At 35.1% G+C, this 72,089-nt stretch overlaps 1 protein-coding gene across 7 annotated transcripts; it reads left to right on the top strand.

Moving 5' to 3' along the window:
* The first annotated feature begins 11,627 nt into the window (after positions 1-11,627).
* Positions 11,628-71,528, top strand: LOC134529551 (apoptosis-inducing factor 3-like). Of its 7 annotated transcripts, none has more exons than XM_063363766.1 (10): positions 11,628-11,769; positions 24,574-24,646; positions 32,494-32,681; positions 34,195-34,374; positions 38,216-38,382; positions 39,900-40,024; positions 50,401-50,534; positions 53,907-54,238; positions 64,654-64,864; positions 68,652-71,528. In XM_063363766.1, the coding sequence occupies exons 2-10, from the start codon at positions 24,579-24,581 to the stop codon at positions 68,831-68,833; spliced, it is 1,587 nt and encodes a 528-aa protein (XP_063219836.1). In that variant the 5' UTR covers positions 11,628-11,769; positions 24,574-24,578; the 3' UTR covers positions 68,834-71,528. The 7 variants fall into 7 exon arrangements, with proteins under 7 accessions (XP_063219836.1, XP_063219834.1, XP_063219833.1 ...); XM_063363764.1 differs by having other exon boundaries at positions 11,628-11,809; XM_063363763.1 differs by having other exon boundaries at positions 11,768-11,852.
* The last annotated feature ends 561 nt before the right edge of the window (positions 71,529-72,089 follow it).

The raw sequence follows: 72,089 nt of genomic DNA, 5'->3' as shown, positions 1-72,089 counted from the left end.
ACTGAAAAACTGCTCTTTGTATTTTTTTTGTGGAAATATCACTCTGCTTGAGCTTCAGAATACCGTACCGTAAATATTAGTATGCCGTCGTCCGGGGTCTCGGGCTCGAGTCCCGGTGTGGCTCCTAGTGGGAAAAGGCGGTTCTTGATCTGTGTTGTCTGGGTGGGCGCCAGACTAGCTCGTTTCTAGTCGTGAATTTGGGGTCGTGGATGTATGTGCCCCTGCGTGGCCCACTAGGGCCGGCGGCGGTGTTGCGTGAGATGATTTTAAATAAGAGACGTGGAGTTGAGGTGGCGGTGTCGTACCTTTTATTCAGAGGAGCGAGTCGTACACAATACAACACTCTACAGAGGTCCCCGGGGGGTTTTACTTGTTATTCCGTGGCGCCGTATTGTTTGTGTTCCGCGTTACGTGGCCTCGGATGCTGTTATGTCTCAGACGTCTCACTGGGTACGCAGGTAACGTAATTTCGTAACACAAAGGCGGGACACAAAATACACTGAATTAAGGGGGCGCGTACAGGTTACGTGGCACTCGTTACTCGGGTAACGTAAGTTAGCAATACAAAACACGGGATACAAAAATACACTGGATTAAGGGGGCGCGCACAAGTTACGTGGCACTCGTTACTCGGGTAACGTAAGTTAGCAGTACAAAATACGGGATACAAAAATACACTGAATTAAGGGGCGGGCGATTGGAGACGGCCAATCCCGTATGCAAATGTCTCGGCGCGGGTGTTGTGCCCACTGTGGTGAAACACGCACCGCAATTAAGTTTGTCCAAGTTCCCTTGCGGGTTTGTGGTCAGCGCCGTGCGCGTGACCTTAAACAAAGTTCTGTTCGTTGCGGGAGATGGCCCGTGCCGTATGCTGAAGAGCAGCCCCGCTGACCAAGTGTGGTGCGGGGTGTCCTTAAGTTGATGCGGCCGGATTAGGTCCGGGACCGAAAAAAGGGACCGGGTACTCACGGAGAGGTTAAGTAATAAAAGGGGTTTGGTTAATTAGTGACTATATTTACCGGACGTTACTTTCAATGTAGACAAAGGATGTTGCCTCTCCGTGGGACGTAGGTCCGCCCCGGTCCATGAGCTGCGCTGAACTGCCGAACTGACATGGCGTCCGAGGGAGGCTCGGCCTCTCTCGCGCCAGGCGTGACCTCATTACGCTAGACTCCAAACGGGTGTGTCTGGAAGAGATTTTATTGTCGCTAAAATCCTCATTTAATGTTTCAGGAGGAATGGGTACGGTTCTTCTCTTGTCTACTCAGGTTTCCGCGGCTTTGTCTTTAATTGCTGTTCGGGTCGCCTGACTCGGGTGGGCCATGGCCAGGGGTGTGTTCCGTTAGCGGGAGCGTATACTGGCGGGTGCAGGTCGGGCTCTGGGGTGGTCGTCGGCCAGACGACGTCAAGTATAATAAAAATATAATATTCAACTACACAGCAAAAGAAATTTTAACATTAAATAAGAAAAAATTATGTTTAGAAATTTAACAATAAGTTTGAACCACGGTCTAAGAAGGGGAGGTCTGGACACTTCCCAACCAGGCCAGCATAGTGGCACACCTAATGTCTCCGTAGTTCCGCTCCGCTCCACCAGCTGACCTGTAGCGCTAGTTGTTCTGCGGTGGTATTTTAAGCTTTGTTGTTATGAACAACTCAACATAATAATCATTTAAATTTTCATTTAAATATTAAAAATGCATTAATCTCCAGATATCGATACAGCATTAAATTGGATGTGTTTATGTTTTATAATTTTGGGAATTATTTCATAAATTAGGTAAATTAGGTTACGAAGTTTCCACATTGGCATTGGCGGGAAGCCGGGAACTTCATTGTGAGCAAGGAGCATTTGATTGTTAGTAAAGAGAATAAGGGCGCGGTTACACGGGACCCTGAACTACTTCAGGTGAACATGTTTAAGTAAACACGTTTACAAACGCGAAAGTGTACGGTTACACGGTAGTTGCTGAAAAGTGTGTTCAGCTCTAAAACCGATTGTTTACTGTTAACGAATGACCGTGTTGTTGATCTTCTCTATTTTGTATCCAGAAAACGCGGGATTTTCTCACTTGTTTATACAGTATTATCAGCAGAAATGGAACGTGTTTTCATATTGCTCAATATTTTTTTACAAATCGGGAATTCAAACAACATGCACAGAAATTTTTTTAAACTCATATTTTTAAATTATTTTTTGAGCGAGAGTACCTATCTCAGTTTTAATAAAATGTAGGTAAGGATCAATTTAAAAAAAATATATAATTACCTGTTGTTGTTTTTTTTTGTTGAATTCGGTAAAATATTACTCGGATTTGTGCCAGGAACACTTTCCATCTTGAATTTCTGCAAAGAACTGTTTATATTCTAAACAACCAATCAGAGGCTAATGTAGAAGATATGTCGATCTGAACTACTTTGCCAACCTGTTTAAGTTAAATGGGAAATGGCCTCGAACAAAACATGTTCAGACTGTGTGTAACCGCACTCAACAGCTGAACATGTTCACCTGAAGTAGTTCAGACTCCCGTGTAACCGCGGTATAAGTGTATATTATTTTAATTGTGAAAATGCCTAACCATTGTGTTGCACCTGGGTAAAGGCAAAGTTGGACGAGAAAATTGCAATATTCCGAGTTCCCAATGATGACAATGTTAGGCAATTGTGGCAGAAAGCAATTCCACGAGACAAGTTTGTACTTAAAAGATCCCATTATGTATGCGAAAAACATTTTGTGGAAGACGAAATTCTCACAAAAAAAGGAACACAAAGATCATTTCGGAAACGTAATTGGAATAGTAAGTTAAATTTTATTATTTGTATGAATGTAGTCTAAAGATTACTTATTTTTGTATAGGCCCGACTTTTTTAAAAATGGAATGTATGATGTCGAATTTTATTAATGACCAGCACAACCCTGATAATACCTGTTTGTAAGTAGTTTGACAATACACTATTTTTTTATTAAAATACAAAATTTGCAAAACGAGTGCGGTCTCTTCCTTAAAAAAATAATAAAAATCCCAAAATACTTTTATTCAGTGCTCTAAACTTTCCTTTGTTATTTCAAAAGGCGCAGAAACGGAATTCCAACTCGTTTAGGAGTAATCGCCGTTTGTAATTTACATTACAATACCTGTGCATTCATGCGGTCGTCACAATTATTTTTGCTTGCTGTGTATGTGCGTGTTGTTTATTTTCGACAACTTATAAGAACGTATATATTTTTTATTTTGATATTGTAATGCAATGTAAATAAAAAATTTAAAAAAAAAATACTTCCCTACTCTGTGAAGCGTCAACCCTTGACATGAGACACAAAACATTGACGATGGCACTTATTTGTGTAGCAAATAATGTATTGTAAATGCAGGTTTGGTATTGTTATTCAAATACGTAAATCAGCCAAGTTATGTAATTTGATTCAGCCTTTAATTTTAAATGTAAAAATATAGTGTAATTATATTAAAATTCATTGCAGTGCATCAAATATGTACTCATGTAACGCTCTACGTTTGTAATTATGAAGTAGAGGGCCACCATGGAAATAACAAAAGTAAAAACTTATTTTTACTTCCTTACATGATTCTTGATCATTCTGCAAAACGGCATTGCGATATTTCCAGTAATTTGCATAAAATTGCCTTTTTAAACGAGTGTATTTTTTTTAGTTTTATAGATATTATTAACATATTAGGTTGCGGAAACGTGGCCCTATGGCCGATTATCACGTTACTGTGCGTCCTCCGGCGATGATTTTAAACTATCGTTGTATCGTATATTATTTACCTATTGTTTGTTTTTCACGAGAATTGACAAAATCATCATAACGCCTAGTGATATATTTCCACCGCAAGACACCTAGCGCTAGAGTTGAATAGCGGACATCGAACGAACTAAGGAGACAGTAAGTTGTCACTTTTATATGGCGAGTGTCCAGACCTCTCCTTCTTAGGCCGTGGTTTGAACGAATCTAATAGTGTAGGCCAGCGGTTCCCAACCGGTGGGTCGCGGAAGGGTTACAGGTGGGTCGCGACTCGATCATAGAACCATGGGCGTCGCAACCGGGGGGGGGCGGGGTACACGCCCCCCCCCCCCCCCCAATAATAAGTCTTCAATTTCGTCCCCTCCAATAATATATTTAGTATCGTAGTTATATTTAAAATATGATTTCTGTGATATAACCCATATGTTGCGCATGGTGCATTTAGTCCAATCGTGGTAATGTGAGCACTGTGTTTTTACAAATTTGTTCTCTAAAAATATTTTTTTTATAAAAAATAATTTATATATTGCAACCAACTATAATTAGAATATCTAGGAAAGAAAAATGCCTAAAAACCACCTTTTCGCACCTTTAAACCCCAAATTTTCCCGGGGGAGGACCACACATATCTATTGTTAAATAAATAACTGTTTTGCTACAAAGTGCTTATATTTTGTCAAACATTTTCAAATTAGAACACAAATTGTTTATCAATAATCAATCGGTATCTTAAAAAAATGTGTGTGTGTGTGTGTGTATATATATATATGTATATATATATATATGTATATATATATATATATATATATATATATATATATATATATATATATATATATATGCACTATTTGATGGTAAATTATATATACATAAGGAAGGGATACGATACAAATAAAGTTTTCTACTCCACCATGGACCGATGGGTCGTGGAGGTTTCCTATAAGGAAAGGTGGGTCGTCAGCTGTAAAAGTTTGGGAACCACTGGTGTAGGCTACGTAGGAAGGAATTTTAAAATTTTTAAATTCCTTTTGTTATTTCAACCTCCAACGAGATTGTAACAACTTCATACAGATGAGATATTGGTTTTTTTAAGGTAGTTCGTAAACATGTTACTTGTCCATGGAATCAAATGTGTAATGTTATATAATTTCAGACATTTATTCTAAAAGTATGTAACCTAAATTTAATTTTTGATATTTTGGTTTCTACGAATTTGAAACTCCAGTTACATAACATTAAAAGGATACGAGTGAATTGGGTTTTGCTTTAATGTAAGGCTAACAGGCTGCCGTCACCCGCGGTATTGGAATCGATACCCGGGGCGGTCCTAGTGGTTTTCAGTGGCTCTAAAGGAAATCTCCGGCGGGCGCCAGGTTATTTCGAGGATTAACCGAGGTGGTCGTGGGTTTTTTGCCCCTGCGTGTTCCACTAGGATCGACGGCTTTTGATGGTGGGAGGGAGTCCCTACTCCTAATAAGCACTGGCCCTAAACAGTACAGAGGACTGTTTCCTAATTGTACAGGTGGTGCTTACGAAATAAAGAAACGGTATTTAGGTGCTGGTTTTTTAATCTCGCATCTCACATAGTGTGGATGGGGGCACAAGTTACACAATTACACTGGACAAAAAATACATTGGTACTACATACACTCGCACTGATAATTAATTACGTATTACATGGATGTTACACTACGGCACTTACAAACAAGGTCCCTACATTTATTTGTGGGTCGACGAAGAGTTTGAGTGGATTAACGGTCACTCCCATGATGAATAGCTGTAGATAGATTCGTGCCCGGGCTCACCTGTGTGAGTCGAGGGACCACAAAGATAATATTAAATGGCAAAGTCTTTAAGATTGCAGTCGGCAGGCATATGCTCGAAGAATTACGTGAAGTTCTGTTCGCGGGAGTCGGCCCGGACCGTAAGATGACTGCGTCGCGAACCTTTGTTCCGCGACGAGCAAAAATTAAAGCGGCCGGGATAAGCCCTGCACCGGAAAAGGGCATGGGGGCACGCGGAGAAAGGAAAGAGGTTTTAGTGAATAATAATAGTTACCAGAATGACGAATCAGAAGCACAAATGTTGAAGTCTCCCCGCGGGATCACACGTACGCACCGGCCCGTGAGTTAAACTCTACTGCCACTTTGTGCCAGCTTGGGAGGGGAGGAAGCGTCATGACGCGCCAAACTTTCTAATGTGCCATTATTCCAATTTTATAATCATAATTAGTCATTATTATTTATAGAACATACGTATCTTAATAACATCTGTCTGAATTAGTTGGCGGAAGGCCTATGATAATAATACGTAATAAAATTTAAATTAATTATATTTGAAAATAAAAAGTCAAGCTGGAGACTGTCACTTGTTGACTACTCCTGTGGCTATTTACAAGTAAAAACAGGGAGGTAAATTGAGTTGGTTAACACTGTGGTTAATTATTGGCGAAAGGCCGCAAGGGACGTTCCGGACGTACCTATATTAATTACGGTTTCCCACTGGGAAAACCGCTGCACCCCTACGACGCACTTTCACTATTAAGGGTTGTTCTGCTAATTAAAAATCACTTAATTAATCACAGCAATTTATGATACGTGAGAACTGTTTGGTGGTGTTGGCATATGAATGTAATCTGTGAAGGCACTCACCAGCGTCGGCGGCTTGCTTGACTCACGTGTAATGTGCTAGGGGTGCGTTCCGTTAGCGGGGTTTAATACTGGCAGGTGGAGGCCGGGCTTTATGGCCTTCGGAGAGACGACGACAAGGCATGTATTTAAGTTCCTATATAGTGTTCGTTTATTCATCAATAAAATTAGACATTCATTTCCTAATATAATAGGTTAATTTTTCTTGTCCAAGTTTCAGATGATCCTGTAATTGAATCTTATTAGAAGTGAAACATATATCACAAAGCCTACCGAGTATTAAATAATCAACCTAATGTAATTAGCTATACACTTAAATAGATTATAACAATTATATAAACAAAAATATTATTAATACTATTTTTCTTAAAGTTATAGTTGTATTCAATAACCTGTAACTAAAAAAATGTTTAGTATATGACAAGATTTGAACCACAGATACAACTTATGACTGGTCAACTTTGTCCGAAATCCTTCACTCTAACCATTTGCCGTCACCCGCGGTCTCGGGATCGAGACCTGGGGCGGTCCAAGTGGGTCTCAGTGGCTCTAAAGGAAATCTCCGGCGGGCACCAGGTTAATTTGAGAATTAACTGAGGTGGTCGTGGGTTTTTGCCCCTGCGTGTTCCACTAGGATCGAAGGCTGTTGATGGTGGTAGGGAGTCCCTACTTCTAACAAGCACTGGCCCTAGACAGTATAGAGGACTGTTTCCTAATTGCTCAGGAGGCGTTTGCGAAATAAAGAAACTGTATTTAGGTGCTGGTTTTTTAATCTCGCATCTCACCTGGTGTGGATGGAGGCACAAGTTACACAATTACACTGGACAAAAAATACATTGGCACTACATACACTCGCACTGATAATTAATCACGTATTACATGGATGTTACATTACGGCACTTGCAAACAAGGTCCCTACATTGATCTGTGGGTCAACAAAGAGTTTGGGTGGATTAACGGCCACTCTTGTGATAATCTGTATAGAGATTGGTGCCCTGGCTCACCTGTGTGAGTCGCGGGACCACGAAGATAATATTAATTGGCAAAGTCTCTAGGATTTCAGTCGGCGGGCGTATGCTCGACGAATTATGCGAAGTTCTGTTCGCGGGAGTCGGCCCGGACCGTAAGGTGACTGCATCGCGAACCTTTGTTCCGCGACGAGCAAAAATTAAAGCTGCCGGGATAAGCCCTGCACCGGAAAAAGGCACGGGGGCACGCGGGGAGAGATGAAAAGGAAAAAGGTTTAGTGAATTATAATAGTTACCAGAATGACGAATCAGAAGTACCAGTGTTGAAGTCTCCCCGCGGGATCACACGTCCGTCCCGGCCTGTGAATAAAACTCTACTGCCGCTTTGTGCCAGCTTGGGAGGGGAGGAAGCGTCATGACACGCCAAACTTTCTAATGTGCCGTTATTCCAATTTTATAATCACAGTTAGTCATTATTACTTATAGAACACTCGTATCTTAATGACATCTGCCTGAATTAGTTGGCGGAAGGCCTATAATAATAATACATAAAAAAATTAGATTAATTATTTGAAAATAAAAAGTCAGCTGGAGACTGTCCGTCACTTGTTGACTACTCCAGTGGCTATTCGCAAGTAAAAACAGGGGGGTAAATTAGGTTGGTTAACACTGTGGTTAATTATTGGTGGAAGGCCTCAAGGGGTGCTCCAGACGTTTATTAATCGCGGTTTCCCACGGGGAAAACCGCTGCACCCCTACGATGCACTTTCACTATTAAGTGTTGTTCTGCTAATTAAAAATCACTTAATTAATCACAGCAATTTATGATGTGTGAGAACTGTTTGGTGGTGTTGACATATGGAGGTATCTGGGAAGGCACTCACCGGCGTCGGCAGCTCGCTTGACTCACGTGAATTGTGCTAGGGGTGCGTTCCGTTAGCGGGGTTTAATACTGGCGGGTGGAGGCGGGGCTTTATGGCCTTCGGAGGGACGACGACACATTACACTACCAAAGCTCTAGAGAACTTGAGAGGGAGATAATTCATTATTATTATGAATGCCACAGAGTTTTTTTAATTATTTTTAATGGATTCTGGGTGTCACGAATGTAGATTTAATTTTTCTGATGGTGATATGAACTTTATCAACCATAATTAAACTCATAGTCTTCCACATCCATTGTACTCGTTCTGTAATCGATATGTAAATAAATGAGTCTGTTTAGCACTTGAAAATGTAACCACCGGTCACAAATAAACACTAAACTCATTTAAAACACATATGAAATTGCTTCAGCACTTCATATAGGATTTATATAAGTTTAAAAATACGAGGTTCACGAGAATTAGCCATTTTATACACTGCGATCTGAACAAGCAATTGCTTGAGATGTGTCTGCAGTGGTCTTGGCAAAGATGGCCTTATTCGTGTTCTTAAGCAAGGTCTCAGCGAATATTAAACATGCTTATGCAATGGTGTTCTCAAGCAATGACTATGATACAAGAGAATGCCCTCTCGGAAGTAAGAAATATGGGACAATCATAAGATGGTCTTAATCAAGACTCTCTTGTTTGCTATCTCTTGAGACAATCTTAAGCAATGTCTATGGCACCCAAATATTTAAATAAAAATGCATATAAGAATTTCTTGACGAAGGAATTGCTCAAGCCATATATATGAATACGACCCTTAGTCGGCTAGTAAACTATATTTACAGTTTTCATTTTATTAAATAATAGGTGGAGGATATTGTAATGGAGATTAAAATTCTACAAGTTCTAATTTGTTTTGCGATAGGTAGCGGTATTTATTTTGTATAAAATAAGAGTTTTCGAGATTAATTGTTTTTATATATTATGAAAGAGAAAAAAAGGTTCACCTGGTCTAGTTTATTTTGTGATAGCAATTTTTAAAGAATTATCATAATTAAAATTCCAAATAATATTTTGATCACTATCATGAAGTAGACAACAGTCCCACCCGGTGTATTATATTTTGTGATACCGGTATTTTTTTTTTAAAGTGAGACTTTTGAAATAATAATTTATCTGTATCATGAAGTATAATATAGCTACACCCAGTCTATTCTATTTTACGATACTGCGGTATCGCAAAATAGCTTTGTAATTGGCCTTTGTTGGGGTTATGCTGGTTTTGCCCGGGGTGGTTGTTGACCAGCCGGGAAGGGAGGTGGGGAATGGTACCTAGTCTAATTTACGATACCGAAAAAATAATAATGAAAAAACGAAATACACAGAAAATAGTGTGTTTATTTTTCCCTGCCCAAAACCCCCATATTTCCATGCTTGTCTCGAAAGAAATTAGGGGTGGTAATGATATACACGTCAACATCTTGGTGACGTTATTAATAATATTGTGGTATCGCAAAATAGAATAGTACTCCCATCTCACTACACTAAAACTTAACTTACATTATTTTCACACGTTCCATTTTTGTGTATTAACTGAAAAAAAAAAACCCTGTAAAATGGCGAAACACCTACATATTGAGGTGATTTACTAGCAACTTTAGCTTCTTCCATAAACATCAATAATGTGATAGCTTTGTTTCACTCACCAATCTGTCAAAACAGCTGTCTGTCTCTCTCGCTCGAATTGTAGCTCCCCATTCTTCCGTCAACAGCAGTAATTGGTGCTGAAAGCAGAACGATAAGCAGTCTAATACTTAAGTCGTTGATAGCGCCAAAACATCCTGCGTCTATTTGAGCTTACTTTATTTCTACGAGAGGAAAAGCGTAGAACGGAAATTAATTGACCATAGTGCATCCTGATTTCACGCCTAAAACAAACAGCAGCAATATTGTTTACGACAAGGTAGAGGTGGGTTGGGACAGCAATTTTCGGTATCAGTCCCAACCTGATACTGATACAGTAATGTACCTAGGTACAAGTCTCTGATACTTCTGTATCAGACGGTCCCAGGAGGCAACAAAGCTCCGCGTACGCAGACCGTGCGACCGGAAGGAGAATCTGATACATTATTTATCACGCCTGGTAATTCTCTACCTCTGATACTCTCATGCCCGCCTGATACAGCCAGTATCAATCAGTTAACATTCACTGCAGTTCGTCCTGGCCGTGTATCACCATGTACATTGTTGCGGGCTGTCATGCTTTGTAGTTAGTATATTTATAGTGAAATAAGGAATGGATAAGTGCAAGAAAAAGACTTCATTTGTGTGGAATTTTTTCACGGAAAATAATGAGTTTGCTCATTGTAATTTGTGTAAACAAAAACTGTGTTATAAATCATCATCGACTAATCTGAAGAAACATTTGAAACGTAAACATCCAACTGTACAGTTACCTGATCAGAATCAAGATAGTTTAACATCACTATCACTGTCCAGAAGTAGGAGCGATGATCCAGACATCGCAAATACGACACCGTTCCTCAGCCGAAAAAAGATTCGTCCAGATATAGGAATTCCTTCTACAAGCAGTTCGTCGGTTCCCAAACAAGCTGTGTTGGAAAGAACCAATGTGCGTGACTGTAAAGTAAGTGATTTTGTTGTAAGAAAACTTTCTGTGTCTGCTAACAAGAAAATTAATGACCAACTGTTAAATTTATTTACTGTAGATTTTCAACTATTCTCAGTTGTTGAGGACAAAGGGTTTCGAGGATTTGTTTATGCACTAAATCCGTCGTATACATTGCCAAGTAGGAAAACTATAAAACACATTGTTACCAGCTGCTTATGAAACTGTGTACAATAGCATTCATGAAATATTAACAACCACTGAAATTAATTCCGTCACACTAACAACAGATTGTTGGACTTCTGTAAATACTGAAAGTTTCATGGCAGTGACATGTCATTTCATAGACTGCAATTTCAGATTGATTTCTTTGGTGTTAGATTGTTGTTCATTTTCGGAGTCTCACACCAGTGCTCACTTAGCCCAGGAACTGAGTCGTGTAGCAAAATAATGGAGGTTAGAAAACAAAATTTTACTCTGTGTTTCTGACAATGCAGCGAACATACAGAAAGCTATAAAAGACGAATTGAAATGGAACCCATGAGTGGCAGCCCTGCTTGTAACAATATCGCATTGCGCCTCTCCTTCAGGGCTTCAACGCCTTCCCCTGCGCTTCCTCCCCTACATTCTTTCCCTTCTTTATCCCTTATTCGTCGTTCCTGCTCCCTCCCCTTTCACAAGCTCCGCCCAAGTGACCGTCATCTGCGATCGGGTACTGTATTCATTGGCCGTGGTGTTGTTCCAGCTGAATTCTGAACTGATACTAAAGTCTCTGATACTTTTCAAGTGTACTCGTTTGCCGTTCCTGATACAGGCGCGTATCAGTGCCAAAGTATCAGGTTGATACTTTTCGACCCACCTCTACGACAAGGCGACACTTCATACGGTAAAGCGCTGCCTGATAGTGGAAAGTTCAGAAGGAGAGGGCGAGTAAAACGTTTTCCATCACATGTTGTATTTGCTTATTAGGTTAGGTCTGCATTTTTAAACTAGTTATCACTTAATTAGGTTTTTTTTGTTGGTTAATTTCCTTTTGAAGAGCATCTTTTTTCTATCAAATGGGGATCACAATTAGTCGCAAACTTATTTGTTGCCGAAGATTTTCAATTGCATGTGTGTTTGATTTATAATAATATTCGTGTGTGTGTGTACTTGTTCTTCGATAATGTATTGTAATGTTTTATGTATAGTATTATTCGTTTATCGTGTGTATACTTTATTTTTGTATAATGTGTAGTACATTTACTATTCGTTGCTAAAAGTGCGAAACTTATTTATAATAGCTTTTAAAATTGAAATTTCAATGTAAATTTGACTGACTTTAGTTTCAAGTCTGTAATTGTTACGTATCATGTATTCAAAATTATCCCTTGTTCCTGATGGCATGATTCTGTATATAGTGATCCTGTGGTACACGATGCTTGCTGTTTTTAATTTAGTACGTCAAAAGACCCTGGCCAAACAAAATGAATGAATATCACAATATAAACAAAATATGTCGGATCTGGTGTCTTTTTTTTAAATTTAAGATACTATCAGGATTGTTCCCTCACAAGAGTTTTAATATTTCCAACTGGTTTCTTAGATTATGCCACACAGTAATGAATTTGATTTTGTGGTAGAATGTTTTCAATTTTTATAGAATTGTGTATTGATGACATACCTAATATAGGATGGTTGCAAAAATTTTTTATTTGTCAGTGGTGTAATTTTGTCACGATAGCATTGTCTGAAGCAACCTAAATCATAACAAGGGCTTAAAATTTCTCGTTAACGGGTCATTAGAAACAAGAACAAGAACACGTCGCCAGGGGTCCTCCCCTTCCTCTTCCCCATTTTTCATTTTTTTCACGGCACTCTTAGCTTAAAGCGTTAGTGCTCACTGTCTCTATGAGAGTAATGGAAAATGAGCTGCTGTTTCATTGTGGTTGAAACTTGTGCTAACTTGTCAATTAACTTGGGTGTTCGAAGCCCCATTACCTGCTGGCACTCACCCCAGCCATACCACACCTAACTGGGACCCTCAGTTACCTAGAGACCCGTGGGCTGGTGGGGGCTAACCTGAGATTAATTTGTTAAAAGCTGAGTTTTAGCATAGTGGTAGAGTCAACAATGCTTAATAACATATTAAAAGTTTACAGCTATTGACATTGTGCATAAATGACAAAAAAGTGCATTTAAAACCTTAATGATTTCTTCTTTCTATGCTTCCTACAAAATTACATGTCATAAATGAAATACTTACAGTTTACTCTTTCTTGTTAAACTTTTTAAAATACGTAATCTAGAAATGCTACTCTACTAGATTATATTGAAAAATTTAAAAAAAAAAATGCAAAATGTGCAATATAAATCAACAAATTTAGGAGCTATTTTGTTTCATATTTATGGAAAACAAAATACAAATTTGATAGACATGGACAACCCCAATGTAAACATTACGTTACTGAAAATGTTTGAATACCTATACCTTAAGATCATATATTTTTAAAAAAGTCTAGCATAATCAAATGTATCACTAAAATGATCTGAACATAGCAGTGTGTACTGCACTTGCTCAGGCTTGGGGCATCATTCGCTCCCAGGAAACCATGATTTTAAATTTCTTGAAAATTTTCCAAAATTGAAATTTGGTACAGAAGAGTTGACCATGATTAGGAACACCAAAAGTTTATCTTCCTAAACGCGACTAGATAGTAAGGAAAGAGCAAAATACAGTTTGTTTATTTGTAACATTACTAATTCATTACATTGCATTTAATGCTACAGAAGTGCCAATGCCATTGTGTTGCATGGCAACAAAAATTCACGTAAAATAAAAAAGCGCTACTTGAATCTGTGATCACGCTACTTCAAATTATGCCGTAATTATGCGGTGAGTGTAAATCATTAGAGTAGTTAGCTCATTTAATTTTGCTAAGTTATGTTTGTTTAGCAAACCTTCAAAAATGGTAATGGGTGAAAAATATGTTTTTTATTTACCCACAATGTTTTCTAAATTTGTTCCCTACATCTCTCTCATCTGAACTTAATGTCTTGTTTGCTATTTTTTTGCGTACATCAATGTAAAGTGTTTTCATTAGTTTGTATTTTTGTCCAGTTTGAAAGTATTTTTGAAATTATTCCTATTTCTTTTTGCGAGAATCTATATTTATTCATGTTTACAGGATTATGAAATGTTTAATTATATGTTTTATAAGTAGTAAATTACTAATTTGTAATCCAGAATCCTAAAACTATCTTTGAAATTTGTAAGTTTAGCCTTAACACAACCATTATCACCATTCTTCTGCTGCTATTTACATAAACTTGCAAATAAGCTTATAACAGATGATTTTGTATTCAGAATACATAGAAATAAATTTTGCATGGTATTCCAGGTAATAAAATATCTTAGAATAATCACTGTACCGTTATATTTGCCAAGGAAGCACAGACAGTTACCTACTACTGCATAGGAATCTTTACTTTAATTTAGTTTAAAAGTTCATAATTACCTATATCTGTATCCTAACACAGGAAAAGTCGAATGTGTAAACTACAAAGCCAGAAGACATTAGTTATTCAATGGTAGCTACTTCTGACTAACAGTGTACATACTTTATATCACATTTGATATCTGGTCTGAACTACAAAAAAGCTTTCATTTTGTTTTATTTATTTTATCATTGTTGTTTATCTGTTATTTATGCACTTTGTATTATCCTTAAATTAATTTTTATAAATTTTTATACCAAAGAAATTTATTAAAAAAAAAAAATAACAATTTTCACTAAGAAGCTTTATTTAAGTGAATAGCTCTTTACTAAATAAAGCCCTGGTATTTATAAAATGATGTCATTGGCTATAACTCCAACACAGTACAATAAATTGAAGTTTTGTTAAATTAATTATGAAAAATAAAATTGCAGAAACCATAAACCAATAAATTCATTAAAATTTTAATAGTTAAAATCACTAAGTTCTTCAAAAACTTACTGGTTTGTGAGATACATGGGTCATTCCACGCAATAGGGAAAATTTCATATCCCAGCCTCATTTCTTAAATAAAATATTGTCCAATAAACGTGACAATTTTTTTAATACTGTACTATAAATTGTTTTAAAAGACAGTAAACTTAAAATGTCAGATAATTTAAAAAATATATTTTTAAAAAAATAGTTTAGCCTGGAAATATCATTCCCTCACTGTTCCCCAACCACAGTTAACATGTTGTGACACAATTTATTTTTGAAAGTTATGAGCAATGAGATTTCATAATTATTAGGGTTAATCCAAATAATTAAATGTTTTAGAAAATGTGTACATTTAATTTTTCCTACCTATCATCTTAAAAATAAAAAAAATTAAATTATGTCCCCATGTTTGGGTATCATTCCCTCACATCTCTATGTTAACTAATTTTCTGGCCAGTAGATGCCTATGAAGGCTATTGCTAGTGAGTCAGTGATAGCTATTTTAGTTGTTGATGTAAAGCTGTGATAGTTGCAGGCTCAATGATGATTATTAATTTTTTATATATTTAATAAGTTTTGAAATTTCATGAATATTTTTTCTACACATCATTCCCTCACAAATCATTAATCAGCTGTAAGTAAAGTAAAAAAATTAGTTTCAATTTTATTACATAACAATAAGTAGGTATTTCCCCAAACTGTAACAAAAAGTTTAACTAGTTCAACCTGCTGTGTTTGAGGAACATTTAACTACAATTTCATCATTCCCTCACCATCATTCCCTCACTATGAGGGAATGATGAGTGTTGTGAGGGAATGATGTCCAATGTACACAAGAAACCATCGGACTTGGCAAGAGAACTTTGTTTTTGCAAAGACAATTTAGCTTGTCTTCAGAGAAAATGCAATGCTTGCAAGAGCAAGACTATTTACTATGAAATCATAGATCCTGAGCAAGAAGTCAAAGTAAAAAAGTGGATGGTAAAAGTGCAATGGATAGAGGTTAAAGGCCAAAAAAAGAAGGTAAGTAAACCATTAAAAGAAGAGTTTATTCTTGATGTAAAATGTTTGGTAACTGAGCTGGAAACTATCTTTCCTAGATACCTTCTCCATATAGGAAATATTGCACACCAGTACAAGACTCTAAAGGCAGCAAAAAATCGGTTGGATGAAAGTTCTACATTTATTCATATAGACTTTAGTGAGAACTATAATTGAAAATTCAGTGAAGAAATACAGGCTGTTCATTTTGGTGGGGGAAGGGAACAAATTACCCTTCACACTGGTGTACTTTATCTTAAACAAGAAAATAGTAGTGATCCTCAAGTGTTTCAGGCTGAAGTTGAAGGCAAACTTTCTTCCTGTGTCAAGGCACATCCATTTTGTTCATTAGCAAGTCATTGAGACATGATGCATTTTCGGTTTGGGCTCATCTTAAGCCTGTTTTCAAGTGGGCAATCCAACAAAATATAAACTTGACAAATATACACATACAGAGTGATGGGAGTTGTTACACAGTATAGGAATAAATGTTCTGCATAATATCAAAAAAACTAAGTCAGATATTTCCCAAAATTTCAGTTTTTACTTGGAACTACACCGAGTCAGGGCATGGTAAAGGTGCTCCTGATGGTATTGGGGGAACGTTGAAACAAACTGCTGACCGCATAGTTGCGCAAGGCAAAGATGTTGAAAATTTTAAGTGCCTTGCAAATGTACTGAAACAGCATTATCCAGGTGTGAAGATTTTTGAAATTCAACACAGACATTATTATTCGAATGGAAGATCTAGCCTAACATGCAGGAAATGTTAAGTGTTTCGCCGGCACATTGAAAGTGCATCAGGTAATGTTCAATTCGGCTTTTCTAGTTCTGCATTTCAGAAGTTTTAAGTTGTTTTGAATGCAAAAGTGAATGCTCTCACTTCCACTTGGGCAAAGGTTTTCATCTTGAAACATCTGCAGCTACCAGTAATGTAATGCAAGACAAACCAGAAAGCAAAACGTCTGGCCATTCTTCCAGAAACCCCAATAAAGGTACTATACTTTTTCTACCTGCAGAGACTGACAAATCTGCTAAAAGAAAAACCTCCGATATGAAGATGTCTATTCATCATCGGATGAAGATGATAATCTAGGGACCAAAAACTCTCTTCTACTCGGAAGTTTTGTCCTAGTTCGTTTTAGCAGTGACAAGAAGAAAAAGAACGCCACAAAAATTCGCCAGTTCCTGGGAATTATCCAACGTTATGTACAAAACAATGAAATCAAAGTCATGGTTTTGAAAAATTCTTGTGGGGACAATACATTATTTTATGTAGATGAAAATGATGTATGTTTTGTATCTGTTAAACAAATTGTTGCCACTGTCACAACTCCTATTGTTATTAACAAAGGGTGTAGGATTTTTTTATTTATTTAAAGACCCAATTCGAGTCTTCTAATGACATGTCAAGGCTTTATTTTCCCTTCAGATATTGTAATTTGTGGTAAGATAAATATAGTGTACGTAGTTTGTAAAACTAGATTCAAATTGTAATTTAAACTTGGCATAGCAAACTCACGAGATTGATTACATGCTGTTTTAGCAACTGATTATGCTTAAATTAGTTTTTTAATATTGAAAGTTGTACATTATTCAATTGAAAATTATGTAACTTTGGTTAAGAAACAAACATGTTGCCAAGGAAACCAGAATATCAGAACCGAATCATTTCCTCATACTACATTTATCATTCCCTCACACGTCATTCCCTCACCCATCATTCCCTCACATCAGAGAGAAATATTTTATTTTATAAATGTGTTGAAATTCAATATTGTTCACTGCCCATATAAGTAGTCAGTTACTGAGGTCTTCTGGTTCACTTTGACTAAATAAAAACCATTTTCAAAAAAAAATTTTTTACAACTGTCTCACAATATATATTTGCCCTATTACATGGAATGACCCACATATATAAATCTATTTTTGGAAGAAAAAATTTACATTATTGATTACTTTGTTAAATAAGTATAATAATAAAAAAATACTTTATTTTACATTGATTAGCTTCTCTCCATTTCCTGCTGAGATTTATCTTCAAAACAAATCAATTCACTTTCATTGATACCAGTTATGTCAGTTGACGATTTCAAAGTAAAATATACTTATTCCCACCAGAACTTCGCTGCGATATCCGGGGCATCTAGCAAGTAAACTCTACACTCATTTGAGAATTTTTGCCTGACATCTGGCAGCATAATGCTGAACTCGCATGATATTTGTTGTTTTTATGCTCTACGCAAGTCGGTTAAATCCTAATTTTAAATTTCTAATCATTTAAAATTGTGTTCTTTATATAAACATGGACATACACGTGATTGTTCTGGATATTTCATTTATGTTATGCGAAAAATAAAATCGGTGTAGACTTCTTATAAATACCTTATTCTGAGTTATTAAAATTTCTTGATTTCATTTTAGAAAGAAATTATTTTTTTGTAAAAAATTTTATTATGATATTAGCAACGTTCAGATGTATAATTATTTGTTTATTCTACAACGCTAATCATGGCATAAATCATTTCCCGGGTGCCTGCAAAACTGGATTTTAGCCTTAAATCATCCCTTGCTTGTATCTTGCACTGGTGATCAGAAAGTACAACTTGGGTTAAATGTGAAAAATAAATATCCAAATGAATCAATAGATTTTCGTCATTTTCTAGTATCATACCTTAAAGTTATGTAAATACTATAGTTAAATTTTTAGAATATAAAATTATAAATGCATAACTCATTATTATTTTGTATTCTTTATGAAACAGCTTTTGTGACTACAAAAATCCTTTATTTATAATAATAACTTTATTTATTTATTTATTTCACACACTAAAAAGGTTAAACTAACATGGAGATAGATGATTTGGTAATTTATAGTTGGTTGTTTGTGAGCTTCAAAGTTTGCAAAATGATAATGGAAAAATTATTGTCACTAATTTGGTGGACAAAATTAAGTTACTTGACCATTTAGTGTTAAAAAAAAATTGAAACATTATTTGTATTGATGTATCTATGTCAAGATGTTTTTATAATGATTCTTGCAATTGGAAAGATTGATTAAAATTTTTTTTTGACATAAGCCATTATTGGTTTTACTATAAAGAAACCTCAATAATGAAAATAAAGCCAAAATTAGCAGATGGCATAGTTAAACGCATAGACTGCACAGAGAATTCCATGGAAGTAATTAGTCAGAAAATATATTGCAGCACAATGAAACGTGGGCCAACAACGATGAGATAGTTGCATCAAAAATAATAAATAAAGACAAAAACTGACCTTGGACAAAACAGTAACAAACAAACAAACCCAACTGTGACTGTGAGAAAACCCTTTTAGATACATAGTCCAGTAATTGTTGAGGATAGATACTTGTGTATCAACAATGGTCAGTGAAATTCTGAATTCATTACAATTATTAGTGACATCATCAAGATAGTAGCACCCATATCATTTTCTCCCCTATATATCTACAGGGCATGCATGGGGAAGTAAGGATTGTGGTTTGGTAACCTTAAATAGAATTTATGTATTAATTGTTTAAATAAAAGTGAAACATTTTTGTTTTACAAATTTCACTAGCACTTAATGCATCTTGTGTATTTTACAATACATGCAGAATTATTATATAGCAGAAATTTCTGGATATCTACTCTTTCACAATGCAGAATTAGCGTTGTATTTGTAAGTAAATTGTTTCAAAAGTTTTTGTATAGTAAATTTTTAACAGTAATCTGGACTTTATTTTATTTATTTATGATTTTCTGTATGCCTTCCTATGGCTGGAAGCCTTAAATGGTAGGCATAATCGAAAACAAAAACACAAAGAAAACATAAGAACCTTTACAGAAACAAGGACAAGATTGCTTGACAACACCAGACAACATAACATTTATTAGATCCTATAATTATACCATTCCCTCACTTAGCACATTTACAAACTGCATGGATTCATTTAGCGCAATGTTAATTTCACTGCGCCAGTCTTGAATAGCTGTAAATTTCAGTTAGCACAAAATTGCCACAGGCAAAAAAAAAAGTCAAACATGATGCCACGAAGTCTGCTTCAACTCTGTAAACAACAGATGTACCATGGCATACAATTAGCTATACGAAGGGGGAAGAGATGCACGCGCAGGTCTGACTATGTTATCGGCTGTTGTACAAACATCAGCTATGGCAAGTTTAGTTGCTGCTATTTGGTGTAAAGGACCAAATGTTTTTACGTCTGTTCGTATGTCACCGGGCAGTACCATTGTTGCCCGGCCACAGATGAACTTCAGTCTAGCCAGTGGCAGGGAACTCGAGAGCGTAATGCATCGTGTTCAAGTATTTGAGACAAAACTAGAACTATTACGGCGTGCAGAATGTCATGAAGACCACAGTTACGTTGGTCACACTTTAGTTTTAAGCAAGTTAACTGTGCGCACAATCGTACGTATTGTAAATAAGGACTCTTTCAAATGTTTATGTAAGTCTGATGCTGTTGGTTGTACTAGCGGAACTATATTTGACATTAGATACCAGAACAGAAATGAATAGATGATTCACGTGGAAAAGGTTAAATGAATGGTGTAATGAAAAAAAAAATAATGGCCATAAAGGATTGGTGTGATACAAGTGGTGATATGCGAATAAGCACTTTAATTTTGAAGTACATAACAACCTATCTCCTGTTACGCAGTGTCGTATTTGTCATACAAAGGATTCGGTGGTAGGCTAATAAAGATAAATGGTGTGATGTATTTATTGTTGAGTGTTATTCTATGCACTTATATTACTTGAATATTTCCCTACACATTTTGGAATAAGTAAAATAACCTTGCTATTTGTGGAAACTAATGCTTCAGAATGTGCAATTTTTAATAACACGTATATTTTTAGGAACTCATTTGTCGTGGCAAATAAGGGATTGGTGTATTTCTAACTTAAATAAGTGATAGTAACTTAAGGGTTTTTTTACACTTAAATATAAACTAATAAAGGAAAATAACTCTCATACTTGTTGAAATATATAATAATTCTCTATAAAATATGAATCGTCTTGATTAATGTACATATCAAAGGTTGCTGATGACGTGATGACTGTTTGAGGGAACTTTAATTCCAGTGGTATGTAACTACAGTTCAGGCTATTTTTATAGCAGTTATGTACAAATATGCAGTTAGTTTTTCTCTTTGATAAAAGAGCCAAGAATTCTTTTTTAATTCTTATTTAGTTACATTTTCTATACATCAGCAGATTTAGTATTTCCATCACTTTTTTTCCTATCCATTCTAGTAAACTTATTGAGCGAAATATGTAAAGATTTGTTTCAGAATGAACAATACACACGTGAATGTAATTTTGGCTGCACATACAGCATTATGTGCTTCTAATCTTTAACTACAAAATTTAAACTATTTTCATGTATAGGAAAAAAATTGTTGGTTAAATATTTTCCAGAAGGAAATCATACAAGTAAGTAATTCTAATGTAATGATTTAAGCTTTATTGGTAAGAATATTGCAGCTGGTCCAGCTGAATATAACTTGTTTTTTTCATAACCTATTATTTTTCAAAAACTTTTTTAACCACAAGTCAGCATTCCTTTTACAAAATAGTTTTGTAGTAAAGCCATATAGATGTCATGCAAACCGTTACACTTACCAAACCTGTTCAAATATGTTAAACATTAAGAGGAAAAAAAAGACTCAGAATTTTTCAGTTTTAAAAAATTAAAAGATTTTTTAACTTTACCAAAATTTGTTAAAACTTTCTGCAGGCATTTAATTAACTGTATGCATTCAGCTTCTGCTGGATTTAACTGCAGCTCACCAAACCGATCAATTCATTCCATTTAATTCATACCATTAGTGCCTTTATCAACAAATTGTATTGTTGACAAATCAAACATTTAATTATTTATTTTATATTAGTTATAAGTAATAACTTTCTCAACTTTTATATTCAAATGACCAAATGTAATGGTTAGTACTTCAGTTGTATCTCTATATACAATTATTTTTTAGCCAGAATTTAATTTACTATTAGTTGGATATAACAATCTCTTTATTTTAAAATGAATTTTGAAGCATTCATTATTGTGACCATATCTCCGTCTGAAGCATGCAGTGACCATACAGTATTGTGACCATATCTCCTTTAGAGGAGGCTTCAACCCTCTTAGGAGATAAACCGTAATATGAAAGATCAAATAAGGTAAATTACTCAAAAGCGGATGTTTTGCTCCTTAAGGTAGGAGCACCTGTAAGTTCTTAATTCCTGTTTAAAGAAGAACATGAGAATTCAAAACATTTACATTTATTCATGTAACAATATATTCAAAATGGTACCACATCCAGAAAATTATGTAAGCATGTACAGATAAAAATAAGTCTATATAAGCATCTTTGAGATGCCAAATGACTAGATACATTATAGTTATAAAATTGTGAGTGCTTCAACAGATTGTACGCAAGCATAAATGTACGCATCAAGGGCTAATAAATAACCCGATACCAAACATTCATAAGAATTGGAATACAAAAATGTGTGCTATTGACTATGTAGTTTACTTTAGGTATGCAAACACGTAATTACGTACATACTTGATTACGAAAAGAATATCATAGTAACAAGAATAAATATATTCTATGCAAACCAGGGTGATTGAAGCAATTACACCATCAGTAATCCCAAGTGTTCAATGTAAACTATTGATTACTAGAACACAAATGTGTTATATTGCGTAAATTCAAATAGATCATGATTAATGCAATGTAAGAGTGCGATATGATTAAATACAAACATTATATGTAGAGACAAGACACATTTATATTAAAGTTAAAGACTTAAATAAGAGCACTTAAGTATACACCGCAACTGGATCCGATCTGGGCAGTATTTAACAAATGCACAAATACGTGAACAAACGTTGATAACAAACATAATTTATAGCGTGGCAAGCCAAAAAAGAGTTTAAGCAAAGAGAGTTACGTGTTACGTTACTATAAGAGCCACTACAATAAACCAACGAACGCAACTTCCAGGCATAATACATACATGCTCATGACCGTAACCAAGGCACCTCTACATGAACATAAGGTGTGTCTGTTCGAAATGACTCAAGGCGTAAGAAAGATTTTATATCCTCCGCAGATGAAAAATATACTAAGAAACTGGAGAGGGGCGCATGTGTAACACAGGATGAACGGAGGGAAGTGAACAGCAGAAGGGCAAGGGAAATACAGAAGATGGAAAGGGGAAAGGAACACACTGAGCTGAAAAACATATGGCGCTGAAGATAACCAAAAAACAACGAAGATAACATTAACAGTTTACTGTAAATATTTTCATTACTTATACCTCAAAAAATTTCACAACTTACAGTATGGTACAAATACTTTTTGATCCTTTGCTAGTTAAGGAATCTAACATAGGGTGGCATGTTCAATCCCAACCCATCTATAAGACTCAATTTATGAACAGAACCAACTTAATGTGGTTTGTAGTTGATTATATATCTGAAGCTTTTGTGTAAAATCATGAGCATTAATATAATCGACCTGCCTATACATTTGTACCAACTTCTCTTTTAAATTCACTCACTTGAAGTAGCTTAATTTCTTTCATGACTTATGAACTTAATGATACAGGTTTGTTTTACTACTTTAGAGAAATGGTAATATTACCTAATGAGACAGTGGATAGCATTCATCTTGCATGTGTATCTTACCTGTAGAAGGTCACAGGTTTCAGGCCCCAAAATGTGATAAAAACTGTCTCATCTTCTCCGTTGCCCTTCTTCAATTGTTTATATTCATTGTCACCTTTGTTTACCAAAGGTTTGGTCTTTTTGTTTTGTCCATGGTGATGACTATTGTCTTTCTTTTGTTTGGTTATCTTCTTTCATTGCTATTTTACTGAAAAAAATTGATTGTTCTTCTGTATGTTATTTGTATATATTTTGTGTTTTTTCTTTTATATATGTATCTGCCATTTGCTTGATGGCTGTGGGAATGGTTTCTTTGCTGAAGTCCTACATTTTTTTTGTCATGTTAGTTTCTGTTGTCTTTGTTGTGTGCTATTTTTTGTTGACACATGATAAGTAATGGTAAATGTTTATTTGAATTATTATGGCAGTTATAATCATAAGTGGGTAGTTAGCCAATCAGGCTCCACAATTTGGCAGAGTACATAGTTGTGCAGCTAAAATACAGCTAAACACACATTTTTGTAGCTGAAATGTATTGTAGCTTTAATGTATAGTTTTTAAAGAAAAAGTAACGACCAATTGGAAATTGTTACAAAAAAAGACAGGTTGTACCCAAGTATTTTCCAATGTTTTTGTTGGCTGACCTGATTTTATTAATGGCTTTTTGATTATGGCTATAATATTTAAAAATCAAAATTTACATATCCCTTGAATAAAAGTAATAATGAGAACCTAAAAAAAATCACCATGGTGTGAGGTAGATAGAGCCTTAAGAGCACTTCACACTGTTGAATTTCACAGAATGGTGGAATAATTTTGGAAATATTGCCTCTGTAGGAGCCACGTAAGGAATATCAAAACAGCTGGTAATTTTTGTGCATTTAAAATTTTTTTTTAAATGAATAGTTTACCTGTAAAGTATTTAATAATCATACTTTTTTTTGTGTTCCCAGTGACAGTATTCCAGCGTATATAATTTTGTTTCTTTGTTTCAGCTGTAATGAATGCAAAAGAGGAAGAAAAATGCTTTGTGCTCCCACAATCTGCAAGTAGTTTAGAAGACAATGTGTAAGTGTTTTCAATTAAATTGAATTTCAGAATTTGATGCTGCTAGAATTTAAACTGAATTATGTTGTTGTGCATGGTACATACACAACTCTCTCTCTCTTTTTTTTAAAAAAAAGATTTAGAGCTTAAAAATTTAAAACTGAGGGATTTTCAGTGTAAACTTATTCTACACCTCTCTGCTAGAAGGGCATACTGAAATTATATAGTCAACATTATAAGAAACCCAACGATGAGGTGAAGTAATCAGAAATATATATTTTCTTATTTTTGCATTATACTCAGCATTTATAGTTACTGCCCTGCATTTCCTATGGAAGTATAACTCAAAAATAATCGTGTCATTTTCTAGAATAGATGCACTTCCAAAAAAAATTTACAATAAAATTCTAAAAAATGTTTTTAGTCACTCGTTATATTTGATATTTCTGTAAAATGTTATTACGACATTTCAAGCTGTTTACTGCTTGAACAGTTTGTCAGATTAGGTAAGCTTTAGTTAAAGTATTGTATAATAGTATGAAAAATTTGTTTGGTTAGATTGACTACCTTTATGATACCTTAAATAGTTATGAACGGTTGGTTTAGGTTTGGTTAGGTTAGGTTAGGTTAGGTTAGGTTAGGTTAGGTTAGGTTAGGTTAGGTTAGGTTAGGTTAGGTTAGGTTAGGTTAGGAATATTAAAAATACTTAGAAATTTTTGGGACAAGTACTACTAAAAAATATAGTAACCAGATTTTTTTATCAGAAAGAAGTCTGTATTTTGACTGTCGTTAACGTCTTAGATGTTAAGTACTAAAATTGGTTAAATGCTGATATTTACCAAAAATTTTGCACTACCAATTGTTGAAAATAATCTACAGTGTTACTAAATGTTTTAAAAATAATTACTTTTTAAATATATATTCTTATAAGCGTAGGTAAATGAAACAAAAAAAAAATTTAAAAACTTACATTTACTGTAAAAAAATACTTTAGTTAAAAGTTTCTTCCATAAAAACCATTGAAACAAATAAAACCTAAAAAAAACCACACCTTAAAATACACTAGGTGCGTTCCAAAAGTAATGAGAGTAATTTTAAAAAATGCATATTTATTGAAAAAAATTACAATTCAAAGTTATCTCCTTCGAAGTATGATCCTGGAGAAGCTATACAGTGATACAGTGATTTTTCTGCTTTTCATAGCAGTGGGCGAAATCGTTTTCTGTAAGTCTGCAGAGAGCTCTCATCACAGCTTGTTGAATGTTTCTATTGTCCCAAAATGAGTCCCTTTGTTATGCAATTTCAGCTTGGGGAAAAAGAAGAAAATCGCAGGGAGTCAGATTCAAACCGTAGGGTGGTTCGGGAAGTGTTGGTGCATATTTCTGATCCAAAAATTCACGTATGGACAGGGCAGTGTGACAGGATACATTGTCTTGATGAAGGATCCAGAAAGAGATGATCTCCAGCCTAACCCTCAAAACTCTCTTCCACATTGTTCAAGGATTTCTCGGTCCAGGTTTATTGAGTTTCATGCAAAATTTAATTGCATAACGCTGTTTAAGGGAATGTTGCATCTTGCTTTGTGACGACCAGAAAATAGAACACATGCATAATGAAACTCACTTGACAGGAGGTCACAAAAGTACTGAAGGGTGGCCGGAATCTCTACCTGAGGACCCTTCCCCCTCCACGCCACCTCGATGGAACCCGCCACAGTGCTTGGTGGACGGTACTAAAATCACTCTCATTACTTTTGGAACAAGAGTTAGCCTCAGTGCTCTAGGAAGCTTCTATTAATAAAGAATTTGATGAAGTATACATCAAGAAATGGTATGACAGTTCATCTCAAGAAAGTATTTAGGAAGTTATTGTTTGGAAGATTCAGACAAAATATTAAGTCGTAAGCTGGATACTTTAATAATGCAGTCAGATTAGTTTGTCCGTCTCACAGCGGCGGTGTGAGGGAGAGGGACTGGCTCTGTATCTCTCCTCACTGGCGGCTCTCGTGTCAAGACGTATCGCAAGAGATGCGAATAGTGCGGCACAATGCACCACGTGATTAGTCTATCCGCCTCACAGCAGCATCATGAGGAAGAGGGAGGACCAGGTGCTGGCCCTTTATCTCTCCTCACTGGCGTCTAACTTCTTTGAAGAAGGTATTGAGAAGCTTGTGTTAAGATTTGACAAATGCCTTAACAGTTTTGGCCATTATATAGAAAAATAAGCAAGACCCTGCTGAACTTTTGGTAATAAAATTAATACATTATGTTAATTGTTCTTTTTTTTATAGTCCATCAAAGGTTGAAAAAAATAGCTCTCGTATGTATGAATGTGTGTGTGTCTATATATATATATATATATATATATATATATATATATATATATATATATATATATATATATATATATATATATATATATATATATATATATATATATATACACATACTTACAATATGTCCTTAAAGTCAAGATGCAGTTACGTACGTTTGTTGTGGCTAACAGAAACAAAATGAAAGCTGGAAAGTTGTGCTACATGGACAGTATCACAAAGAGTTTCTTTAGTATGATGTGCAACGGTGTGTGCACGCAGGTGATGACTCAACACCATGAACACTGCGAACCATAGAGCAGCAGCGGATCAGGCTACGTCAGTCGAGGAAAGTTCAGTGTGTTCTGTGGCTAGCTAAATTTGAATCCGTGGCCAAAGTTCAACATGAATATCGCCGCGTGTACAACGAAGAGTCACAACATAGGAATAACAATAATCAGTGGGATAAGCGGCTCAAGGATACCGGCAGTTTATTGGAAAAACCCTGCTCTGGTAGGCCATCTGTAAGTGATGAGTGTGTAGAAGCTATATGGAAGAGCTACTTTAAGGTGCCCCAAAAAATGTTGCGTGCGTATGCTCGTGAAAAAGACTTAACCATGACTACAGTTCATAAGGTTTTAAAGAAACATTTCCATGTTTCAGGTTACAAAATACAGCGCTTACATGCTATCAAACCGGCGGATAGACCCACACGATTCACATTTGTTACAGATATGCTTAATGAGATAGACAAGGATGACGATTTCTGCAGGAGATTGTGTTTAGCAATGAGGTCACATTCCATGTCTGTGGACATGTTCATTGCCATAACGTCTGAATATGGGCTGCTGAAAATCCTTGTGCCTAGAGTACGAATGTAACACCTCTAAGGTAAACGTGTGGTGTGCCATGATGCTTGATAAAGTTATAGGCCCATTTTTCTTTTGCGGAGCAGACTGTGATGTCAAGTGGATACCTTGACATGTTGCAATTGTATGAAGTGCCACAAATTCCAGAAGATGTCATCTTTGAACAGGATAACGCTACTCCACAGTACGCCAAAATTGTTTGTATCTGGATACAACATTCCTCCAGCGGTGGATAGGCAGGGGTGCTGTCAAGGCATGGCCACCACAATCTCCGGACCTAACACCATTATACTTTTACCTGTGGGGTTATGTGCAGCAACATGTGTACCGTGAATGTATCAGCGAAATTAATCATTTAAAACGGAGAATCACAGACATTCACTCTGTTGCACCAGACGTCCTTAACAGTGTGGAAAGAAATAGAATATCGTTTCGATGTGTGTAGGACAAAAAATGGTGGCCACATCGAACTGCACTGAAATGCAAACTTGGAGAGTTTATTTGGCGAAGATTTCACATTTCTATCTATCTTGTTTAGTTGCTTTCCTTTGACCAGTCAAAAGTGCACCATGACTTTACGGACACACACTTTATATATCAATTGGTATACTGCCAAAAGTTATTAAGTCCAGAAGTGGCAAAACAGAATAAGTTAACTCCATCAATGTTTTACAAACAGCATTTTAGCTATTGAGAATTGGTCAGAATAACAACATTTTTATTCCTTATCTACTGTTTAAGATACTGGCTTGGGCAATTTTTTCGAGTTATACTTCTCTTTATTAGGCAGACAGTAATTTGATCTCTTTTCTGCTACTTTTTGACTGGTCAGTTTTGGCAGTATACAGACAATATATGTGTGTATGTGCATGTGTGTGCATGTGTGTGCATGTGTGTGTGAGAGCATGCATTTGCATGTGCATGCATGCATGTGTGTATATATAAGTTTATGTATGATACAGTTATATATATAACATATATATTGACAACACCCATCTGCTTGCACAGGCCGGTATGACTCATAGATGCCTCACTAGGGCACGTGCTTGGCAATGCGTATGTAAACAAATGTATGCAGTGTCCGCGAGTATGACTCATCGGACGAACGCCGTCGCGGGCGAGGTTTAGATTAATTTTTGTTTGAAACCATTTTGCAGATATTGATAGTTATAGAAACATAAATACCTAATAACATATTAATTTTAATTTTAAATTCAGCCCATGTCATGCAGTAACTCAATTAGTGAGTCGTGTGAAGCATAGTTAGCACCATCGACAACAACCAGGAAGGTGGACTGAGAGTAGCCATGACCTCCGAATTGGGACATGTCAGGTCCACGAGATAGCAAATGTATTAGTGCAGTGTAACAATAAACACACTACTACCAGAAAACCATGTGTAGTTCGTTAGCATAGTGTCCTGGGGGCTACAATACCCTGGGGTACCTCTACTAGGCCATGAACCTTGCACCTACCAGCCACAAGTTGACATCACGCCCTCAAACCACTCTTGCTCTACATCTGTGGACTAGCACGCAGGCATTCCTCATTATGCTAGTTGATGCCCTGGGATACCATCCAGACCATCAACACCATCTGTGGTAGGCAGTAGAACACAAACCAGATCCTTGACTACTTGTGCCATGCCTCTGCTGTCACCTTACTCTAGCTCTGTGTTACTCATTACTCAACGTTGTTAACTTGTTGCTCACCGAGTGAGTATTCACTTTGTCAACTCTGGACTTGCACCCAGAACCCTCAGTACTGGTACTGGTGATTTCAATACCAACACTTCAGTAGTGGTCCATAGTGACAGGGCTTACCCTTATGATGACGTCTTTCGGTCAGTGTGACGGGCGGGCAGAGCTTCTTTGGGTCACTCGCAGTGGTGGCTGTGTCATGGAGTGTCTGTGCCAGTCTCTCTCTTTGCTGCAAAAACTGGGGTTTATATACTCTACCAGAGATAATGGTCTTTATAAACTAGAATATATATATTTTTTTCATGCGTCCAAGTTGTGCAGAAAGCATATGCACCAGGTGGAACTTTCTGTACAACATAGGAGTCAAATGAACGAGAACATTCTTATTCAACTCACTCAAGCTTCGCAGGTGTCCTAACCCACAGGTGAACAGTAGGGCCCTTATGCTGGGAAGTGCTGTGGGTTGCGTCCATCCAGGGATGTGACAAAACACTCTTTGTCGTGAAATAAAACCATAATGGGTTTGTGGAAAACACCCGTTACATCATTCCTCAGAGGCTTCTTTCGGAAGGGCATTCAGGTGCTCCGTCATGGCCTTTTTAATGTCAGGAATGGTGTCAGAAAGTTTTCCTTTTAGCCCAGTTTTTATTTTTGGAAAGAGCTAGAAGTCGCATGGTGCTAAATCCTGAGAGTAAAGCAGATGTGGACAGACAAGAACTTTTTTTCAACCAAAAACTCACGGATCAGAAGCTAGGTGTGGCAAGGCGCATTGTCATGATGGAGGAAGCCAATGGCCTATATTTCTGTTCTCTTTCCCAATACATCATTTGGAAAATGTTGCAGTACGCCCTTGTAATATTCAGAGTTTATAGTTGTTCCCCTTGGAACGAATTCGGTCCTCACTATCTAGAAAAACAATGAGCATGATCTTGGTGTTCCTTCTTAGGGTGAGAAGAGCCACTCATTTTCCATTGGGAGCTCTGAGTTTTCATCTCAGAATCATAGCCATACATCCAATTTTCATCTTCAGTTATTTTGGTCATGAAGTTCAGATCTACATCAAGCCGATCCTTTAATTCAGTGCATACTGACACACAATTGTCCTTCTGTTGGTTAGTCAAAAGTCTGGGAACAAATTTTCCATTCACTTGTTTCATTTGCAAATTATCAGTTAAAATGCTTTTCGTAGACCCGTGCGAGATGTTCTGTTCTTCGGTATGCTTCCCTGTTCGAACAAACCATTTTTTCCACTTTTTTTTGCACATTTTTGTTTGTTTTTGTCGAAGGAGGTCCAGACTGTTGCTTGTCTTCAATTAATTCATTTCCGCTTTGAAATCGCTCATACCACTTGTAAAGTCTTTAGTCACCACATTATCACCACACACTAATTTTGACATTTCATGAGATTCTTTGTTATGCAATTGTCAGAGATTTCAAACTAGCTCTACTATAATATTGTTCTTTTATAAACTAAACCATTGTTAGAGAAAACATACCTATCCATTAATTTTAGTTTAGATGAATCTATTATTCGTGTAGCAAAGAATGCATTAGAGTCCACAAAAATTTTCTTTAATTTTTTCAAAATTACAAATTTATCCACCCCATCTATTGCATTAGTTATTTTATAATTACAAAATAAATACTTAAATAAAAAGTAGCAACATTAAGCATTTTGCTGTCCCAAAAGCTCTTTTTTTTTTTTACTGATAGTAGATCATATTATTTTGAGAACAAAAATTTTTCTTTCATATTAAATTTGAATAGAATCAATCTATCAGCACTGGCTGATGAGCAGTGACGTTTTTTTAGTTCAGTATATAATATTGGAATGTTAAGATTGACATTCAGCATGTTTCTAATTTATTTTTACTCTTTTTTATTTATGCTGTAACGTTAGATATGGACCTGTTTAAACTGGCAGATTTTGTTGACAGAATGGTCAAGTGTCCTTAATAATTTGTATACAAAAATTGTTGTGCGCTTATTTTTTATTCATTTTATGGCTTGTAACAAGTTTATACTTCCAATAAAAATACCTTTTTATATTGATTGTAACCATTATAGTAAAAATATATACATAACAATAACCTATTTATAAATTAGGTGTGACTGGATAAACAAATGTTTTTAAATGCAATTGAATTCTTTGGTATTATGCTTATACTAACTTTTGTGATTATTTTTAAAAACATACTGAAAACTCATACAAAGTTATTACTTAATGATTGTTAAATATAATAAAATATGAGGCAGGTCAGAGAATGCACTCACTTCGTACTCAAGAACTGATTCCCTAAGCTAGGTTTTCTCTGTCTCTGACACATGTTGCCTGCAGTGAATAATTATTCATGCAATTCCAACCTCGTACATCACACCACACTTTACACACCTTTTGTGCATTAACATGTCACCTTGGTGACTGCGTACAATGTAAATATGGCTAGTGTAAAGATTGTTGCTTTTACACTAAATTTGTATGTGTTTGAACATTTTGTACATGCACCTTCATTTGGCATTGCATCCTAAAAGGTACATCATCTGTTTTTACAAGCGAGATTTAAAGTGTCTTCTGCATTTCCACATGCAGTGTGGTGATTTCACAACCTTGCAGTCTAATCTCTTCGTGAGTTCCTGCAGCCCAATGTGAGCACGGATCATTGCACCTGACTAGTCTCCAGCATTCCTTCTGTCATTACCTTCACCAACTTCTGTGTAGCCAAGATCTGACAATATAATATCTTAGGCGTGGGTGTCTTAAGTAACAGGAGCCTAGAATAGGACTTGTTTCTATTAGTCATGATGGAAAATTGTTGTACAGTTATTATAATTTTTTTCCACCAGGATTTATTTTTGAATAACTTAAGTAACATTAACATCATAAATCATGACATTTTCGCTTTAAATTTCTGTTAATAATTTGTAATATTATGTGGTAATCTTATTAATAACGTAACTAATTACATTTTTTTATTTTTAATTTTCCAGAATGAAAGTAATAGAAATACCGACAGAAGGGTCAGAGAAACAAAATGTTCTTTTAGTCAAACAAAATGGTATAATATCTGCATTGAGTGCTAAATGTACCCATTATGGAGCACCTATGAAAGATGGGGTTTTGGGTGATGGAAGAATTAGGTGCCCGTGGCATGGTGCATGCTTTAACTCCAAGACTGGTAAGAACTTTATATCATATGTATGTGTGTATGCTTGAACCGAGGGTGTGCATATCCATGTATATTGCATGATGATAATAATGGGTTGTTCAGATCAACTGTTTTGGATCTCCTGCCATCGACAGGGGAACAGCACTTAGCAAAACATGACGTGACGAGTCAAAGGTTGAAACATAAGAATGTGAGTTACCTCTTAATTAGGAAACATGTACTGGACCATTTTTATTGAGTATTGAGGTAATGTTGTCAGACATATTGACCTAACCACTTTTTGAAGAGAGACATGAGATCTGTGTTTAAAGCATTAGGTTAAGACTAACCACCACGTGAGTTGTGCTAACCTTGAATTTTATTAATTTCATTTTACTTGTTTTGTGTAAATGCTGGGTACTAATTGAGTGATTATGATACTTTGTAATAATTAAATGGGAAGTGTTGAAGAGTGGATGTTTATTGTAGCTTAATCAAGATGACTGCATACTATTGGTTGCAATTGTCTCATGACCCATTATGCTCTCTGTTAAGACAATTGGCATAACCTGCAGCTCTCAAGCCAGGAACTCGACAACTTAGCCAAGTCCGACATTATTGTGTAAACACAGTTTATAGGAATGGGCAGATAAATTTTAAGGTTTTTTTATATAGGTGATTCTTTTAGTTATCAATGTATCATGAGACAAGAATCAAGGAAGTAAAAAATATATTGTAATGTTTGAAGTTTTTTTTGTAAGGTGCTATTTCATTTAATTTTCGGGTGTTTTCGTATCTGTATGGTTGAGCAGTTACTTGCAGTTGTTTATATGAAAGTGTAATGTTGTAACCATACTCTACATACTCGGGGATATCAAAGCCAGTACGCGGATAATGGTTAACATGCAGCCGAGTACACTCTGTGCCAAAAGGCAAAAACTATATCAATCTATTATTGGACACACATCTTCAATATGGTCCACTACTAGACCACTTATTCACTTTGTTCACTCAGTCTTGTTTTATTTAGTTCATTGATAATCCCAAGTATAAAATTTTTATAGGCCTTCTCCAAATTGCCTCTAATAGTGTGACATTATCCTGAAATCTAAATTACATGTGAATTCTAAATTACATGTGAAATTTAGTTACATATTTTCATCATAATGAACATGTACAAACCTCTCAAAACATTACAAACACTTTGTACCTATTTTTCCTATTTACTGCACAAATCAATTAAATTACATTAATGTCACAATATTTGAAAAGAAAAATGAAATAATGATTTAATTGGCATTACAATAACATGCTTATTTTTCTCAAACATTAATTATTTTCATGGTTTACCAGATACCTAATTTGTATATAACTTGCTGGTTGCTCTTATATTACACATTGAATGTTTTCTTGTAAGTACCAGTGTGAATACTAGAAGCCATTAAGCTGTTTGTTGAAATATAAAATTAAAGTGATAGATCAAAAAATAATTTGTTTTGCATGTACTTGATTGTGCTAATATTGGTTTAATATTTGTCTGGAGGTGATATTGAAGATGGACCTGGATTGGATTGTTTACAATCTTTCCGGGTTGAAGTGAATGAAAATGCTGTTTCCATCTGGTACTCTCGCAGTAAGTTGGCAGAACAGAAGCGTATCAAAGAAATGGTCGCGGGCGACCCCAATATTTATGACAGTGAGTCATGTGTGGTGATTGGTGGAGGTAAGTTACTTTTTCGAACAAAGTTTTTTGTTGACATGTATTTTTGCACTAAAATTTATTTTAGCATCTAGCAGTTATGGTCTGTAGTGTGGCTGTCCTTATGCTGTTCTTCAACAGAAACCAGCACAAATGAATTCTTCCACCTGGTTTCACATGTTTTCAGTATTCAGTTTAAGGAAAATGCTGTTCAATGAGAAAGTGTTTTGGGATACCAGTTTTAAGTATACATAAATCTGTGCCAAAAAACCCAATTTTGCACTCATGTAGCTCTTCATGCTGACAGTCAGAAAGATTCAATATTCCATTAGGCTTTGGGCCTCTTCTCCACTGGTTTGGTGCTTGTGGATTGTGAATGATGTCAGTCCTGGGTGCAAAGTGCCACTGAGCAAGCCTTATCACGTGTTGTGTATGTCATTAAGTTGGCAACATGGGGTGGGCAGTATCACGACGGAGGGACATGGGTGAAAGAGAAGTAAATGAAACATCACGTGAGACAGTGCATGAATAATCCAGCAATCAGTGATAATATTTTTTTTGTAGCTTGTCTTGCATCTTGCACCTGAGAAGAAAGATGTCTCTTAATCAGCTTATCAAAGGGTTGCTTTTGGATGTTGATGATGCAGTTGTTCAGGCTTATACTTAGCATAATGTCACCATCAATTTTAACAGTGTTGTAATCTGCTGATATTATGGCCCTATAGTCCTTAAATGTCAGTGCTGAGGTTACTGATTGGTAGGAAACTATTTGGGAAAACTATTTGCTGATCAGTGATCTCAGCAGTGTTGTCACTGGGAATATTGGGCTCTGCATACCTATAGGATAACATCCTACAGCTCTTTACTTTGCCAGGTATAGAAATGTTTTTAATCAGTAGACAATATTTTACTTTATGATATATCTGTAACCTGGAAGTAAAGGTATGAAATGGACATGGCACAATTTAAACATCCAAATATTATCTTGAAAATATTAAATACTGGTGTTGTGCATGTTGCACATAGTGACAATCCAAACTTCACCATCTATCTATGATTTGAATTGCACATACATATACACTGGAATAAATTGTGATGGAATGTTGAAATATTATTTAAGTTCCAGAAAAAAATGTTTCTGTCAATTATTGATAATTGGCATAACGTCTCTGGGACGCAAACTGATTTTTGCTGTTTTTATTATCTATTACGAAAATTCACTAGTTCCAATGGCCAGCATCTTCCAACCATAAAAAATACATGTATATAATGAAAGTACAAACTGGTTGCACAAAACAATTTCACTGGCTCGGGACTCAAATTTTGTTTTTGTCGGTGCCAGAAGTTAAAATTGTACATAGTTTGTTAGAAAATCCCGTGGTTGCTTGCAACTCACGGTACAAGCCAAGAGGACTCTGTCCTTGGAATATGTAGTGGGCTGTTATCGACGACTATGACCAAAATTTGTAGATCAAAGTTCTGAAACATGAAAAACAAGGTTAAATATACACTGTATAGCCCTGACCACAGCCACAAAATTCTTTGCCTCTACATTCCTTTGTTTAATCTGAGCCACTACCTGATATGCAACCTCTCGGTACCTCATACAGATGCTGACTAACTCCATGGCCGACCTTTGTTCTTTGAATGAGCCAAGGGCGCTCATGTGATGTAATTTCCAACCAATCACAAAAATTCACATAAAATATCAGCCAATACTGGCGCATGGTAACAGCATCTCAACCAACTCATGAGTCCTTACCACGCCTACAAAATTCAGTCCCTCCCAAACTTTTACGTGACTGGCAAAATATTTGCATCAGCTTCTTTCAAACATAAAACCATTGCCGAGAATACAAAAAGAAATTTATGTGAAGACACAAAATTTTAACCAACCAAGAAGAAATATGTAAAAAATAACTTAAAATGACTATCACAATAAAGTAAGCAACTGATCAGAAATATTAAAAATTTTACATAATGTAGATAATGATCTTCTAAACATGTTACTGCTGAACATAAACAAATAGCCATTATATACGTGATACCAGAATAATTTACCAGGCATTGAATATAATCAGAAAACATAGTACATTTTCATAAACTTATTTCGAAAGTGGGGAGGGCAGTAGTTGTGTTGCTACAACACCTGCCAGGCACTGCAGTTTTTTGTTCTAAATTTTATTCTAGCATTTCATAAAAACAGTGGGGTTTAGGGAACTAACACTAACTAACAGGAAACATTATTCGTTAGTTTGGCATGCAGATTAAGAATATACCTTTAAAAAATACATTATTCTAATGCATCACAAAAATGCAGGTGTAACTTCAGCAGTTTCAATGAAATAATTTGACAAAAGTGACAAGTATTGCATTGGTTTTAGAGCTATGTTCAGTTAAACATTATCGTGAATCTTAGTGTTCGAGTTTGAATATTTTCCCTATTATTTACAATAAATTGAATATTTTCCCTATTATTTACAATAAATTGAATATTTTCCCTATTATTTACAATAAATCAGTTGTTTAGCTTCAGTATCAAAGATGTGTATCAGCTTTTGGGGAGCACTCCTAGACCATAATTTTTTACCTTACGTGTTCGTGATGAACCTGCAGCCAAAGTTTATCATCCTGTGTATAAATGTATAAATTATTAACTTGGCTACTAAGCATTATTTTCTGGCCATCCTGAAGGCTGATTTGTTAAATGAAAGGGCAGATGTGACTGGCTGTTGCTTTTCAGTGAGAATGTGTTGTGAGCCTGGAAGCAACCTCTGTAGTTCTGCGACCAGCGAGTTGCCAGCCCTCCTCCTACCAAGCTGTATCAATTAAACTGTGCCCATTATTTAGCTGAGTTAACTCATAACCACTTGGCATGTCAGAGCAAGCAGTGAGGCCAGACAGGAAGGAAAAGTGTGTGGACAGATTTTACATTGCTGTGTAGGTTTATTTGGAAATGTCTAAGAAGTTATATGGTTGCTGGGATCTGTAACGACTTGTTTCATGTCAGACAAGTGAAGTTGCAGGGTTACCAAATGTGCTATGGAGGCACAAGGAGTCTGAGGTTGGAAGAGATCTCAAACCACACCCAAAAGCATACATAGTAAATACTTTAAAATGTTGCAGTGTACTATTTTCATTATTTTTTATACTATTGGTATTCAGTGTACTTGTTGATCCAATTGCAGTTTGGGTTCCGGAGTGTTAGTTCATGACACCTACAACTTTCTTCATAAATTATTCACTGTATCTCCATAATCTCTTTATACTCTTAGGCTCCTTTTTTATCCAATAATAATTGGCATAGTGCTTTTTTTTACTGCTGTGTCTATTTACTGTCAGTATGAAATCTGCTGTCACTCAAAATAGAGGTATTAGTCGTGAAATTTTTTTTTCGCTGTTTGCTTCATGTGAAGTTTTATATTAAATTGTTTTATAAATTTAATTACTTTGAGATAGTTTTTTCAAAAAAAATTCACCAAGCTATGCAGAATGATTAGAAATAGAATGTGAAAATTTATTCTTTAATTATCACATTGTTAAAAAATATTGTAACACTTCTTGAGGAATGTTTTAGTGAGAGGTGACTGACATGCTATTTTGGTAACATGTAATGTTTTGTTTTATTCTTTAAATTAGAAACTAGACATTTGGCCTCCAACTGGTTAAACTGTCTAGTGCTCGTCGTAGGAGCATCTTAATACAAATTCTAACCTCGTAGTGGGAATATCTGCTTGCTGGCGTAGTCACAGTTGTAACTATCAGAACTCATTATTGTCTCTTTTGGCTTCATTTCTTCAAGAAAACACGTAGGTTATGTCTGATGCCAGGAGTGCTAGCAAACTAATGAATGTTGTCTCTGTAGGAGCTGCTGGCTCAGCGTGTGTAGAAGGTTTGCGACAAGAAGGTTTTCGAGGCAGGATTGTTCTTTGTTCGGATGAGCCTTATCACCCGTATGACCGAATAAAAATAAGCAAACTTATTAATGCCAAAATTGATACCATGTTGCTGCGGAAGGATTCATTTTATAAGGTAAGAAAATGCTTGGATGTCATTCTTATTACTAAGTTGTTTTCTTTCGTGGGCTCCACTATCTGGTTGATGTCAGAAGGCTTTGAAAGAAAATTAAAATGTAGTACAGGTCTGTTCCTAGTTATCAGTAGCTCCTAAATTTTTAACAACAATAAACTCAAATGTTGGCTCTTACATTCTTGTGGTGAATAATGCGAAATATAATGGACTACCATGGATAGTGATGCATCTGTGCATCTGTATTAAGCCTTTAGTCCTTTACTGTTCTGTACCATCCTCTTATTCCAGTTATGTTGTGATTATTTTGATAAAAAGTTCTGGTAATTGTTTAAAATTCTTAGATACTTTTTGTAGAAAAAAGTTTAAATTTAGTGATAGCCAAAAAAGCAAAGCTCTGAGTTATTAGTAAACATTTAAAAATAATTGTTTTTTACATTTATTTTGTAGACGAATGTAATCTAATTAGTTATTCCCATAAACTTTTTTAATGAATTTTTGTACTGCATATGACAGTTCTAATCATTTCCTTTAATAATTGTAGCAGTTTTGGTTTTTAGGTAGGGAATGAGAAAAAATAACTCTGTATCTTTACTCGATGCAAGTTTAAAACATAATAACCCAGTACGTGCCTGGCAAATGTGTCTGTAGAAGTTAGTCTGAGAGCAGCCATGTGAATATTATTCTTGTCACTACTCTTACTTGCGTTACTTCCTCTTTTCATTAATAAAAACTAAACATGAGTAATGTGAGCATTGTAAGTCACTGTACTCATTCCGAAAAGCCCGGTTAAAATATGGGTCCGGTCGTCCTGATTTTGGTTTTCCTTAGTTTCCCAAATTCTTTTGTATTAATGTTATTACTGAGCATAATTTCATCTAATGGTCACTGTTCGCTGACCACGAAAGGTTCACATTCACCAAAGCATTCGTGGAAAGTAGCAGCATCTGAATTGTGTCTTGATGTACATCTTGATTTTGTCTTCTTTTCATACTAGAAAGAAAGGAACACATGTGTAACTCAATAACTTTTGTATAAAATTTGTATAACATCTGTATGTTTTGGAGCTTACCCAAATCAGGGTATTTTTTTGTGCGATGCTATTGTTTGGATGCAGACAAAACTTACTCCAAACTTTGTGCTCAAAATGGATTTTATGGTTTAATTTTTATCTTGTTTACTTATATATAAGTGAAATTGTTGGAGATTTTGATAGTGCACCTAAGTATGTAGTTAGTCTCTTCTTGTGGCTCTCAGGTCATTTGAGTTGGTATGCCTGGCAATGGTGCAGTGCTTACTGCAGCCAAAAAATCATCTCATTTACATTCTGTGGTTTCATTTTCATAGTGTTGTAATGCAATTGTGTTATTTTAAATGTTTTTATTAGTTTTGATAAAGTTTTATTTTTTTAGTAATCAATGTGCAGTTGTGACAGACAAACATGTCAGTAAATTATTTTTAAAGCTGTGTCTTATTTTTTGGATTCAGTTAGTGTTTCTCAGAAATTCTTTATTTTTTAGGAGCATGACATAGAAGTACTGACCAATGACCGAGTGCTTAGTGTAGATGACAAAAATTGCACAGTACACCTCAACAGTGGGACCAAACTTCATTACAGTCATTTGTTCATAGCATCTGGGTGCAAGTAAGTTATGTTCATAATATACTCTTTTTGTCAAAGTTTACATCTGTTTTTGAAAGATTTAATACAATTTTTTTGTGCCAAAGTTTATTTTCTATGATAGCCTAAATATGGTTCTACATTTAAATATACATAAATAATGCAGACCTAATAATTATACTATTGTAATCTTTTTTATGACAATGCTAATGCTTGGCTGTTATTTAAAAATATTTTTTGTTAGTATTCACTTTATTTTTTTCAGAATATACCAGTACAATACATGTTATTGACTCTTTATGGGTGGGTGTGGTTTTTTCCCCATTTTATTGCATTAGAAACTATGAAGAAAATCATGTATTGATATTGGAGCCATTATAGTCAATAATTTAGAGGAGGAATTAAAATTATTCTAATTTTTTAAACTAATTTGTTGATGTCTGAATGAAATTAATGAGAAAACATGGACTGTAATGTAGCATCATAAATGCTGTATACTTCAAGGTTAGTAGAGAGGTTGTCTCAATTGCTTGCGCATCATTCTGCGCATCACTCACTTGCAGCCTCTGCTCAGCTTACCACCCTGTCGCTCCTATCCATGACTGGAGTTCAGTAGCGCATCTGCTCGTAATAACCTGGTAAACAATAGAGTAAAGTGTGAATGGTTGTTGTGAGGATTTTGTAAGGTCCATACAAAGTACACTTGTTATAAATGGTTAATATAGTGTATATAGTATGTGCGCAAATGTTTTGTTTAGTACAGGAATTTGAAGTGAATATTTTTGTTAGTTAAAGATGCTGTTTAATATTGTATTCAAACATTGCTGTGCATGGTACACAGTGGCTGTGTGTACAAATAGTTTGGTTATCATTACCTGAAAATCATTACTTGAAACATATATCAAATATCATTGACCCTCAAAGGATGTGAATCAGTTGCAAGTATGGGTTTGAAAATGTCGAGATGTTAAGTGGAATCCAAAAACATCTTGTATATATTCATAGCATTTTACGAGCGTGACTTAAAAGCTGAATTGTTAAAGACGTCTCAGTCTAAATGCTGGTCTTCTCAAACTTGGAATTAAAGCACCCGTAGAAACTGTAGAAAGTCATGTGCGCTGAGCAAACAGAGTTAAATGTTTGGAAAAAAAATTGTGTGTAATCTCTTTGCAAATTCATCATAGATACATTCCCTTGTAGTCAATTAAAGCATTTCAAGTCTTGTTCTAAAAATGCATTGGTTGAATGTTGAAATGCTTAAAAACAAATTCCAGGCCATTAAAAAAAAATTGGTTTCTTGCCAAAAAAAATTCTATTTTAGATTTGGAAGTCATGAAAATATTCAAAAAAGAAAACTTAAATCTTAAAAATCAACAAAAATAAACTTTTTTCTTACAAATCCACATGCGCAGTATTCTTTAGAATGTTTTCTCAAAAAATAAAATTGACATATTACTTATGTTGAAAAGGAGGGTAAATTGGACAGATGAGGAAAAAGCTCTTTTTTCACAATGGGATATTTCAGTAAATGTGGTTATTTATTTTTGAATTAGAAGCTTAAGGTGAATGGTGCTCGGTAAAAAATGGTGACAGCTTCGATAAAATTGAATTTTATATCGGATGAAACTAAAGTGTTTAGATGCCTCTGTAGGTGGCCATTATTGTAGAGGTCAGGAGCATAGTTATAGCAGGTCAGTGGCGAGGTGGCCTTCAGGTGGGGAGGGTGTTGGTTGCGCTCGCTCCGCGGCCTGCCATCTATGAGAAACTAGCAGAAGCTCGATGGTCATTCTCGGTCTCACTCCAACACACAGCCCATACAGTTCTGAAAGGGCTAGAGGAGAGGTAGGCTTAGCAGCTTTCGTTTTCACCAGTCCTTCGCTCCGGGCTTTTGTGGTTGGAGGGGCAACGGGAACATCGTGATCTCACTGCACCTTTGTGATCATAGTTCGAGGTGCTGTATTATTGTTTAGGTAGTCGATTCTGTTTGCCACTGTACTATACCACATCTTGATACATGATGAAAACTGTAAGCTTTTTCATGCCTACATTCTGCAATAAATACATTATACTATTTAAAATTGAATCTCGGAACATTGGCCAGCAGTGGCTTCCTCTTCGAGTCCCGGCACCGCGACTGGTCAAGGTACTCATGTAGCTCAAACATTGCGAACGTTGCGGGCGAGTCCTTTTTAACTGGCAATAAGGTTGTGGCTATTGAGAGAATACTTCGAACAGTATCCCAGGGGACTGTTACTGAGCAGTACGGGGCATAGTAGAGAAAGGTTATTGTGGTATTATACTAGTAGTAATTATAATTATAGAGCATTCTTAGTTAATTATATTTAACTGAGTTGTTATATTACTTGTATGTGATAAAACACGTGACAATTAAATAAAAGGTAAAATATAATTGATTGTAGCAAAAAAGAATAGTTGTAACTAGTGGTGCACCGATGCGGATACCGATTAATCGTTATCGGCGAATATGGGTACTTTCCCATTAATCGTAATCGGCAATTATCTTAACGATTACTTTGCCAATCATCTACGTCCCGGCGTAATTAAGTAGGTTTTTACCATGTAATATTTTGTTACACATTTTAGGACGAAATACTGTAATATTTGTATATATTACAAAATTCATCTAACTCTGTCAGATCTTGATTACAGATATTTCGTTAAGTTTAATAAATCTCATTGCCTGGAACAATAAAAAATACATTTTTCATACACGTTTATTTACGTTTCGTCTTTTGTTCTGTCTCTTGTTTAGTAGCCTTGGCACGCAATCGAAATACCACAAGCAGTTGCAGTGGACTCATGACAATCAATCTTTTCGAGTTGTAGTAGCGGTTCAAAATCGCGGTCCCGATACCTTCGAGAGTTTACCACTGCGTTTTACTAACTCGTTATGGGCGTCTTTGGTAACATTATCCATTGTTGTGTTATTTGATGTGACATGAAAAATGAAAAAGTATTTATAATTTTATATATTCAGTCAACATAAATAAAATCACATGTGCTAGAATTGGTTTTGTGTCATTTTTATATAATTATAGTGAGATGGTGTTACAGTTCGTTTAATGAAATAAAAAGATTTTCTTTCCTTTTCATTAGAGAGTTTTATTGTCCGAAAGACGAAACAACCGCATCCAAAACTACATATTTCGTGAGAAGCCGCCGAACGCGCCCTCCTGGTGCGGCGATCAATAGACGACTGGTGAGATCATGTCACTGTGTCCTTCACGCAGGGAGGAGAAGTCACATGACCTCACCGACCAATCACACACCCGCTTCATTCACACTACAAATCACAAGCCAATATGAATACACGACACACCTTGAAAACAGTTTTCTACACACAGAGCCAGGTACTTTACATTCTCTCTCTCTCTCTCTCCCACATCGTGAGACAGTAGTTATCACTTAGTTCCCATGACCAGTGGGGAATCCCAGCTTTTGTCTCTGTTACCGGGGAATCACTGTTTCGTTCTCACTCGCACTTACAGGCCTCTTATACCTCTCTCTAATACATCCCACACCAAATTCATTGTTCTATAACCTTATGTAACATCTGCATTCTAATAAAAACGTAATATATAATTATAATACAATATTCAAATTTAAATAAATAATAGAAAAAACTCATTACACATAATATTAGGTAAATCTAAATAGCAAAACAAAGTTGAAAGGATAACAGAAGAAACATGATTATTAAATAATTATGAATTCAGAATAAAATATACTGGCAACCTAACCCATTCTTAGTAACACTTTTATTAGTAGAAAAGGCTTGTATACTGCAATGCTACAATGGCGAGTAGGGAGAAAAAAAGTGAAGTGTGGAAACATTTTTATATAAACTCAAGTGAACAAAATAAAGCAACATGTTTACATTATTAAACAGTAATTTCTCGTGTTGGTGGTAGTGGACTGACCAATCAGCAGGGATATACTACTACTAACCTATGGAACCACATCAAGCAAATGCATCCTGATAAATTAGTGGAGCAGTGTGTTAATGTAACCATAGATGATTGTGATACAGATGGGGTTCCAAGAAAAGTAATGAAATTGGCTCAAACAAAAATAACAGACATCATGGAAAAGAAAATACTGTATGATGTGAATGACCCAAGAGCATTAGAACTGACAGTTTATAGCTGAAATGATTTGTGAAGATATGCAACCTTATGTGATAGTCGATAATAATGCTAGTTTTCCGCAACAAAAACTTACCCATTGTAAATTACAATTATTTGACTGTAGTTCAAGTTGTTTACAATAACAAATATAAATAGAAGTTAATTTAATTTACACTTTGCAATGACTTAATAGTGTATTTTATATATTTTTATACTGTTATAACTGTATTCTCAATTTTACCTAATCTTATTATTAAATTCACATTGAAATAAAAAATTTTGTGTGCATTATTACCAGTGGCGAGGCGTGAGGTTTACATGAGGGAACGCAACAACTCCGTTCACCCCAAAACACGGCGGAGGAGGGGGGGGGGGCCGGGGGCCCTCCCCCGGGAAAATATGGTTTTCAAGGTACAAAAGGGTGCTATTTAAGTAGATTTCTTAACTGAACATTGACTATTCCACAGGTAGCAAAATTGACATTTTTTTTAAATTATAAACTATTTTTGAAAAATAATAATGTTTGGCATACATTATTCTGATAATAAAATACCTACTCTACATTATTTATATACTAAGTAGGAGTGTAGTATCATCAATATCTGGTAAAAAATATATAAACAGACAACACATGGCAAAGTAAGTACTTAAAATAAAGAGAAGAAAATCATAAAAATGTACTAGAATAGTAAAAATTAAATGTTGGTATTTTTTGTACCAACACAAAATAAGCTGGGATCCCGTATCCGCCACCCGCGGGACGCGGTCGGTAGCAGTTGACGCACACAAATCCCCCACGCACTGCCAGCCAACAGCCCGCGAGAGAGATGCGCGCGCCCCGAGAGACGACCGCCGACTGAAACGCGACCTCGCCACCTGCCCTGCCGAACTCTAGCGGACATAGCCGAAGCAGTCGGCGGAAGAATTCCACCGTCTGCTTCGGCCATGTTCGCTTCAGTTCGGCAAGAAAGCGCTACCTTCGTAGCTTCTACTACGTGTTTTTACAGCCAATCCCCTCCTCGAACCTTTGTACCATGCCACCCCCCTTCCGAAAGGAAACTACTGCGGCAGCCTTCCTGCTGAAAGCGGTCCTACCAGCGCTTCTAAACCTAGCAACGCTTCTTAAACAGCATGTTTTGTGTGTCAACGAGTTATTTTCTTATAGCGCACAGGGCACAGTATTGGGCCCCAAGAAGATAATGTAAAAAATACATACACCTAACTGCACGAGCCAAAGTAAAATACTATTCTGAATAAAATATTTATTTAAAAAATACATTGTCTGGAAACTGCCTGGGCAAGCACTGCTTGCCTTGCTTGCCCTGACGAGACGCCACTGATTATTACACTTAAAAAAATTTGTTCATTATAATCAGTAACTGAATCGGTATCTGCTGATTATTGCTCTCATAATCTGTAATCGAATCGGTAATCGGTAAAGTCATATCGGTGCACCACTAGTTGTAACTTACTTTTACCCCTACAATTCGTAGGAAGTATAAATGAAAGTGAGTGCAACAAAGTTTTATTGTGCAAAATGAATATAATTTTTGTTTTGTTTACAGCATTTGAATTTATGTATTTGTCCTTACAAAAATAAGGGAAGGCAGCATCCCCAGCAATCACTCTCTAATATACACACAAAAAAATCTTAAAAATTGTTAAACTTTATTTTTTACTCAAATGACAGAGCGCTTAGCAAAATGATCCAGCTAACTAGTGCCGAGCTTAAAGGTAAATTTAATTCAAAAGCAAACTGATAATTGCATTAAAAAAAAATAAGCCCCAAGATTGGCAAAAATGGAAGCATTCTTTTGATATTGTATTTTCATTTGAAAACATACAGATAAGAAACAAAAGTGGTAAATCTTTAAAACATCTGATGGCAACCTGGTAAATGCTACACATTTAAAAGGTAAATTTAACAATAATTTAAATACTACAACTCAGATTAAAATACACTGTAATACTGTAAATGCAGCAAGTGTTTAATTCCTGGCATATATTATAAAGAGAAAGGCCTTAAAAAAATTTATACTATGCAGTACTCTAAAAAACATTCTAAAACTAAAATAACTATTAATATAAAGTTCATACTGAAAGTTCTTAAGGGGCCACAAAAATATTGTAATTTTTCTTTATGATCGACTGCGCAAAAAATTCAACTGATAATTGTCCGTTTTAAGGGAAACTGCTATGTAAGACGTTACTGGAGGCACGTATTTGCTTATGTCCATGCATACATGGTTCCAATGGGACAGGCTAACACACTGATGTAACCATGCTCCACTACAAAGTGCATGCAAGTCTTCAATAAATGCATTATTTGTGTTACACATAACTTTCAAACAAGTATCTGGATCTTGTGTAAGCCAATCCAAATTACTTTTCATATACCTCTAGCTTGCCAAAGTTTTAATCCAAAATTGCATGCAATCACGTATGCAGCATTAACCACCAAAATGTAACAACGTAAAAAAATACCAAATGTAAAGGCTTACATAAACGTTGCTAGACACAGCCATGGAAATTTATGAAAATACTGCACAATCTTTTCACAGCTGGTTTTAAAAAATGTAAGGTCAGTTCATTGTTTCATAGTTCAATGATGCACAAAGTAATGAAATAACTTGCACTATATACTTTGTGCAAATGTTAGTTGAATGATAGCCATTTGATAGAATTCACATAAAACCTTCACTACGGGAAAGTGGGCTGTTAACTTGCAATTTATTGTTGTTTTAAAGGCTTCACTGGCACTCGAGAAAATGCACCCATGCTTTAGGACGTAAAAGTTGTGCGACTGCCTTTACCTTGTTTCATGGTGCTGTTCATCTTTAGCACGACACATCATGTGGCCTGGGTGGACACAGCCGTCGCCTATAGCTCAGTCCTTAGCCATTCGTCTGCCCTGCTCGTCAGCTCCGCTGAAACTTGACCACACAGCGCTGTTCCGCGAGCTCTCCCCTCGCCCACCAGTCTGCGACTCCCTTCGTTGCAGGCTTGACGTCACGCCAGTCGATTCACGCACCTCAACTGCAACACTCGTTTGAAAACATTAACTAACTAATAAACTAAAGAGTACCTGAAAATATAAATACAAACCAATTAAAAAAAAAAATAGTAAATAAAATATAATAATGACTGTTAAAAATTAATACCCAAAAAAAGGAATTTTTAAAATACGCTGAAAGGAACATTAGCAAAACAAAGTTAACTGTAACCAATGAAATAAATTACGTTAACAATAACTAAAGTGACCATAAATTGGCCAGAGCAGTCATGGGTTACATTAACAAATTAAAAACTTGATAATAGGTGCAATACACATACACTAATGCACCATACACAGCCACATGGTACTAAGAAAATATTACTAATGAAAATATATATTGTTTAACATAATTTGAATATATGCATATCCAATATTTCTTAACCCATAGCAGTAGGTACCTATTTGCTTAATCTATTTTTGATTGATGAAGTAGTCAACATTGTTGAAAGTTATATTTTTGCTAACTAATCGTTATAGCATTTTTTGTACTGAAAGAATTGACTTGTTGTGCAGATAAATCATAGTCTTTCACAATTTTATTATTAGCTGAATTCCTATCAGGTAAGGGCTTTTTTAGACAGACTGTTTCTGTGCGATATGTTGTGTAATTTGTGGTGACCGGAGATTTTATACGAACAAAAATCTTCATAATTGTGTAGGTATTTATAATTTTGATTTGAAATACTAAATTTTAGTCATAATGTAATGGTAATGTGTATTTTTTTGTTTCTGAAAATGTTACATACAAGAATTTAGAGTATCAATACTTACAAACATAAAATTTTATTTTGAAATGTAAATACATTATTTTAGTTGGTTTATTCACCTAAATTGTAATATTGTACTTTAAAGTGCATCTTTGTGTAGTGGATATATATGACTGTATTTAAAGCATACACTTAATTTATAGCTATACGGGAAGCTTGGCTTACTACAAAAGTTGACATTGGCTGCCAATCTATCACCATATTGCGATTAAAATTGGACATGTTCTGGAATGTGACCGGTGAGTTAGGTAATGGTTGTGTCCCAACGTGGAGGTGCCTATTTGCTATTTGATGTGAACATCTTGGATACCACCATAAGTTCCAAAATAGTGTTTTTATTGTTATAAAACTATTTTAGGATTTGGTTAAAAATAATTTACTCACAAAATTGACATTAATTTTCAACGCAAATATTTAAACAAAACTTTTTGAAATCTTGGTTATGAACAGCATAACATTCATTTGTGCGGAAAAAAACATTAAATGTATTTTATTTTAACATAATAGTTTAATACTTCACTTATGAAAAGAATGATAGCAAAATAATTTAAATGATGAAATCATGTTTTGCTAATGAAATGTCCATGCTGTAAACATTGTGATAAAATGAACGTGCTATTTGGTACACCCTCAGTGGGCTTCCTAACCTGCAAGGGTCATGTGTTTGGATTGGCTATTGCATGCTCCTGTATTCCTATCTGAACCTTCTTCACAATGAAAATGCTTCACTCACACTTTTTTTATTGTCTTTCCAGACTTTTACTGTCTTCTGTCTCCTTGATACCAACTATACCAGGTCCACCCAATCACGCATAGGATACCAATACAGTTTTCAAATATTTAACATGTACCGTTGAAACATTTTTATTGCAATTTTGGAGTACCTATATTAAACATCACTTAGGTGCAGTTTTTTTTACAAGTGCTACTGGTATGAAGTGATACACGAATCATGACTAATGGCAATGGGCTCTTAAGTTCAACAGTAGAAAATTTACATAGTTAGCTGTCCTAGACAGGACCAATGATAGCTAGACAGAACTAATGATATAATTTACAGAACTGTTACTATTTTAATATTGTGAGTGAGCATTTTGATTAGAGTAAAAATTGACATGAAAATTAATAAGCTATTAAGAACAATTTGTATAACTGTTGTTATAAAATGATAATACAATTTAAAAGTATGCGAGTACAGTATGCGTGCTCTATTCTCAAGTCTTATTTATAGGCATCAGCAGTGTATTTTTGTTGGTAGTAGAATTTATGTGTTTGTGAATGTTAGTTTTTGTTTAGATATTTTTGTTTGTATGATATTAGTTATTACTTTATTTTGCTCTTTATTTCTGCACTTAATGCCAGCTGTTTAGGCCCAGCTTCATCCACCTGGTTGAATTTTTAGTGTATCACTTACTGCAGATTTTTTGAAGAAATATTGAGAAAATATTATAGAAACTATTTTGTAAATGTCGCTCAGCTGTGAAGATCCAGAAAATGAAATTTTAGCGAGTCTCCACAATGCAATTAGTCAAGCAAAAAATTTAATTATGAATATTTGCCTGTGGCATTTTACAAACAACATTAACAAGTAGCATATGTCTGACAACAAAATTTATTACAGAACACAAAATGCAATGTTCTTGTAGTGGAATATTCAAAGAATTTGTCCTAGTAAAAGAAATCGACTTGAAATAATAATAATCCTACTTGGCAGGTGAATACTATATGTAGGCAGAAACTTAAATTAAATATATAACAACACACATTAGCATAATACAATAACTTAGTTATTTTTTAAACAGTCATAGATTTATGCTATCATAATGGTAAGACTTAGTTAATTTATTTTATAATATGTCCAAACAAGATTACAGTTAGTTTACATTGTATTAATATGGAAGAAGTAGGCTATGTAAAATTTTCTTTCAGACTATGTAGTATCTCTCTTTGTGTTGGAGTCTAATGATATTTTGGTTATTTTGATGTTGAAATTAAATTTTAGTTGAAATGATATTGAGGTTTTGGATTTTGAATAAGAATGTCTATGTCAGATTATGTAATCCTAAAAATCTATCTCATTTTAGAATGTTCTTGTATCTAAATCAGAATGCTATATACTACTGAGTGAGTTAATAGTGAATTTTAAAATTATGCATTTTTAAATCTATAACATAGGTAGGTATTTTTAGATTTTTTCAGGTTAATGTGATCATAAAATAATATTTTTTATATGAGAGTACAATTTGTAGTTTGTAGAATATAGTAGGCGAAGGTTGGTTTTAGATGTGTCATATTATTCTCATGTGAATGTATTTTTTTGTGCTGTTGTTGGTAGAAAGTAAATGTTTTTATTGGAATAATATAGGTTGTATTAAATCTGTCGAGGCATTATTGTACCTGCTATAACTTGATTGTTGTCCTGTGTTGCAGTTCCCGTAAACCCTCATACCCAGGAATAGAGCTAAACAACATATTTTACCTGAGGAACTTCTCAGACAAAGAGAAAATTTCTGTTGCAGTGACAGAAAATGTGAAGCTTGTCATTTTGGGAACATCATTTATTGGTAAAATATTGTGTTTCATGCTATTTATTTGATATATAGCTTAAGGTCCTATACTTTTGCTATCACACTGTCATCATGCAAGACTCACCATAGGGAATTCAGCCTGATGTGGCTCATGTCAGACGTGAGTGTGTTTGAATAGCACTCCCACAAGAATAACTTGTAAATCTTTCTGCCTGAAAGTGCTATGTTTTAGTGTGATTGATCTGTGTGAAGTGTTTATGTGCCAAGAAGGAGAGGACTACCAAATTACTGTCCACAAGCACACACACAAGCACTCGCACACAAACACTCTCACGTACATAAATATTTGTTATGACTTGAGTATGTTGATTGCAGTGTAAAAGAGGAAATTAAAATATGTAACCGGGATGGAGGTAAGCTAAAATTTTGGAGTACTCATTGTTCGAATTGTTTTGTAGAATTCAGAGGTACTAAATGTCAGCAAAACTCGCAACAGCACATACCTTTCCCCAGTCGCATTGATACCAGGCGTAGTAGGATGCGCTCTGCATTCGGGATCTTCATAGTTGCTGTTCACTGTAATTCTGATTGTAAAAATGTTCTGAATTGCTTTCACTTTTATTTACACCCGTGCCATTTTCAGACTAGCTGACTGTTTCATTTACAGTAGAGCACCCCTCAACCGGAATCATTGGGGGAGGTCTATTCCGGTTATGGGAAAATTCCGGGTAAGGGGAGTTGCGGTAGGGAGGCAAAGAAAAAAAGCCATTACATGCTGCACATATTAACTTATATGTATAGCCAAAGTTGTACTGTAAATATTTTCCACAGTTATAAAACCATACAATAAAAAATATGTAGATCTACATACGTACAGTTTTCAAAACGTGCCGAGTCGTAAAATTCCGGGCTAGTTGAATGACCTTCATTTAAGCAAGCTGGCAGGCACGTGTTTCTTATCTCTGTGGGTGGGTGCGTGCGTGAGCGAAGAAGATGATGAGGGTTCAGGGAAGGTAGTAGAACTACAGCTGCAGTGTTGTGTTACTTCTGTGTTGACGTGCTAGTGATTCACACTTCCTGTAGAGTGTATAGTCACTGCCACGCACAGTTTACATTTCACATACACAAGAATAACACTTCAAGCATCTCGTTTAAAAACACAGAGATAGAGAAATACAGGTAAATAAAGACTGTTTAACCATACATTAACGTATAAATATGTACATAATACATATTTGTACACTAAATTATTGTCTACAAACTGAAAGTATCACACGTTGGAAGTAAATTTTACTCGCTATCATGTGTGTCAGCGTTGTGTAGTGGGAGTCGGTGTACATACTCTTGGGCCGGCAGGAATTTACCGTTTGACATAGTGAAACAATAAAACTACTTATAGCATAAACATCTTTATAGTAATTCATGTCAGACACGAAAACCAGCGGTGTATTTACGCAATGCGCGGAAAAGACTGGCTATAATTAGCTCTCTGACAGACGTGCGCGCGCGCGCGCGCCTACAAGACATGTATAGTCAGGCAAAAGCAAAAACGCCTTGTTCCAGTGCGGAAATGTTTTGGAGATTTTTTTAATGTTTTATTTTTTTTTTTTGGAAAATTAGTTCCGGATATCGGGAGTTCCGTTTGTGGGAATTACGGTTGAGGGGTGTTCTACTGTATTATGTAGTGGATTCGCCCACCAGACTTCAGTTACGAAAGGCTTGCTACAAAACTGGAATGGAATGGCTTGTGTACATCACCGCCCGGCAAGTCGGTGAACAACGGGCACAGATTCCATTGTCATAATGGGAATCACGGGCTGGTGGAAGGTTTGAGTTGCTGTCTTTTCTTTGCCACGCAGATCGTCAATATTAGCATCATGTCTTACCCTCCTTTTTTATAGTCGTGGGAGAAATGATGAGCAGACACCCTTTTAAAACAGTTGCTTCATCCTTCAATAACCATTATGCATGCATGAATGCAAGAATTATTCAGTGTATAAACAGTGCAGCACTTGGATATGAGTGTATGCAGGCTATTCAAGTGGTATCAACCCTACTCATTCGTAAATTTAAATGCGTAAATGTCTGCAGTAACGAGTTGCATCAGTTAACCAAATTAAAGGCAACAAAATATAGTTTCCATTATTACAAATGTCTGTTAAACAAGGGTCTGTTAATTGAGGGCTTACTGTACCCTCAGTAAGCTGCTGAATTTATATGACCAAGATGGTGAATGCCTATACTACCAGTGAGTTTATTTGACCAACAGAGCATCTGTAGATGCATTATATTCAGCTATTTTGATATTCTTACACCACTGCTAATGTTGCTTACAACCACATTTGTGATTTGCATAAAATGTAAGTTTTAAGTGTTGGAGTACAAATTTTGCAAGAGGAAGTGTTGCCTCTTTCAAAATTTGACTTTAAGCAGTAAAAGTATTGTTAGAGCACTACCAGCAACTCCAGGGAAAGTAAGTACAGTGGAAGGTATCTCTAATTACTGGGCAGATTTCAAAACATTCCGATGCTATAGTTCCAAAAATTAGCAGGAATTTAACTTTTGAAAATTGTGTGCAAGGCCTGCAGGTCATTTTCCAAATATTTGTCTTATTCTTAATAAATGAAGAGAGTATCTTATTTCAGAGTCAATTTGAAAAGAGAATCTAATGCAATGAAGAGTGTAAAGATTACAGAAATTGTTTATTTAGAACAACCATTGAGAACTTTCAAGAATATCCATTGAAGGTCCAGAGTTTAAGAAATTTTCCCAAGCTAATGCTACTTAAATATTCTTCTCAAAGAAACTTTACCATCCCAAAACCAACCTTATTCTAAATAAAATGTTTTTGAAAAATTTTGTGCAAATGCTATGCAAAATTAGGAAACTGCTAAATAAAATTTTATTTCCCCCCAAATGTCTAAAAATAAAACTGTATGTTGGTATAGTGTGTTTGTGACTTACATGTATAGAGATAGTGTGTGTGAAATAAAAAGCTCTAGAGTGGAGAAAATCAATATCTTAGAAGGGTTTGATTGTTCTGTAAATTATAGGTTTTTATTAATTTGTTAACCTCTAAGGAAAAGTTTGCAGTCTGAGTTCTGAGCTCAAATACCAGGAAGGATGTGGGTGAGAGCCTCTTTAAAATGTACATTTAGGTGAATTAAGGTCTGGAAACATGGATTCTTACTAAACAATTTAAGAAATTTTTTTTATGAATGTAATGACACTACAAGTGTGGTTGGTTTTAGATTATAAAACATTGTACCTTTTTTGACATGTTATTTGTGTGAGTGAAATATATTTGTTGCAATCACTGTTCTCACCTTTGTTTAAAAAGTCTAAACATTTTTCTTTTTGTCAAATTAAAATATTCAATAATATGTTGTTTTTAAAAAATCTTTTTAGGCATGGAAATGGCAAGTTTTTACATTGGAAAAGTGAAGCAAATTACGGTTATTGGAAGTATACCATTTCGAAGAACATTGGGGACTGAAATAGGCCTGAAGATAAAGAAAATGCTGGAAGCCAAAGGTGTAACCTTCATCTTGAATAACTTGCCATCGAAACTGACATCAGGAGACAAAAATGATGGTATTCTGAGGAGTCTAGTCCTCACTGACGGAACTGTGGTGGAAGCAGATGTTCTTTTGATTGCAATCGGATCAGTTCCAGCAACTGATTTCTTGAAGACATCCAACATCAAACTGGCAGAAAGTGGTCATGTTATAGTGAATAAGGTAAGTAGTTTTTGCTACAAATGTAGGCTTCATTATTGAGCTTTGACATTGGTTTAGTGGTATTTACTATCTACACTCTATCTTTGTTTGCGTAGTCTGTAGCTTCTATGACTTCTGCAGCCAAAAAAACTTAGCATTAGTGATGAAGTTACTACAACTTAATTTTTCTACTGGTGGGTGTAACTGCATCTTCTGCACCTGGTTGCTACACCTTCTACACATGCTTGAATATGTGGTGTAAAGAATGCAGGTGGTGTGGGAGGGCAGGAATTACAGATTTGAATACTGAGTTTCATAATATAGCATTTCGACTTAAGTTATGCATGACAAAATATGTGGTTCACAAATAACTATGTGACAAGTCACACTTGTACAGAAAAATTTTTATTTTTCATACACAATTTGAAAATTGTTTGAACATTGTTGTATCTTAAAATTGACACATTGTTGGTATAAAATTTAATGACAGGTTATAAATTACATTTATTATGTTCATTTTAATTTAAATAATTCCTCTTATTAGCACTCATGCATTCTGGTTGTAATATTTACACCATTAGTTCTTTCTACACCCACTACAACTTAGGTGTAGAAAATGCAAAGCTACAACCCATGCTAACAAAGCTTCTTACAATATTTTTTAAAAGAAGATTTGTGTTTGTGGATTAGGAATAATTTTATTTTGGTATTATTTATAAAAGCTGTATGAGAGAGCACATTTAAACTCTTAATCACTATTTCTTTTGTTTAAAGTACATTTAAATACATACAATAATTATTACATTAATCTCATTTGTTCAATAAAGTGAAAATAATTTTTCTCACTCTCTGGGTGTAAGATATGCTTTTGAATTTGAATTAATTCAAAAATTCATTTATTATATAACAAAACCCAAATTCTTTGAAAAAGTAATTCAATGTTCAGGGTAATAAATGTTATATTATTACATAATGAAATGATACGTGATGCCACAGTGATGTCATGCATGGCAAGTGTAACAGTATAGCACGAACAGTTAAGTATACTTGTACCATCCTCTTCCATGTTTCTTTTATTTTATGTACTGACTTAGGACACTTTTCTACATGACACCAATGTCTTGTTCTTTGGTAGTTCTAAAATCTTAAATAAGTAATGAGTGCTAGGAAGTAGTACACTGCAAAAATATTTTTTTAAACAAACTATTTATGGATCAAGAAATATAATTCACAGTTCTTACCTGGAGGACAAGTTATATGTGTTGTTTTGTAAGTGCCCAATAGTAATGGAGATTATTTGAAGGGGAAGGCCAGTGAACTAACATTCAAAATGGGGTTTGATTTACAGTGTTCAAATGCCTTTCTTTACTACTTACTAGTTATGGCTTTAGCACTTCAAAGACTGCAGACAATTTTGAAACTGCAAGTACTGAAAGTGTGAATGATGCTGGTCATAAAACGTGTGCTGAAACACATCTTTGACATGGGCAATGCAGCAAGGTTTTGTGATTCACAGCCCAACAACAGTGGCATTGAAAACCAATGGTGGGAACTCTGCATTGCATTTAAAAAACATAATTAACTAGGCACTGGCAGGGCTGGAATGTGAGAACTGTGAATTCTTTTATTGAGGGTCAAATATTTTACAGTCCCTGCTTCTGTGTGTATTATATCATACATGTAGGCATGTGTGAAGCTTTAATTGAATTCAAAGTTTTTTTTAAATATTCAATAACATTCCAAAATCATATAAACTATTTGCATTAAAAAATCTTCGTATCATTCAAGTCTTCATGTCTTATGGGCAATTTATTTTCTGTTAAATTTGAAAGATCGACCTCTCGCACGAGCGTGACGTCATAATCGATAGATCTAAAGAATTATATAACTTATTTGCAGCATTGTGTGCCTACTGTGGGTTTTCTTAATTTTTGTCTAACAAAGTTATAAATGGATAAAGGGGCAGAGGGATCATCATAAGCGAAATACCGTCAAAAAGAAGAAGAAAACGTAGTGCAATATGGAATTTTTTCACAGACGTTGGCGATTGTTCCGCACAATGCAATAGATGCAAACAATCTTTCAAATACCTGCGTGGTAGGTTATGTCACAACAATTTTATTGTATTGTTTTAATAGTTTGTAGGTAGTACACATTAATATTATAATTTATTATTTGCTTGGTAATAACTGTTCTCCGATTGTAATGAAATCTTCAACGGTAAAAAAAAAGACAAAGTAAAACACATTTATGTCACTTTGCGACTACTCATGGAATGTATTCTTTTTCATTTGTTTTCCTATTCCTTCAATGTAATAAAGTTACATGTTGGCTTTTTTAGACAAGATTTTCATCATGACATTCGTAACAACGGTTTTGCGGAGATTTTTGAAGCCTTGATGTATTTGCCACAAAAGAATTTTAATGTATGTGTCATAGATTGATATTGTCAAAATAGTGAATTTGGAAATTTTACTATTGTTGTACAATACTGAATTTACCGAAAACACTTTTGCTATAATCACTAGTTTTTAATTATTTTGGCAGTATTTTGATGTGGATGAGAAAATAGCAAATATTGTAAGACTTTAGTCATCTGTGGAATAAATAATTATTTTTCTAGTTTTGGTATTTATCTAATAGTTAGTTCTCATCTAAAAAATTAAAAACTTCAGAAAACTGTGTTTTTGTCCTGAAAATCAAAAAGTATTTTAAATGTTGTTAACCTAACATAACCTAACCAAATTTTCAAACTGTAAACGACCGATTAACTACTTGAAATACTGCATTTCAGTTCACAGAATCATAATATGAGAGAAACTCAAAAATACAATTATTATAATTTTTTTTTTTCAGAAGAGTATTTCTAGAATATTTCCCTATTTTTAATTGCCATCCGAGGGCAGTTTCGTTATTACAGATGATTTACATTTAAAAAATGAGAACAGTTCAATGTCTTTACAAAGAGACCTGTTTAAATATTGAAAATATCACTTTTTTTTTTGAAAACACATTTAGTACATGTTATATTTTATATTGATTGTACTAATGAAATTTACACAAGAAAATAGTGTGACATATCAACAATATAATAATATTGCTTGCAGGCAATACAACAACACTCCAGAGCCATTTGGAGGCAAAACACAGTGTGTTGTACAAGCAGCTATTGAAAGATAAAGAGAAAATTCATGAACTTGAAGAAACTTTTGCAAAAAAAAACTACAATTGCTGCAGTCTCCTTTATCGAATGTTCAGAAGTATGCAGAATATATCACCAACTGATCCTAAAGCACAAAATATTACAAAACAAATTGCCAAAATGTTGGAAACAACTTTTGACTTACGAGTTTGTAGTAGGGCATGGGTTTCAAGAGTTAATGGGACACAAAAATGTTGCACCTACATACACAGTACTCAGTAGAACTACATTCTCTGAACAGGACATTCCAGCTCTTTATGAGGAAAAAACAAACTCCCAAGGAAATGCATGTACAAGATTTACCAACAATATCATCCATAGCATTTACAGCTGATGGCTTGACTTCACGTTCAACAGACAATTACATCAGCCTTACCTGACATTATCTCAGATCTGACTTCACTACTGTGTCATTTGTAATGAGCAATGTCAATACCTTTACCTTCAACTTTACGCTCAAGGTTGCCAAATTCCCTACAACCATGCTACAAAGAGGGCCATGCACTCAGCTGTCCGAACAAACCTATCTTTACTCGATCCCGCGAAGCCTGAATCTTCCCTTGAGCATGCTGTGAGAATCAATAAACCAAGCCAAACAAGTTATCAACAAATTTTTCATTTATATTGAAAAGTGTGAAATGGGTTTGCAAGATAAAAAAAAATAACAGCCGACGTTTTATCATTTCCTCTCAATTTATTAAATGCCGATTTCACATTCGTAACAGTCATGATAGTCTCTGAAAATGGTAGTGTCTCTTAACATGTACATTTTACACTTAACTTTCAATACGTATAAAACTGTGTATGCATTTTAAAAGTTTTATATACACAGTTTTTTGTATCAAATATATGGGCATTCTTTATAATCTCACCATGCAAATGCAAATGCAAAAAAATTCATAAATACCAGGTAAATATAAATAGCATAAAGTATTATCTCAAACACTTTACTCCCACAACTCTAATTAGTACAATAAAGGATTATTAAAAAAAAGCATCAAACGATTTATTGGAGCGCTCCTAAAAATGTTATTTTGGCCATTCATAATCATGTTGAAATTCTGAGTCCATTTACCTACACGCATGCCCATACAACTATTCAGCGCATATTCAGTTTCTTAATTCATGAGTCATTCATAACAGTTATGTATTATTGTTAACTTGAAATTCCCATCCACAAACAGCAATTTCGCAAGCAAGAAGGCAGAAATCACTCTTCTCTTTCTCAAACTGACATACAGAATTCATCAACGACCAACAAGAATTTACTATACCTATGATGTAATATTACGTTAAACTGCAGTTATAACTTACATGAGTCTATAGTGAAAATCTGGTACCACTCTATTCAATGCTAAGGTTCGTTACTGCCCAATTCACAGACACAGCAAGTCCATGACACTATAATACGTCGTTCGAATTTGCAAGTTTTGGTCCTCAGCAGGCTTACAGCAATTCGTGTTTCGACAATCTTACTTTGTTCGGCAATGCTGTAGTCCAGTGGCATGCGTCAAAACCTGTGGTAGGAGTTTCATGCCGTTTTTGCTGGGCGCAGGCAGCTCGTCCCACCACACTCATGGCCGTTGAAATCACAAGTCATGCGTCGTTGGCCGGTCGCATTCCCCACCGCCGACCGCCGTTCATTTGTTTCAGCTTTGTTATTCGGCTCCACTTGGAAGTCGTTCTGAAAAGAACCAAAGAAAGGGATTTACAAGCGCCAATAAATAGCAAGAAATTACTACGTGAAATTATTTAAAACTTCGAAATAAATTAACCTGACTATTAAAATTAACAGAATTAAAATAAAGTTAATGAAAATTACAATAAAATATTATTAAAACAAAATATTGAAGTGATCTTAACTCGGGTTGCCAACCTATGGAGAAAGTTACCAAGTAACTGGTAACAGCAACACTGTTGGAAATAAATCCGACACAAGTATTCATGTGACTGCTATCCTAAAAAATGTTCTCGATGACTGGGAAATGACCCAGCAGTGACACCTAAACCATTATTCTGTATCACTGACAATAGCCAGAATTTGGGACAGGATCCTCTGTCATTATTTAAAGATTGTTCAAGGTCATGTTTTGCTCATACCCTTCAAATTGCAATTGAAAACAGCAAGAATGATTGCTCAGGTACAACCACACTTCTTAAAAAAGGCCAGGAGTATAGTTGGTGATTACCGAAGGAAAAGACTACACACACTCCAGGATCAGTTGAACATGCCTAAACTAGAGGTAATTCAACATGTTGATACACCTTGGTGTTCAGAGTACCAAATGCTCAAGAGACTGCTGGAAATGAAACCTGCTCTTGTAGCCAACCACGTGAACTCTGGTGATACAGACATGCTGACCGCAGTGGAATGGAAACATGCTGAGAACTTTGTTCAAGTTTTACAACCACTTGCAGAGACCACAGAAGAAATGAGTGGAAACACTTACCCAACATTGTCTATGATCATTCTAGTACTTCACTGTCTTCTTTGTAATCTCGAATTGCACATTACTGCCAAAAAAGATAGTGACGCAAGAGCGCTGCATAAAAATCTTAAGTTGAGGTTTCCGAACTACATGCAAGAGCCCATACAGAAAGCTGCAATGTTGATGGATCCCAGATTTAAAGGTGTGCTTCTGTTAACAATGCAAACAGAAGCCATTCTTTTGTCAAAAATTAAAAGTTTAAAAACTTGATTCCATTCACGTACAAGAAGTTAAATCTAGCATTCCCAGTTCTGCACCAACGTTGTTACCACTCACCACCTCTGGCTAGCTCAAAATTAGGTGATAAGTGAACATACAGTTTGGTCGCAGGTCACGAAGAAATTCATATGGAATGTTTGATGCATTAACTTTCGTTTTTTATTTACTTAAAATCAAAATATTTTCCGAATAAACATAAAAAAAAATGTAAATGTACCTCTAGAAAAGATAAAACACTGAGCCATCGCCCGACCATGGCCTGCTCGGCCCGGTGCTCGAACAATGACTAACTTTACAGCCTTCCTTCCCTTTGTGCGGGCAGTAACCAGGACTCGCTGACGTAATTCTCAGCCAATCACGATGCATGGAAACAGAAATTTCCACAAAATTCTTACTTCCGTTCCCACAATGTAGCAATTTTGTCTCTCTCACACTCCCGTGACAGTGACTCACACCCCTAGCGTGTGAAACAAAGCCTCGGTAGTGGAAATAACGAAGGAGAATTACGTCAGCACGCCTTCCCACACAAAGAAGCCAGCAAAAAAAAACATTACTTTAAAAATAAACTTATGAATTATAAAAACCAAAACATTAAACCTGGTGAATTAAGTTCACAAAAACTTCTAAAAGGAAAAACTTTACATCACACCTGAAATATGACAAAAATTTATAAAAAAATTATTCTTACTGGATTGCATGGGGAAGGCTGTGTAATCTGGGTTGTTACAACGTCTTCTCTATGGGCTGTCTGGGATAGTATTCCAAAGCAAGAAAATTAAGATTACAATGAAGGAGAAGAAGAGGTACGAATGTACTTAAAAAGGCCCTGTAAACAGACATGACAATCCATTAAATTGGTGGAATAATTTAGTCACAAATACAGATATTTATCTAAAGTAGCTATGAAGTATCTGAGGGTTCCCGCCACACAAGTAAATTCAGAGCGTCTCTTTTCAGTGGCTGGGAATGCTGTTTCAGCACGAACAGAAAACTTGCTTCCTCAGCACATCGAGCAATTGGTGTTTTTACATACCAACTTGAAATAAAACTAGACCCTAGTGTTTAAATGTTTATCCACTAATAGATTAGAATGGTGTTTTGTGTATGTATATTTTTAAATATTTTTAAATATTAATATAACCTACTAGTTTTTGTGTTTTGTTCTTGCCCCAAATAGACATAGGAGAAGTATAACAAGTTTTCCCGGTGTAGTAAAGAGTATATTATACTTATAACAATGAACATTTTTTGAGGGCTCACAAGAACAGTACTTCAGTTTATATTGTGCGATGGTGTACATGTACATAAAACTATGATAAATATATTTTTCTTATAAGGATTTAATAATAATAGTTTTGTGCCGGAAATTTGGTATTTCGACACGATTTGTTTTAAATTTTTATTATAATATTAAATTATTTTTGGAAATTTTATTTTTCTTTATAATTTGGTTTCTAAAGGATGATTTACTCTTTGTTAGGCTGGTGTACTCCCCTTAGTTAAAATTTGTGCCAGTAGACAGAAGCACCTTTCCCAGAGACCTATAGGATATTTTGCAGATCTAAGACTTTGTTGGCAGAGCGTTTAACATTTCCCTCGCTTACAGGCATGTCCCAGGCCTGTAACGTTACTTCACTTCATGACTAAAACTGCATACAACAGCTCTGGACGAGTTGTTACTATTTCTCAGAGGCGAGCTGACCATAGCCTTTACCGTCACGAATACGTATTAGGTTCACTCCCCTGGAGTCACGTCATGGAAGCTAGTTCCCAGCGCTGTTGCGCTTTTGTCCACCCTCCTTCCCCCTCAGTTCTAAGAATTCGCCTAAGACCAATGATCGGTCATAAACCCCAGCCGATAGCGACCGTCTCCAAGGGCGACGGGCATAAAAAATGTGTGTGCCAAGATGGACCACCCCACGACATCTCGCGGCAGAAACAGTAACTTATTATCTTAGCCGCCAGAGTGTAGCACCTGACTGCCCCTTTATTCCCTTGTTAAAGCAGACGCCTTGGGCGAGTCGATTCTTTTTTATTTCAGACACCCCTCAACAGGTAGCGCTAAGGTTGGCCAGTGCTACCAACTTCGAGACATCAGTCAGAGTTTTTTTATGATGCCCACTTGGGGAACTTCGGAACCTTTCGGTCCGGACTCCCAGTCCCCCCCCCCCCCCTCCTCCACCCCCCCCCCCCCCACACTTTTTATAGAACAGTTACTTTTAATTACGAGACGCGGTTCTTCGCGTGACACTTCGCGTTGCGACTGCAGACGGACCATTTTGCGATTATCGGCGAGTCGACGAGACACTGCAAGACTTCCATCTGGCCGCAACCGACTATGTAGTCGCCTAAATAAGGGATGCTCTCCCTATAATCTTTTTCAAGTAGTTTAGTCCGTCTGCTTAGTACAAGAGTAATAGTTATTTTTCTTTTAAATTATTTCTTTTGAAATTAAGAAAACATCCGCGTCCATCCGCGCATTCGTGGGATCCAGTTCCTGGCGGGCGACGCATCGGTAAATAGAAGCCAACTTCCCTGTCTGACAGGGTCCGAGAGCCAGACGCCGAATTGGCATTATCATCTCCCATCCTCAACAGGACACAAGCGCCCTGGCATCATGTTCCCACGTGATCTCCGGGAAACGAAGCCCCGACCTCCGGTGCTTCTGTATCTTTTGACCCTTTTCTGAACTTTCTTTAAATTACGTCGTCAGATGCAGTTCATTAGATAAACATAATTTCTGGACTTTAAGTATATATACTGGGATAGTTTAAACATATTTGTAATTTTTTATTGGTTTATGTATTTTTAGTAAATGAAACTTCTTATAATTGAATGTAGGGTCGACCCACAAATTTTTTTTCTTTCTTTCTGAATATACCTGAGAGCTGTTTAAGAATGTAATTAATATTGTACGTTAATATTCTCTTGTATCTGTTATAAGTTTACTCAATATGGAGTAATTATATTTCAGACGGAATCACACCTTGTTTCTGTTCATTACTAATAACATTGTGAAACCTTAAAGATCCACCCAGCACAAAAATGGTAATCCGACCGTGGTTTGCCGCTACAGTTTCATGTTTTTAAATAGAACAGAGATTAAAGCTGCAATTTATTTTTAATGTGGAGCACTTTGTGTATTTTTTTTAATGGGGTTGGCAAGTTGAGTTAAAACCTACATTTAAGAGAATTTTTTTTTCTTGTAAAAAGCAACTATTCACATTTGATTCGGCTTCACACAAATTGCTATTATTCGTTTCGCACTTTGATTTGTAATGAAAATTTTACATTCGCACATGCTTACATATATGTGTGTATTAGTAACCTATGCAATTATGATTGTAAGAAATACAGTACACTGCTTTTAAATATTACTTTTGGATTTAATTAAGAAAAATGTTTGTATGTGTCAATCTATTATATTTCCATTGCCAATGTATAATAGACAATAGTGTTGTGTTGCAAGTCATCTTTAGCATTTAGCCACAATGAAAATGTAGTTTTATCACTTTGTGTCCCTTTTTAATGGATTTTTTTTTTGTTTTAACAATTTCGCACAATGGCCGTACAAAATGCAACTTACACGTATACATTGTCTAGGCTGGCTGAGTGCCCGTTTTTCCTTTTCTTGCGCAAAACTGTTCTTTCTTTACATTTGTTTCTATTCGCATTAAAGAAATCATTAACTTTTTAATGTGATAAGAAAAAATCAGGAATCGTCCATATTCTGGTTGTGTGAACATTCTTACTCCCGGGGCCATCCTCAGGCTGGCCGACTGCTTTTATTATGTAGTGGATTGGCCCACCCGACTTAAGTTACGAAACACGAATCAACTTTGCCCAACCACAAGCTGTGGACTGGCCTTGAGTTTCACAGATTTGTGCTGCCTGGCTGTGCAACAGTTGTAATTAAAGTAAGTGGTTGTCATGCAAACGTGTTAATAAACCCTGAATTGAGAACATTGTTATTCGTGAGGGAGTCCGTGGCAGAGTGAAGACGAGTGGGATACCATTGAGCTGACTGCATGCGGAGTGTTTTCTTCCTATAACAGCGCCTGTGACAGTGAGAGCGAGGCATGTCGTTGCACATCTAAGTAAGACATTGGGAGTATGACAACCACATGGGAACGACATGCACTAGCTAAGCTAGTCTCACTGAGTCCATGTGCCTGGTCACATGGTGGTTTCTGACTGAACTCACATCTTAAACACAGTCTCCCTCATTAGGCCTTGTGTTAATGGTAAACCTAAATAAATATGGTTGGAATAAGATCTGAGGCAGAGTTCTTTGAAATGTGCCATTTTGCTTTGAACTATAATTCAGAAAGTTTAAATATGTCTGCTGCTAGCAGTGAGAAAATATTTTTTTAAAATCTGTTGCCAGGAGTGTGCATTTTATTGTAAAAATTTTTGGATGTGCTTCAAATTTTTGAATGAAAAGTTTTTGGTGATTTGAAGTTACCGTTTACAAATTAGTGTTTCGTGTTGAAAATGAACTTCATGGCAAATGTGTTTGTTGGCAGTATTTGGAAACGAATGTGGCAAATGTGTTTGCTGGCGGTGATGTGGCCATTGCTCCTCTCTATGATGGTCATTCCACATGTGGGCACTGGCAGCTCGCTCAGTATTGTGGCAAGTTGGCTGCTAAAAACTTAGTGCACAAAAATCACTCAGAAATTTCCACTGTTCCTTTCTTCTGGACAAAGATTTTAGACACAAATATTCGCTGTTCAGGTGAGTTATAACTGGAAAATTTATCAGATGTTTAAGTTGTAATTATATTTTATGTGTACTAGATTTTATCCACAAAACATCAGCTAAGGTGATACAATATATGGCTGAAAATGCTGAGAAAGTTTCTCCTGTATGTAACATCAAAAAATTGTATTTGCAGACACTGGCTGAGAGGTCAGACACTCCTCGCCTTGCAACAAGGCAAAGTGGGTTTGATTCCCAGTGAGGTCAAACCTGGCAGCCAAGTGAAAAACATGCCAGATATTGCTGTGCACCAGTGGGTTTTTGCAAGGTACTCCTGTGTCCCCCACTCATTTGTTCTGACAGTGCTTCATTCACATCTCTTTACTCCTCATCGTTTATAATGACCATGATGTCGATAAGACTTTAACCCCTCATTCTTTAATACGTACATACGTACATACTTGCTAACTCTGATGATTTATCCATAAACAATTCAGAAAATGCCAAATCTTGAAATTAAAAATTTTTAAAAATTGATTTACATATTATCTGTTTAAATTTGTCATTGCTGGGTTTTTATTTTTGCTTAAGTTTTTTGAATTGATTGATAATATGTCGTACATTTGTGTATACTGTAGTTTATTGGCTGTTTGGTACAGGTACATTTAGCCATAGGTAGTCAATAAAAAAACATTTTTAATAGAAAATATACTTTCTATTCCTGCATTTTGAAGTTTAATCATAAGTTAAAAATTATAGCATTCTGTGTTATATTTGTCAACATGGTTTAAATATTACACATGTTTGGGAGTATGACAAGACAACCACCAAAAGCATTAAAATTAAAATGTAAAATTTTAAAGTACGGAACAAAATATTTACATTTCTTCTACTGCCAGCAGTAGGAAATAGTGTAAATCTCAATATCCGACACACAGCCTATTTAGAAGTTAAAGAATTAAAAACATTGTTGTAAGTACTGCCTTGCTTTAAATTATTTGCGCTTGTTGATACGTGAAAATCTATATACATAAATTTATCTAGTGTCCCTTGTAGTATTTGGAGTGCACTACAGAGGTTTAACTTTGATCTGAGTCAAAATTTATAGTTTTTTCTAGGTGCTATTTTTTTTTTACACAAGGGCAAGTCTTTCCTTTAGCATTATTTTTTAATGTTGAAGTTTTTGCAGATTTAATTTGGTTTGATTGATTTTGAAAATGCAAAACATCCTGTACACTCGACTGCATGCTGAAAATTGTCTACTATTTTATCAACACATGGAAAAAAGGCATGAGATGTCCAATAATGCAATAATGTATATCCGGCTTTTTAAGCTACATTTTGTTTAATATACTTGTGTATAATTTGTGAAATTGATTTGAATGTGACTGAAAATTTATTCTTCACTGAATGTTGCAATCATTGTTACAAAATAAATATGTTTATCTAAGATCATATTTAAATCCTCCTCACATATTTTGTGATTTATTAAACAGGTGTCTACATATCAATTACTAGTACACATCTTTCAGTTTAACCATGAATTTATCTTGCAGTTGGTCACCTGTAGTGAAAAAAATATTACAGCACAATTTTTCAAAATATAGGCCAAAGAAGTGTCTGAGCTCCTTATCCGCATATGTTTTGAATAATTTTGTTTTAACATTACCATTATTAAAAATAATTGCCTAATCATGAGTAGTATGTTTCGAGATGTGATACAGTACACTCCCGATTATCTGGGGTAATGACTGGCAAGAGGTCCACGGATAACCGAAAAACATGGCGAAAGCAATGTAAAAAAACTTATTAAAATTTTTTTATACCAACTATCTAGACAAACACTGTGACAGATGCCAATACATTTGAAGTACATGTATATAAATGTTGAATAACTTTCAAGATTAAAAAACCTAAAATAAAATTTAAAATTCACGTACCACATTGTTTACCTAATAGGGCTGGGGCATAACATTCCTATGAAGGTGCTAACAAAATTTCTGAATTACCAAATTTTAATGTTTTTGAAATAGGATATATATTTCAGGTATAATAAGATTTTAAAAAGCATAAACTTAACGTTTCCTGTTATTAGAAAAATCATTTCACCTGTTAACAGAATTCCCGACTTTGTTGTTTAATATGTGCTTTTCTGCCATGATTTGCTATTAGCGTATCCTAGTAGGTGCAAGGTAAACTAGCCTTGAAATCTTCTGGCTTTTCTCTCCAGAGATGTTGCTGACATGCTGGATGGTGGAATATAGAGCTGTACCGATTTACAGAATTTGGCCGATATGTCGATACAACTGTTGCCGATTCACCGATTCCAAACCGATACGGTGGAAAACACATTGTGGTTAAAAAATTTTTATACATATATAAATTACCCCAAATATCTCATACATAGAAAAGCATACAATGCAAATGCACATGTAGTTTAGTTTGAGTAAACAAAAGTTTAATTAAAAAGAAAGACAACCTAAGATTAACTGAACAGGATATCTATTTTAAACCAGCAGTAATATAAATACAAGAACAAAGTGAGTGCTTGCCTAAAGTTTGCTTTTATTGAACTTTTTAGAATAAACAATTCAACACAATTTACTTAGCCATACATTGGCTCACTAGAGAAAACATTTAACTAAACCAGCACCGATTACAGAAATCCTAGATTTTTATTAAGAAAACATTCTTAATTTTTCCATGAATGTCTTTTAATGCCATAAAAAATTCCACATGCACCAAACATTCCTGTGGAAATGCATTTCATGTGGCCGCTTTACACGGGAAACTGTCAAAGGATTTTACGTTATATGAAGCCTTATTTTAAAAAATTAAATTTTTATAACTTGACGTAAGTTAATTAAAAATTGTCTCCGTCACAATATTACAAACATTTCTTTGCAGTTCAAGCAGTTGGTATTTTTGTTGTGTGTGGTGGCAGCCATGCTCTAAAATAAATGAAGCTTTTGTTTGTATTTAACTTTACCGTGATGGAGATACATTTATTTACGATGTATTAAATTCAAGAACGTTATTAAAACACAGGATGGTTAAGTTTGATATGTGCAGCTGGCACATGTAGCTAAGAAATGTGATTTCAAAGTATGAAGTACTAAGAAAAGTGAAAATGGTACTTGTGGATTATTAGGTTATGGCAGACACTTTCAATTTTCAATAATATCGGCCGAAAATTACCAAGCATATTGTGGATTGGCAGCAACGCTTATTCAACTAAATATCGGCAAAATCAGCTTCTGCCAATTCGTATCGGCACAGCTCAAATGGAATATAAACTTTGGCTGAACACTTGGGCATCGTCTGAAATCAATATGCAATCAGGAAGTGAATAGCTATTGAGGAATGAGCAAAATATTGTTTGTTTATTCATGATATTATTAATTTGTTGCTTTACTAATTCATTGCATTTTATTTAATGCTACACAAGTGCCATTGTGATTGCGCAAGCATGAAAATAAAAAGTCAAAAGTTATTTTTGTTTATGAATTATGGAAATATGGTAAGGTTAACCTGTAAACTAGATAACTCGCTCCCGGATAATCGGGAATCTACTTTAATTGTAAATTTAATACAAAGGTGCCTTTAGCTGCTGTAACATTCATGCTAAACCAAAATTATTATATCTTAACTTAAGTTTTTATGGGTTTTTCCTTACAAAATTAACATACTGGATCCTGATTCTACTGCATGTTTTGTTCTTGATAAGTTAGGTGTTTTGGCAAATAATTCATGAATTTATATTGTTATTACTAAAGATTTTCAATGCACTGTGATTTAATAATATTTTATGAATTTTTTCTAGGTGTCTTTGAGAATTATGACCGCATACAATTAAGCGAAGATGATGAAAATGAAAAAAATTTTATTGCTCATTTCTGCAAGAATGGGAAGATTTATGGTGTTGCTGCTTCTGGTTCCAAAGCTTCTTATGCAATAGAGTTTGCTGAAAAGTTGGCTGTACATGGTCCAACCTTAGACCTGTAATACTCATGTGCCGTGTGCATTATCCAATCCTAGACCTGCAATGCTCATGTGAACTATGCATGGTTCAACCTTAGGCCTGGAATGCTCTTATGACTTAATTATCTCTAAGCCTGAGCAAAGCTGCAGTTTTTTAAATAATATGTACATTAAACTAGCTAGATATGGGTATTGGAAGTAAGATGAGTATATGGTTCTAAAACCAGTTGCATATAAAAACTTAAGCGTATATTAAAATCACCTTCACTCAGATTTTCTGTGACAAAATTTATTTTTATACAGCACAGAAAACTATTAACTGCTCAGTCAGAACTTAACTGCAATAATTTAAATGAGTACATTCTTAAATTTACAATTCTGAACAGAATTGTATAGATTTTGCTTTAGTCCCTAGCCCCATCACTATACTAAACTTTAATTTATTTAAAGTTTCTGGAAATGTCAAAAAATGCTTAAAAAAAACTATTGTGATTTGAATCCATAACCAAAAGCTTTGCTTAGGACTTTAAAATGTACTTAATTTGTTGAAATAGGTAAATAATTTGAAATCAGGGTATCTGCAGGCCACGAGAAGTAACAAAACTAAGGACTGTTCACAAAAATTCACAAAAGGTCCTGAAACAAACAGTAATGATGCTGGAAGTCATGAAACCTAAATATCCAGCAGCTTTTTGCTAACTTCCATTTTGTTTTTTGATGCCTTACTTAGGTTTTAGTTACACATTAAATATAAATAGTTTGTGACAGTCTACTTAAAACACGTGGAAATTATTTGTGAATAGGTTTTAGCTTTAGAAAATACAAATTGGTGAGTTCCTAAAAATAATAGTTCTATTTTGTATTATGTATGTATAAGTTTGCTTATTATACACAAAAAATGACTCTTGTAGTAAATCAAAGTTTAAAAAAAAATTTATCGAAGGTCCTGAAAAAGTTTTGAAATCGGTTCACCAGGTATTTGTAGACATCCTGAAAATTTTTAATTTCTGTAGCATTTATATATTTCATTTAAAAAATTTTTTTTTTAATTTAATAATTTGTTGCATTTAAATGGTAAATGAATTTACCATACTCTACAACCTCAATGACAGTATTATCTTTTCACCAATATGTATTTAAATTTTACTTGTCAATGGAGTATGATTTTTTTTTGTACACCATTACATCTTTACTAACAGTATTAGTTGGTCACTTAGATGATCTTGCATTTTGAGCTAAGATGCCTGCATTAAGCAAGCCATCATAAGTACCCAATCAGCCTTTGGTTTAATTTGACTCAAAGTTATAAAAAGAATATTTATTTGCACAAAAAAAATTTATATAGTTTGTAAATACAATTAGGAACACATACAAATTCAAATGTGCTTGCTTGAATATGTGCAACTGGCTGATAAAACTTGAATTTACAAGAAATACATTTGAGCATATATTATAACTCCATGTGCATACACAAAATGCACATACATGTGATGCACCAGACATACAAACACACAAACAATATGTCCATACACAAGTAATGATTGGAGAATGTTGGAGAGGTATGGAGAATAACAATAAGGTTCAGGAATTCCTAATTATAGTGCTTATTGTAATGCAATGTACTGCCCATGCATTTTCCTCTTAATGTTCCTTAAGTGATTGTTCTTCCCCTCAATACTCTTTTAACACTTTTGCTGGGTATATTTCCATTTCTGTCAGACAGATCATAAACCCAAATGACCCATAACTTTCAACTAGCAGCTCACATATACAATATATATTTTCTTTGGTGTACAGGGGGGAAAATCTGAGGTTATACCATTGGCGTATTAATTTATTTCAATAGTTCAGATTGCTTTGAATAAAAGATACTACTGATTGAATGCCTGGTAACACATTGTTTAAAAAAAATGTGTGAAACCAATTTCCACATTACCTTTAGCAAAATGCATATTCAAAATCCTTTTCCATTGGCTTCTTATAGGTTCAGAGGATGAACTATTGAAACATTAATTTCTTTCTAGTAGATTGACATCTTCCAAATAAAATGATTCTCTTGAAGGCAATGTGTGATCTTCCATCGCCACCAACAAACCGTGAAACACCGCTATGTGATGACCATTTTCAAAGCATTCTGGTGGCAAATTAGGGTATTTTAGTTTATTTCAATTGGTTGATAGCTTGGAATGAAAGCACAGCTCAGAAATGACTGTTGAAACTCCCCAAATCACAAAAACAATGACATGAACGTAGTGACATGTGATCAATTAATTTACCTGGAGAAAATAAACCTGAGAGAGATGCACACTGACAGAGTGTAGAGTACTGGTATATTTTCAGCAGATGGGATTAGAAATTTGTTAAATTTATGTTACTTGTACATTACTGCTTAGTATTACCTACTGTAAAAGTTGTATGGTGTTTTATTCTTGCTATTTAATAACTTCCAATTTAGTCTGATTGAATGAACACAAAAATGTGGTTATAATTTGAACCAAAAGACTAAGTTTCAAACAGTACATCACAAATACTTTAGTTGTAAGTTGTAAATTTTTTTGACACAGAATAGTAGCATGTTAAGTTTGAAATGATTTATTTTACTGTAAGCATACATCTGTAAACATCATTCACAAATTTGTTTGTCTTGTATGTTGATGTGTTATAAAGCTTGTATTGACAATAAACAAAGTATGAGATTAATTTATTTCTCGAAAAATTCTCACATTACCCGTTCTCACAATGCATGAAGAATAGAAAAGTTCTGACCAGCATACTCATATGGTAACCAGGGATAGTCATAGATTGTAGCGACTTTGTGCACAAAATGGTTCTTGAAAGCACACTAATTTAATGTGTGTTGCCTAATCCTTTCATCATCAGATGTGTTGTGCTTGTTTTTCTCAACAGACTAGCTGCTAATGTTTGGACAGTTTAATACAATTATGTAAAGCAGCACATGATACGATAATGAAAGTTGACATTTTTCAGGCCGCCTCAATTGAATATAGTTGGAAAATAACAAAGTGATTTGTTTAATTTAAAACACGGCCAAGGTAAGGAAACTGGTGAAAAATATTCAGTCACATTTACTCTCTTGAATAAATGAAAAGGGTAAACTGTTCCACCCAGCATACACATCCACTGATTACAAACTGGATTCACACCGTGTGGCTGAGAAGACCGGGATAATTGCTGCACGAGAGGGATTGTTGGTACTGGATAGCTTTCGGGGTCACAGTGAATGAAGTAAAACAGGAATTGTAGGTAAACAAAACTACAT

Source organism: Bacillus rossius, chromosome 2 (assembly GCF_032445375.1).
Source record: "Bacillus rossius redtenbacheri isolate Brsri chromosome 2, Brsri_v3, whole genome shotgun sequence".
In the NCBI taxonomy this organism is placed as follows: Eukaryota; Metazoa; Arthropoda; class Insecta; order Phasmatodea; family Bacillidae; genus Bacillus; species Bacillus rossius.
Note: the sequence above shows the minus strand (reverse complement) of the source record. Positions and strands in the feature narration are given on the sequence as shown.

Coding starts and splice junctions, on each gene's coding strand:
- LOC134529551 (XM_063363761.1), top strand. CDS start 11,942: ATGGGGATCACAATTAGTCGCAAACTTATTTGTTGCCGAAGATTTTCA. Junction 34,375..38,215: donor ATGTGTGGTGATTGGTGGAG/GTAAGTTACTTT, acceptor TTGTCTCTGTAG/GAGCTGCTGGCTCAGCGTGT. Junction 40,025..50,400: donor TTCATAGCATCTGGGTGCAA/GTAAGTTATGTT, acceptor CCTGTGTTGCAG/TTCCCGTAAACCCTCATACC.